Below are 56826 nucleotides of genomic sequence, written 5' to 3'. Positions count from 1 at the left end.
CTAACCTATCTAACATAAATTTATATCAAGTAGCATATTTATTATTGACATTAAAATTGTGATGTTAATGTTACTGTTATGTTTATCACGTTATGTTTATAGTAAATACAATAGAGATGTTTATAGTTATTAACACGTTATGTTCATTTTTTTTTATATGTGGCATCACTTTTCAGATGATACTATGAAGTAAAGGGTAAAATACGAAATTTTGCAGAGCTGGTATTTTTTCTTTATTTAAACAAATCCCCATAACACTGAGGAATCCAAGAAGTCTTTGTGACATCATTTCTCGATTTTTCTCCATTTATTATTCTTTTTTTATTTTGCGTATTTGCATGTTTATTTATCTTTTATCAAACTAAGTTTAACAATTATGTTGAATCTAGTTACGCAAAATTAAACAATGCAGTTAAAGTTTGGCCCAGTCAGGTTACTTCCGATTCTGGAACTACAATTTACGTAAATAGAGGGAAAAAATGCTTCTTTTTTTTAAAATCTATTTATAAGAAAAATTTAAATTTTTTCCTCAAATGCTCATGAATTGCATTTTTGTTCACGTTTATTGTCTTTAATTCTATTAAACTGACTTTATTTTATTGCATAATTTTCTCACTTGCCGCCAACGGCGTTCTTCTGTTTAGCGTACACGAACTTTTGTGCACGAACGCATTTTACGCCGAATTTGCTGAAAATTGTTGAAAATAGATATTTAATAATTTTTACTGGACCGTTGATCAAAAATTATACAATCTTGATGAGTAACAAACTATTTATAAATGGTTTTAAAAAATCCAAAGTCCATTTAAGTGACAAATTTTGTGCATGAAATTTCTATAAAGTAAATAATGAGTTTTGTAATGCAATATTTTGTATTGTTATTGAATTTGAAAAACTAACTTAAAAGTTTGTACATTAATAGTGCGATTGTTGACAAAAAATATTCTTGTGTTAAAAGAACAATATACTAAATAAAACATTCCATAACGCATGTCTATATGTGTCTGAATTGCTAATTGGGACAAAAATAAAAAGATATAGTAAAAGTAAAGGGATAAGTAAAGAAATACGTAAAAAAAATTATAGAAATTCATCTTACACAATATTATTGACGTAGAAAATAATTGAAGCTGTGATGATTAAAATTTTAAACAAAACATTTACTTCAGAAGGGAAAAATATCATAGCTTTAACTCATAACTCGAATCAACAACTGTATCAAGTTCAAGCAACTCAATGCAAAGCAGCTAGTGTTCGCCTTTATACAATGCAGAACTCCTTATCTTCACAATTTTTTCTTGTGGAATATAACATTTCTTTCAATTTGTTTTTGTGGGATATCTATTTCATTGAGAGACGAAAAAGCAGCCAGTTCCGTGTTTGCGGGAAGCCTATTAGAATGCAGAACGCCTTATCTTCATCATTTTTATTAACGTTATATTTATCATTTTTATATTTATCATTCATACTTTATGAACAAGCTATATGCCATCTATATATAAAAAAAATTTCTTCGGATGTGTATTAAAAAGTGTCTAGTTTACTATTAAGATGGCATTGAGCAAAAAAGTACTTGTTAAAATTCCTTGTCAGCATTGTTAAATGATTTTATGTAATTACAAAAACCATTTCCCTAATTTGTTCTTTAGTCTTGAAAGTTTGAGAACTTTCATAAACATTCGCATTAATTTCTGCAGTTTATACCACATTTCAGTTTTTTACAAAAAGCATTAACTTTATTACTCGTATCGAATACCTGTGTGTGTTTTCTTAAAGATTGAAGATATTTAATTTCTTGAATATGGTAAGCAAATATATCAGTTTAATCTCAAATAAATCATTAAACTCAAAATTTCCTGGCTTCCGATTTGTTTTCCTTTTCTAAAAAAATGGCGATTTCATCTCCCGACAAACAACTGCTTTTACTTCTCTGTTTACTTCATGATACGTAAACTCATTTTTACCCTTAAAAGTAGTTTCACAGGATAAAATTCAGTAATTATGCTATATACAAATTTTGTGCATAAGGTTTACAATGAATATAATTAAAACACTACACTATGAAACAATTCTGGTTAACATTACAGTAAAAAGTGCTGGCACCACGCGTGCAGCATCAGTAAAATACATTTATAGTGAAATCTACTTTTACCGCAAAATTGAATATCCTAATTTTTCACTGCATTATTAATCTAATTACGAAAACTCAATACTTATTACTGTAAAAATTAAGTTTTGCCAAATAACTTTTTTTTGCTCCGTTTTATTTCACTCAAAAAATTATGGCAAAAAGTACTGTCACTCTATACCGATATTGTGGATATTACAGATTCTTAAAAGTGACGCTCAGAAGAAAATTACTCGATAATGGTAAATTTTGACTACCATGAGTTACTCGCGAAAAATATCATAACGCCAAGCGAGATTAAGTACAGTTAATCTTTATTCTGATTTGGTGGACTACAAAACAAACGCGTTTTGCTTTTTATAATAACGTAAAACCACAGTGAAGAACTATAAATAATAAAAAGAAAGAAAAATAACGAAACAAGTAAGTGACATCTTCCGAGAAGCTAAAAATCGGGTAAAAAGAAAAAATTGATCCCCGGACCTATTAATTAGGAGAAGGGACTAATAATTGTTTTATTTACCACTGCCCATTTTGAAAATAAAAATCATATTACCATTATCACTGATTCATAAATATCTATAAAAATGTGATTTACCTGGTTCGTTTACTAAACTCTTTAATTGCGGCTGTAAATGCTTTTCAGATTTGTGCATGACTTCTTATCGCTAAGTATAGATTAATCGATTCACAAGGTACGAGTATTCAGCTAGTATATCGTTGCTAGAGGGCAAGAACAATTTCTCAAGAAAATTCTTTTCTCGCGCATTAATCTTTCCTTTAAGTTTGTAAAAAATATTGCCATAAGCCTATTTAATTTCTCCGGATTGGTAGTGCAGCTATTTATTTTTCAAACTTTTATCGTCCTGTATTGTTAAAAATTAGCGTCCCCTTGTCCAAGTGTAGGATATATGCTTTTGTGGTATGCTTTATCGATATAATTCTAATCATTTAAAACTGAATATTCAGACATTCTTTTATAAGGTATGAGAAGATATAAAACAATGCTAACCTTTCCAGTACTGTAATGTATCCTCTGAATTAAATAAACAGAATATCCGATATTCACTTCTTTCTCGATTTCTCCATCGACTTTCAAAGAAGTCATATTAATTTAACTATCTTGTATGCCCTGCCACCTGATGTGGTTTTCTGAATTGAAGAACTGTTGAACAAGGTAAATCTCCCCCCCCCCCCTGAAGTCTTACCACCAGGACTACATGCAAATTACAGTACAAATATAAATACGAATCCCATTATGAAGCCAATATACATATCTCTTAATACACTATCTACCAATAAGTATACAGACACTTGTGATTGAAAAGAAAAACCAACTTTATTCATAATCAACAGTTGCTAAAGCCTCCAAGAGAAGCAATTACAGCGTGAGCTCTCCGGGGCATACTTTTCACAAGTTCTTGTGTGACGGCTAGTGGAATTTTCACCACTGGGCTTGAAGAAGACTTGTAAGTTCTTTCACCAATTTTGGAAGGGTAATTAATTAAATTAAATTAATTCTGCCTTATTCACCCTTTAATTCTGCGATCCAACTCGTTCCAAGGGTTCCCGATAGTGTTCAGGTCTGGGCTCTGACCAGGTTAATCCAATCGATTAACACCATTGGCACCATACCAAGCCTTGGTGACCCTCGCAACATGACAGCTGGCAGTGTCATCTGGAAGTAATAGGGGTCCATCCCATAAAACTGCCACTACGTAGGAAACACATTGTCATCCAAAATAGTACAGTAGGCATCTTGCGTGGGACCAATGCCGATGTTGTTCCCCACTCGATATATATATATATATATATATATATATATATACCGACGGAGGGCGCGACGTATTTCAGGACTACAGATATAGTCATTTGCACACGTGTCCAAATACTTCTTGGTAGATAGTGTATGTGGCCCATATGCATGCAGAGATTAAAAACAACGAAAACATGGAAACACTCTAGTGTTTATTCACATGAAACTAATGAATACAGTAATTTAAACATTCTTTGCAAATAAAAATATCAATATTATTTTAATGATTTAACTTTTGAACAACAACGGTCTAATTATCATGGTATTCAGAATAAACCAAATTTCCTTCAGTAAATAACATCATTTTTACGAAATTAAATGCTTTATTTGAGTTACTAGAGGGCTCCGCCCCCTGCTCGCTAACGCTCGCCAACCCCCGGAGAATTGCTTCGCAATTCTTGCTTGGTTTGCTTCGCAAAACCAAGAATGCTTTGATTTCATATATTTCAATATTAAACTGAATATTAACTGTTATCATCGAAAAGAATTAATTTTCTTAAATGCAGAATAAGCAGTGTGTCAATATCAATGTCCCTTTTTTCGTTGACTACAGTTCCTTCTATGTCCTATTTGTTCTCTAAATGAGCCAAAATTGTCAGAAATTAACATCAATGTGCAGATATAATCTTAATATGAAACTTGTTTTAAAAAAATGATAATCACAATAATACAGACTTTGTCCCAAAGAAATGAATATATTTTTAACACATTATATATATATATATATATATATATATATATATATATATATATATATATATATATATATATATATATATATATATATATATATATATATATATATATATATATATATATATATATATATATATATATATATATATATATGTAGGAAGCGTATTCCATACGTCATGCACACGTACATATATCATTGCGCACCCTCCCCACGCATATCATGGCGCACACCCTTCCCTCCCCACACACATCGTATGTGATGGTAGCCGACTAGGCAGACGGCCTCTTCTAATAAGTTAAGTGTCTTGTATTTTGTGTATTGTCCAGTGTTATGTCCTATATGTGAATAAATGTTACTTAACGTAGTTCTGATGCTCCTTGCCTTCCCCCATATTTTGGGGGCACGGCCTTCCCTCCTGCAATCCTAAGACAACAATACCCCTAGATACCTGAAGCTGTCGAAAAATAAAATGCACGAAAGACGTTCTACATTTTATTTTGATGAATTGCATTTAGACGTTAACAAACAGACGTGTTGTGTTAAAGGCAATAAATGAAGTTCTTCTACTGGACGATATTAAAGACGATACGATACAATATTTTTTTTTGACGGACGGACTGCACCCAATACCAAGGTAGGCGAAATTTTATTAATTTCGTATTCAGAATTTTTATATTAAATAGAATTGAATTCAAAAGATTAGTAATTTTGAACAGTTCCAATTTCCGCGTTAATTTGTTTTGAATTGTTTAATTCTTAATCTCTGTTTATCTAATTTCGATTTGTTTAAATTTTCATTGTAAATTAATCATGGCACTAAAATTAGGAGACATCCCCCTAATCGCCAATTCCTTAAAGTACGGAACTACTCAGGCTGTTAAAGCTTTGAATTCAATACTAGCACTCCCTGTTTTCGATAGAACATCGAGAAAAAAAGATAAGAAACTTTTCAGCATTTCCTGATGATTTTGATTTCGAAAAACATAAGGAAAATTTGTTAGCTATTCTCTCTTTAAAAGAATTTATTTCAGTAGCTAATTTGTTGCATTTAGAAGTTGAAGGTGATGAGCAAATTTTATGTCAAAATATTTTAAATGCTTTATCAAACATTATTGAATTTCAAAAAACTTTGAGCACAGATTTTTTATCGGAAGACGAAAATGAAACTAATAATCCGATATTCCCGCCGAATCCAATAAATCAGAATACTAATGCTTGTGATTTTTCAGTAGGCGCCAGTCAAGGTCAGCCAACTACCCCCGTTAGTGAAGAGCTTGTATCAAATATCCAAGGTCTTTCATTTTCTTCAAATCAAAATAATTCATTTAGTAAACAAAATAATGTAAATCCTTTTTCTTTTTCGAATGAGTTAGCGAATTCGGAAATGAATTCACAGTTCTGGTTACTTTTAAGAGACATTTCTTCTAATTGTAGAAAATTTTCGGGTGAAGATTTTTATTCTATTAAAAGTTTTTTTCGAGATGTTGAGGAAAATTTTGATTTATTCCCAGCTATAAGTTCCTCTCAGAAATTAATTTTTGCCAAGCGTTTGATTTGCGGAACTGCCAAATCATTTTTGTTTTCAAAAAGAAATTTAAATACGTATGACGCGTTCAAAGAGGAATTAATTAAAGAATTTTCAGATACTGTTACTTCAATAGAAATTCATCGAGAGCTTGAAAAACGTAAAATGTTGAAATCTGAAACTTACATACAATATTTTAATTCAATGCGTGAATTAGCTAATAGATGTGATTCTACTATTGATGAATCATCTATAATTCAGTATGTCATAAATGGAATTTACGGAACACACTCTGAAAAAATTATTCTTTATGGAGCGAATTCTTTTTCGGAATTTAAGCAAAAATTACGTACGTATGAAACTTTTGTAAACAATAGAATCAATAATCCAAGTTCGTCAAATTTTCCCCATACACATGATAGCCCAAAACAAAACAACTATAAAAAGCCTTCAAAATTGAATGTTTTAGAATCAGCTAGAATTCCTCAACGTTGTTTTAACTGTAATGATATCGGTCATTTATCTAAATCGTGTCCTAATCGTTTACGTGGTCCCAAATGTATATCATGCAATCTGTTTGGTCATAAATCCACAGAGTGTAGGCGAAATAATCGAAATGATAATTCTGCACCACATGCCAATGTAAATACGGTTCACGAATCTCCTTCTCATATTAATATGTGTAAAGAAGTAATAGTATCTGATCAAAAACTTAATGGTTTAGTAGACACAGGTAGCAATTTGACATTGCTTAAAAAAGTGGCATATACAAAATTAGGCGCTCCGCCATTAAAAAGAAACAATAAATTGTTAACTGGTTTTGGTTTTTCACAAACAAACATTATCGGTTCTTTTGATTCCGAAATTATTATTGATGATCAAAATTTCCCTGTAACTATTTCTGTTGTGCCGAATAATTGTACAAATTATGATCTAATAATAGGTTGCGACGTTATTCAACAAGCAAACCTCTCTATTTCACCTGCCGGAGTTCAATTTTCAAAAATTTCTAAACCCTCTGATAATGTAATTGAAAATTTCGTTATGACAATTTCTGACGATTCTCCCTCTTATGATATCGGTCCTAACGTTTCGAAACAAACTCGTATAGAAGTTGAGCAACTTTTAATTGCTTATTCGCCAGAGAAAAAGAAAACTGCAAATATTGAACTTGATATCGTACTAACTGACGACGAGCCAATTTTTCATAAACCCCGACGTTTGCCATTTGTTGAGCGTGGCATTGTAGACGAACAAATTGACGAATGGGTTAAAAATGGAATTATTGAACCTTGTTCATCCCCGTACGCTAGTCAAGTTGTGGTAGTTCGTAAAAAAGATGGTAAATCTCGAGTTTGTATTGACTATAGACGTTTAAATCGAAAATTAATTAAAGATAACTACCCTCTTCCTTTAATTGATGATATTTTAGATTGTCTTCAAAATTCTAAAATTTTTATTACACTTGATCTGAAAAATGGGTTCCTACACGTTCCGGTTAATGAAAAAAGTCGTAAATTCACTAGTTTTGTTACACATAATGGTCAATATCAGTTCAGACGTATGCCCTTCGGTCTTAGTAACGGTCCATCAACTTTTATGCGTTACATAAATGCTATTTTTCGAGACCTAATTGCTAAAGGCATTGTTTTGCCATATATGGATGATATTGTTATCCCTGCTGCTAATGAATCTGAAGCTCTTGAATATTTAAAAATTGTTCTTGAGGTAGCTCGTGATTATGGACTTGAAATAAATTTTCAAAAATGCAAATTTTTACATAATAAGATTGAATTTCTTGGATATGTAATAGAAAACGGAAAATTATCACCTTCTCCGTCTAAAACTAAAGCCGTTCTTAACTATCCTGATCTCAAAAATGTTAAAGACGTACGACGATTTCTCGGACTTACTGGTTATTTTAGAAAGTTTATACCCTCGTATTCCACTATAGCAAAACCTCTAAGTGACCTCCTACGTAAGGACAGCCCCTTTCAGTTTAAAATTGATCAGAAAGCCGCATTTCAGAAATTAAAATACTTACTTTCCCAGAAACCTGTTTTAAGTATTTATAATCAAAATTCTCCTACTGAAATTCATACTGACGCATCAATAGATGGTTTGGGGGCAGTCCTACTTCAAAAATCTATTCTTGACAACCAACTCCATCCAGTATTTTTTATGTCAAAGAAAACATCGGACAATGAAAGAAAATATACAAGTTTTGAACTAGAAGTACTTGCAGTTGTAGAAGCACTAAAAAAATTTCGTATTTATGTGCTTGATACAAAATTTAAAATAGTAACTGATTGCGACGCCTTAGTGAAAACTTTGAACAAAAAAGAACTTAATTCCCGTATTGCTAGATGGGCACTATATCTTCAAGAATTTGATTATACTATAGAACACAGAACTGGTACAAAGATGTGTCACGTAGATGCTCTTAGTCGCTCTCCACAGTGCATGGTCATTCAAGATAGTTTACATCTTCAGCTACTAAAAGCGCAACAAACTGATGACCAAATAACTGCCATAAAAACTCTTCTTCAAAGTACACCTCACGATGATTACATACTAAAGAACAAATTATTATACAAAACTGTTAATGGAATCGATTTAATTGTAGTACCTGACGAAATGCAGACCAACATCATCAAAACTGCTCACGAACGTGGTCATTTTGCCGTATTACGTACTCAAGAATTGGTCAGCAAAGATTTTTACATACCACATCTTAAAGACAAAGTTGAGAAATGCATTAAAAGTTGTGTCACATGTATCCTTGCAAATCGAAAACGTGGCAAACAAGACGGTATGCTACATCCAATCGAAAAAGATGACTCACCTCTTAACACTTTTCATTTAGATCATCTAGGTCCGCTGGCAACCACCTCGAAGAAATATAAACACATTTTCACAGTTATAGATGCTTTTACTAAATTCAGTTGGCTCTATCCCACTAAATCCACAGACGCTGCAGAAGTCATCGATAGACTAGAAAAGCAAAGTCATATCTTTGGAAATCCAGCCAGAATAATAACTGACAGAGGATCTGCATTTACCTCTGCTGCTTTTCAAGATTACTGCAATAAAGAAAAAATTGCTCATGTTGCCATAACAGCAGGCTTACCAAGATCTAATGGCCAAGTTGAGAAACAAAATTCCACCATTATTGCCGTCCTTTCTAAACTCTCAGCAGACAATCCAGAGAAATGGTATACCCATGTTCCCAAACTGCAACAGATACTGAACTCAACGTTTCAGCGAAGTATTAAGATGACGCCCTTCGAACTCCTCATTGGTACGAAAATGAAGTCGAGAAATGATATCAAGATCATAGAACTGCTAAACGATGAGACAACAGCTAATTTTCAACAGCAACGAGATGAACTACGCAAAAACGCAAAGAACCAAATTTGCAAAGTTCAAGATGAAAATCGCCGTTATTATAATCTCCGCCGTAAGCAGGCACAAAAGTTCAAACTTCATGATTTAGTTGCAATTAAGCGAACACAGTTTGGTCCAGGTTTAAAGTTAAAGCAAAAATTTCTAGGACCCTATAAGGTGACAGAAATCAAAAATAATGACACCTATGACGTAGAGAAATGTGACTTCGTCGATGGACCTTTCAAAACCTCTACTTGTGCAGAGTATATGAAACCATGGCCTCACGATAATGAAAAAACTTAATTTTCTATTTGAAAATAGTCACTTTTTTTTTCATGAAAGACTGATTGACTTTATCAAGAAACTAAACTTTTTTTTTCCTTCCTTTAATATCATTGACTCTAAATTTTATATTTAATGATTTATTTTTATCTTGTTTTAGAGAATATTTACAGTTGCAGATTAATGTTTCATTGAAATGTGAAAAAGCTGTTACTGATATTTGTTTAACTATCGGTAATGTATGAAATTTTTTTTATATTCTAATATTTCAGAAGATTGTAATGTAAACAGAAAATTGTAATACTGTGTTATGAAAATGTTTCATAATTGTTTTGCTAAAATTTTTCAGATTAATTTTCTAATTATTTGATTGTATTGTTTAATATTAGTCAACTTAATTTCAGCTTTTTTTTTAATTGTATTGGTAGATAGTTGTCAGATTTAATTTTATTGCTTGTAACACCAGGCGAGGTCGCCTTCCTGGTCATGATGGCCGATGTAGGAAGCGTATTCCATACGTCATGCACACGTACATATATCATTGCGCACCCTCCCCACGCATATCATGGCGCACACCCTTCCCTCCCCACACACATCGTATGTGATGGTAGCCGACTAGGCAGACGGCCTCTTCTAATAAGTTAAGTGTCTTGTATTTTGTGTATTGTCCAGTGTTATGTCCTATATGTGAATAAATGTTACTTAACGTAGTTCTGATGCTCCTTGCCTTCCCCCATATATATATATATATATATATATATATATATATATATATATATATATATATATATATATATATATATATATATATATATGCAAACACTATAATATTTTTCAATAAGCAATATTGTTAAGAACAGGGTAATTTTTAAAAAAATATTTTAATAATATTCAGCAAAATAACTATAAATGAAAACATTAATTTTGCGGAATTAAAATAAACAATGCACCAATAGCATTTTCTTTACGCTAAATACATTTATAAATTTGACATTATATATATATGTTATAATATTTCTCTATATACAATATTGTTAATGACAGGATCATCTTTAATAAATATTTTAATGTTCTCCTTCGTTGTGCATCTTGACAATGCCACATATAATTGACCATGAGAAAAAATAGGCCGTTCAATATATAGCCCAACTTTATCGAAGGTTTGGCCCTGGGCCTTATTAATTGTTAAGGCATAAGCTAATCTAACAGGAAATTGTCGTCGGTAAAGCACAAATGGTAAGGAAGAATTACTTGATAATGTATTTAATTCTATTCTTGGAAGATGGACAATACTACCATTTTTATTACCAGTAGCAATTTGGCAAGTCAATACTCTTTTCCCTATTTTAGGAACAGTCAATCGAGTTCCATTGCAAAGGCCATCAACAATAGATATGTTCCTGATCAGCATTACAATGCATCCAACTTTTAATTTGAGCTGATGAGGTGGCAGTCCCGGGAGATTTATGGAGTTTAAATATTCAATAGAATACCTTAAAGTAGCTTCTTCTTCTCTCCCGTCTGATTTATCTACTCCATATAGTGTGACCTTATCAATACTATAACTTATAACCTCTTCACCTGGCACACGTGATAAAATATTTTCATTAACTTTGTTAACTTCATCATTTTGCGGTGATAATATGATGTGATTAATGAAGTTAGTATTAAGACAATCGATTTTTTCAAAAAACCAAGAAATGATATCTTTACAATAAAGATCAGGAGTGCTTGCATCAAGATGTAAAAGTTCTCCATTGCCAATTGTCAACAACCAATTGGCAAATTCTTGGTTACCAGCTTTAACTCTCATATTAATTGTCAAATGGAGGATTTCAAAAAATGGCCAAAGAAAAGAGTATTTTATAGTTTCATTAATAACCTGCATATGTGTAGCTTTTTTAACGACAGGTAACGCTTGTCGAAAATCTCCACCTAAAATGATTATCTTACCACCAAATGGTATCTCATTAGCTAGAAGATCACGAAAAGTTCTATCGATCATTTCTATTGCTTTTCTGGGAATCATACTTGCTTCGTCCCATATAATAACGTCAACATTTTTTAAGCGAATCTTATCACATTTTTTTAAAATACAAATCCCATCGTCACTTAGATCAATAGGCAGATTAAAAAATCTGTGTGAAGTAGTTCCAGATGGAAGTAACATTGACGCAATGCCAGTCCAAGCTACACAAGCAACTTTCATGCTCTTTGACACAAAATAATGATATAATCCTTTATATAGGCAGGTTTTGCCAGTTCCTCCTGGACCATCGATAAAAAACAAAGTTTGTTGATTTGATGATTCATCGGAGACAGACTTTATTATTCTTTGAAAAATGAACAGTTGATCTTCGTTAAACTTAGCATTTATCAGAGTAAACTTTTCAACTGATTCGTTTATATCCATAGCATAAACCAGTTCTTCATATAATGGGGGCTCGGGTAATCCAAAGTCCTTACAACTTCTATTTTCAGAATTCAACAACTTTTCAATGTGTATTAAAGCATCGTTGGCATCGGCATCTTTATCAATCATTTGTTCATGAAAAATATTGTATAATTTTACTGCATCTGATGGCTCATCACATATTAAATAGTACACGAAAAAGTGCCTTAATTGCTTAGGCATCATATTAGCTGCTGCCTCTTCCATAACTGCTGTAGATTCTTCACAGCATTCAGTTAAACCCATAGCAATTGCTGATTCTCTGAATGTTTTATACATCGTACCTTCAAATGTTCGCAGATCTTCATAGCTGAAAGCTCCAGGAACTCTACATAAAATGAGTTTCAAGAAAAACCTCTCAGAGTCTCTAGGAGAAACATTCATTAAACGTCCAACGACATGGACATTATTTTTTCTTGGCATCCATTTTTTCAATTTGTAATTCCAAGAGTACTTTTCTGGTATATTACCGTACAAAGTAATACGTGCAGTTGGATCTTCTTTATTCAAATTAAACCACGCTAATAACATGGTAAGAGATGCTTTTTTATTTGAAACTGCAGCAGACTCACAACCTTCCTCAAATCTGATGTGTTGCTGGCCAGGAAGATGCACTTGAAGCCTAACAACAGTGTGACTTATATTATGCAGTGGAATTTCGTTTAATCGCCATGCAGCTTCCATTGGCCCAATATAGCGGCTATCTATATAGCTTGCAATTTCATTGTCCTCTTGAACAATAGCAATTCTGGCTCTATCATGGCCTTTATGAATATATTTATGTATATATTTAATAGCCATCACTGAGGAGCAATATTCAACATTTATATGGCAATTAAATTTGAGTAAAAGATACGGATTATGAGGTACAACCATGCGATTATCTACATACACAGTGGTGCCTTTTATTTTAGCAGGATATTGGTATAATTTATTGATGTTATTTCTTCTCCGATATCTTGGAAAACCATCACCTGTCATATCTGTTTCATTGATAAATTCTTTAGGAAATCCTTTTGAGCATTCTTTTTTTTTTCTTCATTCCAGCAAATAAGGCCTGCAATATGAGGTCCATGCATCATGTGTTTTAGTTGATGAGAGCGAAGATAGTTATCATCAGAAAGCTCAGCAGTTATAAATCTGTCAACATCTTCAGGCTTTAACAACTTACAGTCTGTTCGGAGTGAAGCAAGAATATGAACATGTGGGAGCCCTCTTTTTTGAAATTCTATCTCATAAACGTATGCCACAATAAGGCCTAAAACATGTTTTTTTGTTAAGTCATGAATTAATTCATCCACTTTAGCTTGGAAAATCTTTGTGACGATTATTGGTGGCAAACGCAAATGATGAATTGTATACACGGATATTTTGCCTAAATAATTTTGCTTCTTGCTCATGAGAAAGAAGTAAGTTTTTCAAAAATAAAGGATATTCATGCAGCGGAGGTATATGTATGTTATCATTATGGCAGCAAGAATTAACAGAGCGCCCTTTTGCAGAAGCAAATCTCAAAGCTCCACAATAACTGCATTTTGAAAACATTTTGCCAAGACTATGTTTTGCCACTTTGATAGGTAACAATTTCGATAAATCACCAGCAAACTCATGTTGTTTTGATTTTAAAATAGGTGGATTAGGATTTTGGTCCATATCATTGTCAACATTGCGAAAGCGAATTGGTACAGTGTGCATTCCAACCACATTTTCTGTATTTACTGGTCTGGTTTGATGTGGGCAAATGAAAGTCGATGTTGTTGCGGCTGTGTAGCAATTACACACATTCTCTTTTAGCTCAACCTTTGTTAGTTTAACTTTTTTTTTGTTAGTTGAATCATCATTAGGTTGTATAAGCAAAAGAGCATTATTTTCTTCTATACTATGAAGTTTACGTTTTTCCCGCTTTCGATTAGCTTTCGCATTGAGTTGCGACTTTTTAGTAATGTTAGGTCTTTTCTTTTCAGGCATTACTTGTAAATAAACAAATCGAATTAAGATTTAAAACCAGATTAAACTTACGAATTAACGTTTTAGAAAACAAATAATCAGATTAATCAATATATCAATACGAAATAAGTTGAGATGTTGTAAAACTGAAGAATGAAATTCTAACTATTTTGTGATTGGTTGCATCTCTGAAAAAGAAAATTCAGACTTGTAAATCGCTTTTTTAAGCTTGCCGTTTTCAGACATGTGATTGGCTGTTGTGAACGGCGGTTATTCTTCATTATTAACTGCAAAATCGTGCTTTAAAACTAAAATAAATAAAAATTTAAAATTATGTAAAAGATTTGAATGCCCTAAATGTCTTCCCTGAAAGATTCTGAATGAATTGATTCCTTAATCTTAGATTTTCATCACGTAGTTAAAAAGTTTTTCAGGGGACAAAATTAACTGCAAAAACTTTTTTTTAGAATAGAGAGATTTGATATTAAATTAAAGTGTTGTTTTATTTTCTTGTTACATCATAAAAAGATAATCGTCTTCTTTCATTTTTATGCATTGCTATTGAACAGAAAGACCATTTTAGAAATGAAGGCAACTTTAGCTGCACAGAACAAGAAAATTAATACAGTTTTTAACATGCAGCATGGACTCATTAAACCGTATGCACCAGCATTTATTTCTCATCGCGTTTTTTTTATTATTTAAAATTATGTACTTATAGCCAAATTTGTTTTCCATTATTATATCATAAAATGATCGATGATTGTCTTGATATCCAACATCTTATGGTAAGAATGTTTAAAAGCTATTTAACTTTTACAATAAATTTTATGTAAAGCCATGTTCACTTAATGCATGCGATTCAGTAATGAATAATTATTTAAAATTCCAGCGACGTAAAAATTTTATTTGAGCACTAATACTAAATTATCTCTTTGAAGAAAAATATTTTTATAGTTTTTAAACATAGTTTTTAAATATAGTCTTTTAGTAATAGTTTTTAAAGCAACAAAAATTTAAAAAAGATTTCAACAAATAAGTTTCCGGATAAAGTTGCATAAGTAGGAGAAAAATAAAACAAAGTTTACACTTTATTCGAATAGAATAAGTATCTAATTCTTTGTGAAAACAATATTTGTGTTGTTACAATAGCAATTATTACCTGATATGAAATTTTAACTGAAAATTATACAATAGATATTAAGCCCAAATAAAAAATATGTTAGAGGATCAACCCCGCTTGCTGTACACGTCACTCCCGGAATTTCTTTCTCAGTTTACTTGACATTGCTTTGCTCGACAATTGAATACTTTTGTACATTAGCCTTGATTTGTACGTATACAGTGTGAAGTGATTTGTTTATATGTTAGTGTTTGGATGTAAGCAATCTAACGTCCTTGTAATTCTGTGTGTAAGTTTTTGGAATCCCGATTTTCAAGCACTTAAAGAGTCGGTATATTTTACGCAGATTCTCAAAATGGCTTTAAAAAACAATGAAAAAGATTAGAAAATGGAAAAGAAAAGTACATCTGGCTGATCTTCATTGATAAAATGCATCTCCCCATCAGACCATCATGAAAAAAAAATTATTGCTATTATTATTGAACTTAAATTGGTAAGTGTAATTGTATAATATAGTATTACTAGGAGGCTTCGCCCCCTGCTCGCTGGCGCTCACCAACCACCACAACTTCTTTCACAGTTCACTTCGGATTGCTTCGCAATCCAATGCTCGCTTTGCTCGCTCATTGGATACGTTCTTAACGTCTAGTTTTTGTATACTTTTTTGAATACTGAAGTTCCGAAAACTTTTCACTGTAGAAAATTCTAAACCTGTACATTTCAATATTAATTTGAAATTGCAAACAGTTCACATATTTTTCTTAATCACACTATTCTAAATTTCAGTTGTTGAGAAAAGTAACTGTTGTAAGTTTTGTTTTAAAGTCTTTCCCACCAGAGGGCTAAAGCCATGTGTTGTAAAACAATATGAAATAGTAGTCTGCCACTGAACGCCGGATGTAAAGCATCGGCTTTGATGAAGATAATTTTGTATATTTTTAATTCTCTGAAGGGCGCCACCTTAATAATATGGAATTTGTAAAATAAATGTATATATTTTTGATTGTTGATGAAGTCCATCATTTTGTGTTTTCATCAGTGCTCAGAAGCAGAACAACCATAAGTTTTTCATTTTATCACAAAAATATAAAATGTATAAAAAACAAAGGAAAGAGTAAGAAAATGAGTATAGTCATAGAAAAAGTTAAAATTATATTTGTCAGTTGAAATAAAACTTTTTGTTTAAGTCCTTGCTAACAATTCAAATTTCTCCGAGACAATTCTGAAGTATAAATTAAGGTAGTATTGTTAAGTTGAAACACAATATTTTTAGTTTTGATGTCAACAATACAATTCAATTTTTCACAAAAACGATTGTTTCCATTGTTAAGTTTAATGTCAACAATTCAAATTTTTCTGAAGCAATTCTTAACCTCTAAATATTATTTTTTTATGTACACATTTCTAAATGTCAGTATTCAACCACAAAACAACCTAAAGTCCTCAAATTTAGCATAAGTTGTAAAATGTAATGAAAGAGGGTCATAGCAATAATGAAAGTAGAAGTAAAGTTAGTACTGTAAAATTAAAACAATATTTTTAATCAATGAGTCAAGTTCTTTAAGAAGCAGTTGTAGAAGTAGGTTGTTTATTTAAAACTTTTTATAGAATTTCTTTAAGAACACAATTGTTAATTTGGGCATTTGGCGATACAACACTTTTAGAATTGAAGGATTTGTTACGTCAAGCGCTCAGGTATCATAATTCTGATCTAGTTGCGCTTCTATGTCATTTTGATTTATGTTGCTAAGTTAACTTTAAAAAAATTCTATGGCTGGCAACAGCATTTTTATTTTTTAAGTTGTTTATTTTTATTTCTTTTAGAATTCATTATTTTTTTAGCGAAATGTTTTTTAACCTAACAGAATTCTTTGCTGACTGTTTTCTCTATGAATGAAGAAAATAAAGTAAATATTTAACTGTTGCGAAAAGAATCTTATTTAGTTGTACAAAGTACTTCAGCCAAAATTTGGGAGCCACGTAAGAGAATTATATATATTAGATCAGAAACACATCATTGAAAGCCAGAATGCTTCGGTGTTTTCAAAACAAAGCAAACGTTGCCACCGGCGGAAAAGAAATACAGCCAAATTTTGGGAGCCACGTAAGAGAATTATATATAATGGATAATGAAATATAACTTATAAAACTTAATAAAATATTTATATAGAAAAAATTGAACTTAATAACGAAATTAATAAAAATGATTAAAAATGGTAGATAATGAAAAATTATATATATGTAGAAAAATATAATCAGAAATAATAAGAAATACATGAAATTGAAATATGAACATAAAAAAATATAGAAATTTTTTTAGTGCTATTCTTGTTAGTTTAAGTAATGCTATAAATCTTTTATTTTTTCCCAACTTGTACTTTAAATTGTTTTGACTTTTATTGGTTGTCCATGAAACTAAGAAATTTTTGCCGGGAATTTATATCCATTTATCCTTTCTTACTCACTTGCTTGATATTTCAGTACTTTATTTCCAAAGCGAAAAAGAGATTAAGAATTTTTTGTCACTGTTCTGAATAAATAGATATTAAATTCACGTAAATATTTGTTAAAATTATCGCATAGCCATTACTGAAAATATTACTCGATAAAATATTAATCTATATCTAATAAAATAGGCTTTATTCCTTCGCTGTTAAGAGTATAAAACTGAAGGTAACTTAGATCGAAGTATATAGAGAAGAGAAAATTAAGCATCGTGTGTAAGTAAGTCGTACTTTTTGTAAACATCTATATTCTCCTGTTAAAATGCAACTCTCCTTTTTTTTAAAAAAAAATTAAGTAATCAAACTTCTATAATTTTTTTTAAAATTATTACATAAAAAAACTATAAACCTTAATTTTTGAAAATTATTTTCACTGTGTAAGATATTTTTATAGTGTATTTCTCTAATTTGGTCAAATCCACTATACTCAAACCAAAATATATTTAAATGCCATAAAAATATCGTAAAGGTTATTTCATTCAAATTTCTTAACTTTCTTATAATTTTCATTGTAATATAAAACCCCATACTACGATATTAAATCCAATTTTATTTCTACGCAGGCAATCTTTTTGAAAAAGCATGCAATTAGAAAAAAACAATCCCACGAAATGTTATTTAAGTGATAAAATTCTATTATATGCTGTCCGTTGGAATTCAGGACATAACAGTTCAATGTTACACTTAAAGAAGCCGAGGGCTCAAAATATAAATAAGATTGAGATTTATTTTTCTTCAAAAATACTGCGTTATAGTTTCTTAACGAGGGAGCAGTCAATTTCTACGAAATTTAGACGAAATGTGTAAACTAGTTACTGTATCACATAATTAAAGTTTGTTTTTCCAGCCTCGTTCATATTATGTATTTTTTTTTCTCATTTAAAATTGCATGCTGAAAAACGATGTGAAAATTTTTAAATCTTTCAGACGAAATTTTTTCGACATCTATTATAAATAATTTTAAAAAATAATAAATATTAAATATTTTGAACTGAGTCCAATTTTTTTAACATGCATTTTTATCAATGTTCAATTTCTTTAGCATGCATTTTTAGCTGGGTTCGACGACGAATTTCTTTCTGAAAGGAGCAGACCGAATCTCAGTCAGTAGTATATGGGGGGGGGCTAGAGGACACTTAGCCCTTTCCATATACTACTATTGATTTCCTATTTTTATATTAAAAAAAATTAAAATAGGCCTATATTTTACATTTTTTATGAAATATTAAACAAAATCAGCATATTTAAAAATTCTTATTTTTATATTAATAATTTTTATTTTATTAAAAATCCTTATTGAAAATATCGTTTTTTATTTTACATGTAATTCATAATCGTAATATTTATTTTTACCTTTAAAATCAAAAATATATTTTCCACTATTAATTTTTCTTATAGCTTTATCAGATAATTCACCATGACATTTCGAGAGATAAAAATCTTTCTCATCATTGTCTACTTCTAATCTAGCTATAATAGAGTCACCGTATTTTGTATTTATTTTTCTCAATGATATTAAATTATATTTACCTATCTCGAGTTCATTTAATTTGTATGTTTCAGGAAATCGTTTGAGGTCATTAAATTCTTCCATTTATTTAAGAACATTTTTTGTAATATAATTTCTATAATACATACACTTGTATAACGAACATCCAGGTCCTAAAATTTTAGTACATTTAGGTACATCAATGTCAATCGATGGTATATTCAATTCATCTAATATCTCTTTTTCTAAAATACCTCCTTTATAAGCAAATATACCACCATATAGTTGATATAGGTTATTTATATAATTTTTTACGTCTTGATGATTTATCCATAAACTATTCTTATTTCTATTAAATCTTAATCCGTGTACTTCTGAAGTACATTTACGTACAATCTTCAATTCTTGATCATTCAATTCACAATTAGGTGTAAATACGCCAATATATTCACCGATTGGTAAATTTAAATGAACCCATCCTATCTGCATCATCAATAGTTATTAAACCTGTATTAAAGGCTAAAAAATAATTTATATCATGAATCATACATGCTCGATCTACTCTATTAGTTGGGCATATTCCATCCATTAATTTTGTTATTATTTTAGTCCCTGGTCCACAAAATCTATATCCTGGAAGATGAAATTCTACAGACCCTCTTTCTTTTTTCCTATATATAAATAATATTTTATTATTATAATTGATCATTTAAATTAAATGTGAAATTATATTTTTCTAATTTGTTATTACTCACTGAAGTAATGGATTTATCTTTCAATATAATTTGTTTTAGTGACTCGGAGGTGATTCAATTCGTCAAAAGAGTCATAAGCGATGATATTATGTACACATATAATGTAGACGGGAAGAATTTTCTCTGTGGTATAATGTGTTTTGGTATGGCGTACTTTAACCAATTTTTAATAAGCGAAATAATGAAGAAGGAATTGAATAGATTTGTAAAAGATAAAATAAAGATGTCATTAAATGAGATTATGGAGATGGGTGGTTTAGACACTAATGAAATGGGGAAGTTGTTTATTTCTGATAATAAAAGCGTTTTGATTGTTGATGTAAATTGTAAGTATATATATTATCATAAACATACTAAAAAACCAGACAAAATTTATATTCTAGTGTTGAAGAACGGTCATTATTATTTTATAATATCTGCTGAAAATGAACCAATTGATATATTGAATTATAATCTCGAGCCGGAAAGATTGATTTTGGATAACTCATTTTTGGGTTTGAATATAGATTGCTATAATTTATGTAAATATGAAAAAGAATATGGATATAAAAGATTAAATTATGAAAATAATAAAAAAAATAATAAAATAAGAGAAAGAATTGATCCGAGAAAATTGATATATAGATATGTATGTAGATAAGTTTTTTTTATAAATATTAAATATGATTCTATTTAGTAATACTGAATATGAAATCAAAGTAAACTCTTTAGGTGGAGTTTTTTTTGAAAATATTCTTGATATGCAGAATTATTTTATGAATAATAATAGAGTTGCAGTTAGAATTTATGATTTTTTAAATAATTATTTATCTCCTCGTGAAATAGATTTACTATTAGAATCATGTTATAATTTTAAATTCCCAATTCAATTAAAAGATAAAATATTTAAAATCTCTTATTATGATTTAGAAAATATAACAAGAAATTATAAACTATATGAAATTCACAACGATTATCTTTCAAATATGTTTTTCCTATTTGATGATTATATAATTATAAATAAAAAAAATAATATTTCTAAACACTTCTCATCAAATGATATACTTTTAAATAGAGATAAAAAAAGAAAATATTTCAAAAATTTAATACCATTCGGAGAAGAAAGATTGGATATTCATGGGTATAACCTAACAATAAACAAAACAAATGAATATAAAAAACCTGTAATGTTTAAGTTTGATATAAATCCACCATTACTAGCATTAAAGAATAATGATAATTCTTTAATTTTATATAAAAATTAATTATTTTTTTATAAAAATTATTTATTTAATCTAAAGAAATCTTTCGATATTCTTGAATTCTTTTTTTTATTTTTTCCTTTTATATAAAGTTGTGGTTTAGTTCTAACTGGAAGAGTATAACTTTCATAGTACGTTCCATCATCATTTAAATTATCTAAGTCTATACTACTAGAAGAAGGAATATCATAAAGAGAATTAAAATTATATCTACTAAGTAGATCATTAGTGTTGAAATCTAATAAATCAGGTTTATAATTGATAATTTTTTTATCAAACAACATATCTTCACAAACACATAATGCAAAATTACATTTTTCACAAACATTAACAACAAGCTTGTATGGAAGATCCAAACCTAATTTAAAAATCTTCTCATCCCTTTTCCATTTTAAACTAGGGACTCTACATTGAGGACATTTTCTATCTATTAGTTTTAAATAACATTTATAACATAAAGATTGGTTGCACTCACAATTTAATTTTACTGGACAAAAGTTTAAATCATTACAAGTTATACAAGTTAGTTCTTCTATTTCATCTTCGGTAAAAAGATCTTTCATATTATCAATTTCTTCTTCTTTAATTGTTAAATAATTAACTGTAGCCATTTCGACAAAGATCGAAAATTATCTTAAATTTTCATAATTAAATTTTTAATTATGAAATTTTATAAAAGAATTCGTAATATATTTAAAATGGAGAAAGAATATAAAACACCAAAAGTTATTTATTCCGATGATGGTTCTTTCCATTATTCAAAAAGAAACGACCATTTCCCTTTATATAAATATCAAGATGAAGAAATAGAAGAAGGGATACGAGGTATAATAAGAAAAATATATAATCAAAGTCAAAAAAAATCCGAGACTGAATTTATAAATTACTTTAGAGAGAATTTTACGATTAAAGAAAGGACAAGAATTGAAAAAGAATATATAAAACATATCATTTACAAAGAAGATCCTGATGATGCAAAAAAAGAAATATTTGAAAATATAACTAATCAAATAATTGAAAGTTATGAAAATGAAAATAAATCTTGAGTTTTTATATTAATTTTATTTTTTTAAAAATGGATTCTGAAGAAATGATTATAGATATTATCGAAGAAAATAAAGTAGAAGAAATAAATGAAAATGAAATAGAGAAATATGAGATTAGAGAGGAAGAAGAGGAAGAATTAATTCCCACGTTGTTTAGTTCAAGAGAAATAAAAATTAACAAAGAAAAAAAAATAAAAATTTAAAAGATATATATATATCAACTAAAGATTTGAACTTTGAATCTTTTTTTGAATTTTTCTCCTCTTTATCAGGAGGAAGATTAATGTATAATAGTATAAAGGGTTATTTTTTTCATGAAATTTTGAATATTTATAAGGACACAAGAGATTTAAACTTTGATGAATTTAAAATTTATTTTTTGAAAGAACGAGAAGAATTGGATTCTTTTACTTATTATAATATTGTTTTTGATTTTTAAATGGTAAACATAGATTTAATTTGTTATGAAGATTTAGATTTCGAAATTGAAGATTTAGATTTCGAAATTGAAGATTTAGATTTAGATTTATTTTGTAACGAAATTTTTGAAATAGATGATGATATAATATATTTGAATATAATTTATAATGATATAAAGGATTTGAATTTTCAAAACTTTTACGATTATTTTCTAAAAAGATATATAAACAGATTAAATAATGATTTTAAACTGTTAATTTTATTAAATTTACTTAATATCTACAAAGATATTAAAAATATAAATTTTGATAGTTTTGTAGATTATTTTTCAACTCAAAGAAAAGAATTAAGAAATTCATCTATTTTACATATTTTACAAACATAATAATTTTTATAATTGAAAAAGTATAATTGAAAATCGTGGTTTATACTCTTTTAAACAATATGGCAAACAGTGATGTTATTTACCATTTTGGAACTGATTTAAGAAAAGTGTATGAAAAATGCAAAACATCTTCTTTTGAAGAATTTCAAAAATATATTCTAACTAAAATGTATAGAAAATATGATTTTAATAGAGAATTGTTAAAAGAGATAAGAGAAGAAAGAAAAGAAGATTTTAAAGAGAATATAAATTCTTTTAAAAAAGATTTATATGTTATTTTAAAAGATTTAAAGAAAGAAATTATAGATGAGTTAAATGATGAAATATTAAATAATTCAGTTAAAATAGAAGTAGTGAAAAAAGATATAGAAGATGTAAAACTAAATTATTTAAAAAATAAAACTTTAAATGCTGGAGAAAAGAAGCTTTATACATGTAAACTTTGCGGGGAATTTACGACAGAAGTAAGGGTTGGATTTATAGATTCTAAAATTTTGAATTACGTTAAATGTCCTATATGTGATGAATGTATTTTGGTTTAAGATTTTTTTTTATTATTGAATTTTGATAATTAAAATAACGTCAAGATGGATTTGTTTAAAAATGATGAAGAGGTTATTATAGAATTGCATAAAATAGCTAAAAAAAGTTATTTGGAATTTAAAAGTTATTTTATTTCCGAAATAATTATTAAAAGAGATAAGAATAAAATTGAAGAACTTAATAGTTTATATAATAAATATAAAGATTTTTTAAAAGATAATATGGAATTGGAATTAGAAGGATTTAAATTAAATATTATTTTAAAAGAACAAAATAAAAATTAATTTTAAAAAATATTTAGCTAATAAGTTGAAGATGTGATGTTACATTGACAAAGAACTATCTTTTAGTTATCTTAAAAGATTAGATAATGAAATAAAAATGATTGAAGGTAATAAAATACAGAATGGATTTTTATAATGATTGGAAAAATGGAATTGATACTTTGATGTCTGATAATATTGTTATTGATAATGATTGGTTTTTTATAAAAGAATTATTAAATATAGAAGAATTTAAAAAAGTTACTAAAATGAATATAATTGATCAAATTAAAATATATACTCCTTTATATGGGATATTGCAATGGACAAAATTAAAAACCATTAATAATATAAAAACTATTTTAGTTGTTAGATCTCAATACAAAATGAAAATGTTAGAAAGATTGAGCCCAGGGATATGTTTTGATGAATGGTTTTTAGTTATTCCACTTTTATATTATAAAACAGAACATAGAATAAATTTCTTTATAAAATTATTAGTTAGTATAATTGATGAAATTATTAAAATTAAACCTGATATATTAGTAACTTACTTTTTAGAAAAACAAACTTCGGAAAATTTATTAAAAAGAAAAATAAGTGAAGGTACAGTTATGATATGCGATGAATTAGTAAATGATTATATTGAAAAAAATTTAAAGAATATTAAAACAATAAAAAATATTATGACTAATATTTCTTTATATTGAAAATTTAATTTGTTAAGATAGATATGAATGATAATAGTGATTCAGGTATTGAAGAAGAGATTTCTTCTTTTAGCGGAATGAGATTTGTTGAAATATCTAGTGAATATCATAATGAATTAAATATTTTATATAATGAAACTAAAAATATATCTAATTTATCAGATTTTAAAAATTATATTTTTAATAGATATAAAAGAAATATTTTTAATATGAGATTAAATTTATCAGAAATGTTTATAAAAACAAGAAATGTTGATATTGAAGAATTTAAGGATTATTTTTCAAATAGAACTTATAAATTTAATAATGTTAAAGTTAATACTATTGATATCTTAATGAAAGATTTTAATAATTCTAGAAAAAGATAACATAGTGAATGATTTTTATATACTTTAATGATTTAGGATTTTTATACTTTACAAAAAAAATAAAGAATTTAGCTTTATATAAATTAATATAATATTAACTTAGTTATTGATAAAAAAAATTGTTATTTTTTCTTTTTTTTATTTTTTATTTTAAATGAAATATATGTTTGTATCTCTTTAAGATACAATAGAACATATAATTCATTAGTTAAAATAAAAGTAATCAGTTTGTTAATATTATATTAAGCTTTATATAAATTAATATAATATTAACTTAGTTATTGATAAAAAAAATTGTTATTTTTTCTTTTTTTTATTTTTTATTTTAAATGAAATATATGTTTGTATCTCTTTAAGATACAATAGAACATATAATTCATTAGTTAAAATAAAAGTAATCAGTTTGTTAATATTATATTAATTTATATAAAGCTAAATTCTTTATTTTTTTTTGTAAAGTATAAAAATCCTAAATCATTAAAGTATATAAAAATCATTCACTATGTTTTCTTTTTCTAGAATTATTAAAATCTTTCATTAAGATATCAATAGTATTAACTTTAACATTATTAAATTTATAAGTTCTATTTGAAAAATAATCCTTAAATTCTTCAATATCAACATTTCTTGTTTTTATAAACATTTCTGATAAATTTAATCTCATATTAAAAATATTTCTTTTATATCTATTAAAAATATAATTTTTAAAATCTGATAAATTAGATATATTTTTAGTTTCATTATAGAAGATATTTAATTCATTATGATATTCACTAGATATTTCAACAAATCTCATTCCGCTAAAAGAAGAAATCTCTTCTTCAATACCTGAATCACTATTATCATTCATATCTATCTTAACAAATTAAATTTTCAATATAAAGAAATATTAGTCATAATATTTTTTATTGTTTTAATATTCTTTAAATTTTTTTCAATATAATCATTTACTAATTCATCGCATATCATAACTGTACCTTCACTTATTTTTCTTTTTAATAAATTTTCCGAAGTTTGTTTTTCTAAAAAGTAAGCTACTAATATATCAGGTTTAATTTTAATAATTTCATCAATTATACTAACTAATAATTTTATAAAGAAATTTATTCTATGTTCTGTTTTATAATATAAAAGTGGAATAACTAAAAACCTTTCATCAAAACATATCCCTGGGCTCAATCTTTCTAACATTTTCATTTTGTATTGAGATCTAACAACTAAAATAGTTTTTATATTATTAATGGTTTTTAATTTTGTCCATTGCAATATCCCATATAAAGGAGTATATATTTTAATTTGATCAATTATATTCATTTTAGTAACTTTTTTAAATTCTTCTATATTTAATAATTCTTTTATAAAAAACCAATCATTATCAATAACAATATTATCAGACACCAAAGTATCAATTCCATTTTTCCAATCATTATAAAAATCCATTCTGTATTTTATTACCTTCAATCATTTTTATTTCATTATCTAATCTTTTAAGATAACTAAAAGATAGTTCTTTGTCAATGTAACATCACATCTTCAACTTATTAGCTAAATATTTTTTAAAATTAATTTTTATTTTGTTCTTTTAAAATAATATTTAATTTAAATCCTTCTAATTCCAATTCCATATTATCTTTTAAAAAATCTTTATATTTATTATATAAACTATTAAGTTCTTCAATTTTATTCTTATCTCTTTTAATAATTATTTCGGAAATAAAATAACTTTTAAATTCCAAATAACTTTTTTTAGCTATTTTATGCAATTCTATAATAACCTCTTCATCATTTTTAAACAAATCCATCTTGACGTTATTTTAATTATCAAAATTCAATAATAAAAAAAAATCTTAAACCAAAATACATTCATCACATATAGGACATTTAACGTAATTCAAAATTTTAGAATCTATAAATCCAACCCTTACTTCTGTCGTAAATTCCCCGCAAAGTTTACATGTATAAAGCTTCTTTTCTCCAGCATTTAAAGTTTTATTTTTTAAATAATTTAGTTTTACATCTTCTATATCTTTTTTCACTACTTCTATTTTAACTGAATTATTTAATATTTCATCATTTAACTCATCTATAATTTCTTTCTTTAAATCTTTTAAAATAACATATAAATCTTTTTTAAAAGAATTTATATTCTCTTTAAAATCTTCTTTTCTTTCTTCTCTTATCTCTTTTAACAATTCTCTATTAAAATCATATTTTCTATACATTTTAGTTAGAATATATTTTTGAAATTCTTCAAAAGAAGATGTTTTGCATTTTTCATACACTTTTCTTAAATCAGTTCCAAAATGGTAAATAACATCACTGTTTGCCATATTGTTTAAAAGAGTATAAACCACGATTTTCAATTATACTTTTTCAATTATAAAAATTATTATGTTTGTAAAATATGTAAAATAGATGAATTTCTTAATTCTTTTCTTTGAGTTGAAAAATAATCTACAAAACTATCAAAATTTATATTTTTAATATCTTTGTAGATATTAAGTAAATTTAATAAAATTAACAGTTTAAAATCATTATTTAATCTGTTTATATATCTTTTTAGAAAATAATCGTAAAAGTTTTGAAAATTCAAATCCTTTATATCATTATAAATTATATTCAAATATATTATATCATCATCTATTTCAAAAATTTCGTTACAAAATAAATCTAAATCTAAATCTTCAATTTCGAAATCTAAATCTTCAATTTCGAAATCTAAATCTTCATAACAAATTAAATCTATGTTTTCCATTTAAAAATCAAAAACAATATTATAATAAGTAAAAGAATCCAATTCTTCTCGTTCTTTCAAAAAATAAATTTTAAATTCATCAAAGTTTAAATCTCTTGTGTCCTTATAAATATTCAAAATTTCATGAAAAAAATAACCCTTTATACTATTATACATTAATCTTCCTCCTGATAAAGAGGAGAAAAATTCAAAAAAAGATTCAAAGTTCAAATCTTTAGTTGATATATATATATATCTTTTAAATTTTTTTTTTTTTTCTTTGTTAATTTTTATTTCTCTTGAACTAAACAACGTGGGAATTAATTCTTCCTCTTCTTCCTCTCTAATCTCATATTTCTCTATTTCATTTTCATTTATTTCTTCTACTTTATTTTCTTCGATAATATCTATAATCATTTCTTCAGAATCCATTTTTAAAAAAATAAAATTAATATAAAAACTCAAGATTTATTTTCATTTTCATAACTTTCAATTATTTGATTAGTTATATTTTCAAATATTTCTTTTTTTGCATCATCAGGATCTTCTTTGTAAATGATATGTTTTATATATTCTTTTTCAATTCTTGTCCTTTCTTTAATCGTAAAATTCTCTCTAAAGTAATTTATAAATTCAGTCTCGGATTTTTTTTGACTTTGATTATATATTTTTCTTATTATACCTCGTATCCCTTCTTCTATTTCTTCATCTTGATATTTATATAAAGGGAAATGGTCGTTTCTTTTTGAATAATGGAAAGAACCATCATCGGAATAAATAACTTTTGGTGTTTTATATTCTTTCTCCATTTTAAATATATTACGAATTCTTTTATAAAATTTCATAATTAAAAATTTAATTATGAAAATTTAAGATAATTTTCGATCTTTGTCGAAATGGCTACAGTTAATTATTTAACAATTAAAGAAGAAGAAATTGATAATATGAAAGATCTTTTTACCGAAGATGAAATAGAAGAACTAACTTGTATAACTTGTAATGATTTAAACTTTTGTCCAGTAAAATTAAATTGTGAGTGCAACCAATCTTTATGTTATAAATGTTATTTAAAACTAATAGATAGAAAATGTCCTCAATGTAGAGTCCCTAGTTTAAAATGGAAAAGGGATGAGAAGATTTTTAAATTAGGTTTGGATCTTCCATACAAGCTTGTTGTTAATGTTTGTGAAAAATGTAATTTTGCATTATGTGTTTGTGAAGATATGTTGTTTGATAAAAAAATTATCAATTATAAACCTGATTTATTAGATTTCAACACTAATGATCTACTTAGTAGATATAATTTTAATTCTCTTTATGATATTCCTTCTTCTAGTAGTATAGACTTAGATAATTTAAATGATGATGGAACGTACTATGAAAGTTATACTCTTCCAGTTAGAACTAAACCACAACTTTATATAAAAGGAAAAAATAAAAAAAAGAATTCAAGAATATCGAAAGATTTCTTTAGATTAAATAAATAATTTTTATAAAAAAATAATTAATTTTTATATAAAATTAAAGAATTATCATTATTCTTTAATGCTAGTAATGGTGGATTTATATCAAACTTAAACATTACAGGTTTTTTATATTCATTTGTTTTGTTTATTGTTAGGTTATACCCATGAATATCCAATCTTTCTTCTCCGAATGGTATTAAATTTTGGAAATATTTTCTTTTTTTTATCTCTATTTAAAAGTATATCATTTGATGAGAAGTGTTTAGAAATATTATTTTTTTTATTTATAATTATATAATCATCAAATAGGAAAAACATATTTGAAAGATAATCGTTGTGAATTTCATATAGTTTATAATTTCTTGTTATATTTTCTAAATCATAATAAGAGATTTTAAATATTTTATCTTTTAATTGAATTGGGAATTTAAAATTATAACATGATTCTAATAGTAAATCTATTTCACGAGGAGATAAATAATTATTTAAAAAATCATAAATTCTAACTGCAACTCTATTATTATTCATAAAATAATTCTGCATATCAAGAATATTTTCAAAAAAAACTCCACCTAAAGAGTTTACTTTGATTTCATATTCAGTATTACTAAATAGAATCATATTTAATATTTATAAAAAAAACTTATCTACATACATATCTATATATCAATTTTCTCGGATCAATTCTTTCTCTTATTTTATTATTTTTTTTATTATTTTCATAATTTAATCTTTTATATCCATATTCTTTTTCATATTTACATAAATTATAGCAATCTATATTCAAACCCAAAAATGAGTTATCCAAAATCAATCTTTCCGGCTCGAGATTATAATTCAATATATCAATTGGTTCATTTTCAGCAGATATTATAAAATAATAATGACCGTTCTTCAACACTAGAATATAAATTTTGTCTGGTTTTTTAGTATGTTTATGATAATATATATACTTACAATTTACATCAACAATCAAAACGCTTTTATTATCAGAAATAAACAACTTCCCCATTTCATTAGTGTCTAAACCACCCATCTCCATAATCTCATTTAATGACATCTTTATTTTATCTTTTACAAATCTATTCAATTCCTTCTTCATTATTTCGCTTATTAAAAATTGGTTAAAGTACGCCATACCAAAACACATTATACCACAGAGAAAATTCTTCCCGTCTACATTATATGTGTACATAATATCATCGCTTATGACTCTTTTGACGAATTGAATCACCTCCGAGTCACTAAAACAAATTATATTGAAAGATAAATCCATTACTTCAGTGAGTAATAACAAATTAGAAAAATATAATTTCACATTTAATTTAAATGATCAATTATAATAATAAAATATTATTTATATATAGGAAAAAAGAAAGAGGGTCTGTAGAATTTCATCTTCCAGGATATAGATTTTGTGGACCAGGGACTAAAATAATAACAAAATTAATGGATGGAATATGCCCAACTAATAGAGTAGATCGAGCATGTATGATTCATGATATAAATTATTTTTTAGCCTTTAATACAGGTTTAATAACTATTGATGATGCAGATAGGATGGGTTCATTTAAATTTACCAATCGGTGAATATATTGGCGTATTTACACCTAATTGTGAATTGAATGATCAAGAATTGAAGATTGTACGTAAATGTACTTCAGAAGTACACGGATTAAGATTTAATAGAAATAAGAATAGTTTATGGATAAATCATCAAGACGTAAAAAATTATATAAATAACCTATATCAACTATATGGTGGTATATTTGCTTATAAAGGAGGTATTTTAGAAAAAGAGATATTAGATGAATTGAATATACCATCGATTGACATTGATGTACCTAAATGTACTAAAATTTTAGGACCTGGATGTTCGTTATACAAGTGTATGTATTATAGAAATTATATTACAAAAAATGTTCTTAAATAAATGGAAGAATTTAATGACCTCAAACGATTTCCTGAAACATACAAATTAAATGAACTCGAGATAGGTAAATATAATTTAATATCATTGAGAAAAATAAATACAAAATACGGTGACTCTATTATAGCTAGATTAGAAGTAGACAATGATGAGAAAGATTTTTATCTCTCGAAATGTCATGGTGAATTATCTGATAAAGCTATAAGAAAAATTAATAGTGGAAAATATATTTTTGATTTTAAAGGTAAAAATAAATATTACGATTATGAATTACATGTAAAATAAAAAACGATATTTTCAATAAGGATTTTTAATAAAATAAAAATTATTAATATAAAAATAAGAATTTTTAAATATGCTGATTTTGTTTAATATTTCATAAAAAATGTAAAATATAGGCCTATTTTAATTTTTTTTAATATAAAAATAGGAAATCAATAGTAGTATATGGAAAGGGCTAAGTGTCCTCTAGCCCCCCCCCCCCATATACTACTTCAGTCCATATCATCAATCATTTAATTAACGCCAATTGAAATTGTGACAAGTTTTCATAAATAAACTGACAGACCGATGACAAAAAAGAAATAAAAAGCTTAAATTTTGAAGAAAAAATTTTTTTTTTTTTTTGGAAAAAAAAACTGAACTGAAATTCTGATGACGTTGGAACAAGAACGCAAACCACAAGGCTCATTGCTTCAATAAAAGTCGTAATAAAGACAAAAAAATTCCCTTCTCACGTTTTTCAAGATGAGTGTAGCCTTATGCTTCTCGTTTTTGATCTGACGCTAACAGAATTATTGTCTCATTTCTATTCAACTGGTAAAACGTATTTTCTTTAAAATTTCCATTTCACTTCATATTTTCATGATTTTAGTTTCGTTAAATTACATATTTAAACTCAGTAAACTCATTATTTATCATTTTGCAGTTAAAGCCCATCAAAGTCATGTTGCGGAACACAGTTGTCTTTACTTTGATTGGATTGGTGCTGGTGGTAATGACAGTTGAAGCTGGAAGCAAGTAGCTGTCTTTGCTACATGATTAATGCAGGCCACACACTGAGGGAACGAGCGAGAAGCAAAAAACATACGGGAAACCAATTTTTAGTACGATTGCGTAAGGACGCGCAGATATGTGCGCGTTCTAAAAGAATATTTTCAGAATTTGCTTCCTGTACGCCGATAGCTTTCTGCTCACTCTGTCAATGTGTGGCCCCCTAATCTATCTAACATAAATTCATATTAAGTAACAAGTTTACAATTGACATTAAAATGAAAGGGAAAATAAGGAATTTTGCAAAGCTGGCTTTTCTTCCTTATTTAAACACAGAACCCCATAACACCGAGGCATCCAAGAAGCCTTTATGATATCATTTCTTTCTTTATTTATTTCTTCAATATATTATTATATTTATTTTGCATACTTGCACGTTTGTTTATTTTTTAATCAAACTAAGTTTACAATTGAATATTGTTAAGCAAAATTCAAATATATCTATCTATCTATCTATCTATCTATCTATCTATCTATCTATCTATATATATATATATATATATATATATATATATATATATATATATATATATATATATATATATATATATATATATATATATATATATATATATATATATATATATATATATATATATATATATATATATATATATATATGGGTCATTCTCACGAAAACTGTTATTTTTCAGTTCATAAAATCCCAAAAAAGTAAAGTGAATATAAAGCTCTGAAACTTTTTATATTAATAGAAATATGTGATGGCATTATAAAGAAAGTATAAATTTTCTTAATATTTAAATTAATAAATTTTTTAAATAATTAATTTATAATAATTAATTAATTAATTTAATAAATAAATTTATTAATTTAATAAATTAATCAATTAATTTTTAATTTATTTTTCAAATTAATTAATAAGCAAATTAATTATTTTCACTATTTAAAAAGTGAGGGAATGATATTTTATTTTAATACATGTTTTTATCTAAGTTACATCTACCTAAAGTTTGAAAATGATAACATACTAAGTATATCTAATATTTATTATAATTTAGTCTTATATATTTGATAGTTTTTACAGGTTTGGGAAATGAAATTGGCTGGCACGATTGAACAAAAAAAAATTTGATAAGAAGATTGCAGGTTTTTAAGAAGATTGCTGGTGATAAGAACATTGTTGTGAGGGAATGACGCGAAACACTGGGGACAAAGTTTAAAATAGTGCTGTGTTAATATTTTTATCAGAAATTAAATTTAAAATTGATTTTCTGAACTCTATATTTCAGTATTCTGAAATAAAAAACTCAAATTTGTAAAAAAAAAAAATTTTTTCAAAAATAATTTTTTTTAAATCAGCAGTGAGGACAAGTGAGGGAATGACATATTGGTATATTTTAATCGCCTAAAATAAATAAAAAATAAAAATTGATAATTTTATTTTTATTCTTTTGTTAGCTCGCATTCTGAAGGACACTTTCCCTGATTTTATTTTTTTCGTAAGCTGTAAAACAAACATAAAATACACTGGGGACATGAAAATGACTGTTTTTGTGAGAATGACCCATATATATATATATATATATATATATATATATATATATATATATATATATATATATATATATATATATATATATATATATATATATATATATATATATATATATATATATATATACACTATAACAAAGTGATCGACCCACCAAGAAGGAGTCCGATTGAAACGAAAATTGATGGATAGGAAGACAATGTACAGAATAGTAAATGATTAAAATTTCAGAACAATTGAATTATGTATTGCAGAGTTACAGAAACAAGTTCAATAAGGTGTTGACCAGCCTCCAGCCTAGATACAAGCTGCCACACAGCATGGCATAGACCGATAAAGCTCCCGGATGGTCTCTTGTGGTATTTCCTGCCAAATTCGATCCAATTGTCGAACGAGACCATCAACATTCCGTGCCAGATGCAGTCGTCTTCCCGACATATCCCAGAAAGGCTTGATGGGAGAGAGATCTGGTGATCTGGCAGGCCAAGGAAGAGTTTGACAAGCTTGCAGACAGTTCATAGCAACACGTGCCGTATGTGGTCTTGCATTATCCTGCTGAAAAACCAGCCCAGGGAGCTGCAAAAGGAACGGTTGCAAAACAGGTCTTAGGATGTCGTCGACGTACCGCCGTGCAGTAAGTGTACCTCTAATGACGACCAAAAGTGTCCGGCTGTCAAAGGAAATGGCACCCCAGACCATAATGCCTTGTTGAGGGCCGGCGTGGCGTGCAATAAAAGTCAGGATCTCCCCTCTGCCCTGTGCGTCTCCAAACACGTCTTCGATGATTGTCAGGACACAGTTGGAAGCGGGATTCGTCGCTAAACGGCCCCAGTCGGTATCATTCCAGCCTGATCGAGCGTCGATTTTGCGCGTCTTAGTTCGTTCTTGGTGCGTCGATTTTTTGGTTATAGAGTGTATATATATATATTATGTTTCGAAAGAATAAACATTATAAGTTCGTAGTGTGACTGATGTTTATTTAAAAAGAGAAAGGAACACGGAGAAATAATGCGATTTTATTACAGTCCGGGTCGGAGCCCTAAAAATGAGAACATTGCATGCTACATAGCGGATAGATAGAGAAGACTCAATTGACCTTGGAACAAGGGCTTTTATATCTTTCTGAACAATATATTTAAATATTAATACTTCTCAGTAACGTGGGACTAATCAATCTCCCTAGCTACTAAAGGCCTGGTTTCTTAGGACAGGACGCCGTCAGCTGGAAATCAGCGTTAACCTCTGATTGGTCCATTTGTGTGTTTGATAGTATACGTCATCGAACGCTCATCTTGAACTACAATTGCCGTCCAACTCAACTGCAGTTGGATTACAACGTGACGTTAACCACAGAAGCAATGGCGGACAACATCCAACAGCGCATTGAAATCAGCCAAGATTTTGATTTTGACATTAAACATAGCTTCTTCATTAAACATAGCACTCTTCATTTAGCTCAGCTATAATGTGTTTTTTCTTGGACAAAGTCATTATTTGCTCTCTAAAACACTGGTCGACAATAACAAAATCAATGCAAATTCAAAATAAATATTTGTTTACGTTATTAACGCATGCGCAATGAGAGATAATGTCTGCGTTAGACCGACTGCTCACGCTGAGCTAACAAAAAAGTATTTTTTTGGCGTCAGATCTACGTCAACTTTCCGCTGACGCCCAGATAAGGCGCTAGTTCTAAGAAACCAGGTCTTGAGCTAACAAACCAGTATTTTGTTGGCGTCAGCGTGACGTTGACGTCACGCCGACGCCCAGATAAGGCGCTTGTCCTAAGAAACCAGACCTTAAGATACACCATCACATTTTTTGCGATAATTAGATCAGTATTATTACTTTCTTTGTGGGAAAGGTTATTGCCAGTTAGAAACAATTATTTTAACATTACATATTTATACACATACTAAAATTTAAATATTTGATGGTCGCATTTTAACGAAATTAAAAATAATTGTAATACTATCTGTGCTAACAAAAGATCCTGTGTAAATGACTAAGCAAATAAGGAATCTTCTCCACATCTTGATGTGAGTAACAAGAAATTTGCTAATTATAATTATGTATTAAGTGTTTGCTCATTAATCAGAATTTAATCAGGTTTTAAATTTTATGTCACACGTGATCACTCAATCCACCTTATTTATATTAAATTTTTTATAGAATCTCTGAACTTTGTAATTATACTTTTATGTATATGTTTTCAGACTTTAGTGAGAATAAAATCATCGAAGACAAATAGTTACTCAGTTCAAAGTTTTGCTTAAATGATCAAAATTTAGTTTTTCGAAATGAAATCACACTGGCCTCACAATGCATTAAAAATTTATGAACTAGCAAGTTTTCCAACAATACTTAAATTCCAATTTTAGTAACACTCTGACCTAAACTTAAATAAATGCAATACATTTTAAAATATGACATTAGTTTTTGAAATAGTTTCTTTTGAACACCTGGATATTTATTCTCTAAAGTTGCCTATAACAAAAGTTTAGAGAATACTCTTGCAAAATATTTTTTTATATCTTAATGTCAATATTGTGTTTTGCATCGCAGAAGACTGTGGTAAGCATAAGGATGGAGAAACTTTCAGAACAGAACATCCCTGTGCTAGAAATACTTGTAACAATGGCAACATCGCTGCTGTAGGGTAAGTACATGTGTTTAAATATTATGTGTAAAGAAATTTAGCAAAGGTTCACATAGAGAATGTTTTTCATAAATGGCTAAAAAAGTAACAAAAACGCAGCAGTTGAAGCGTCTTGTACTCTATTTAAAGCAATTATTAGACTTTACATATATACTATCTTGTCATAAGGATTTATCTAGGTTTCAGATCGGAGAATTAGCTTAAATATTTAAAAATAATTTAACTCTTTAAAATTAACTAGATTTGGTGAGTTATAATCCAACCTTGATAATAATTTCACCTAGATAAAAATTTTTGAAATCAATGAGTATTTATCAGTTTTTACCAATATTTATTAGCAAAGATAATGCCACATTAGAAGCTTTTCGAATATTAAAATATTAAATGACTAACATTTTTTAATAAATAATAATTAAAGAACATTTCAAGATCCTTCAAACCGTCTTTTATCTGAGTAAGCAAAACTGAAATTAAAACTTAAAAATCTAAAATTAGATAAACGAACAACATTTAATTAACTATCCAAATTTATAACATGATTTTACTGCCTAACATTTCTGAATAAAGAAAAAGAGAAGCTATAATAATTTTTGGCCTATATAAACCTTTATTCGCCATTTATTAATTTAATTTTTGTGTATTAATATGAAAATATTATATCACAAAAAAAAAAAAAACTTTCAAGTATATAGAGCATTGAAAAACGAAAATCAAAACCTAACCTTTAACACCTAACCTCAAGCTTAAGACGATGACAGAAGAGTACTTTTGAAAAGAGAACGTTTTTAATTTTGCTGCTGTTGGGTTTGGTTAATTTTGCTGCAACTCTAAAGGAGCTATATCTATGTTATTGATTTTGATGTTTAGCTAAGTTGTGCTGTACACTCTTGTTAATAAATAGTTTTATTAGTTACTTGCTCACTTTTTTTAAAGTTAATGCACTATCTGGTCAAAAGTATCCAGACTCTCGCATAAGGCATCGTATTGTGGCACCATCTTGTATTAGTTTGTCCTGGGTCCCTCAGTTCTCATGCTTGGAAAACATCCCTGAGATGTGAGATGCTTGTGGACTTTCTGTTCAATTCTACTCTTCCAAATATCTGCAATATTTCTTGGAAGACTCAGTTCTTTTACAGTAAAATCATTGCACCATTTACACATTGAGACTTGCGCGGACATGGGCATTCAAAAATTTGATTGACCTTATCAAAGCCCAGATCAATAATCCCTTCTAGACTCTCGCATAAAGCTTCGTATTGTGGGACCATTTTTGTATTAGTTTGTCCTGGGTTCTTCAGTTCTCGTGCTTGGAAATATCAGTTAGATGTAAGATGTTTGTGAACTTTCCGGACAATTAACACTCATTAAGGAGGACTGGATTTCAACTAATATGACCACCAATGAAGAAAAACTTGTTGAAAATTTCTTCAGTCGTGTGCAGGCTGACTACTCTGGAACTACTGCTAAAAGACTACTCTGGAATCACCGAGTCCGTTCTACTAAGTGTCTGGTTACTTTTGGCCAAATGTATGAGGAATGCCGCGGTAGATCAGGCGATAGGGCGTTTGTATCCCCTGGTTCGAATCCCAGCAATAGCTGGTCGATATGAATTCTGCATCTGGTTTCCACCTACCACAGTGAAGACGTAGATGTCCTTAGTGATGGAAGGATCGTAGGTTAAAGTCCCCTTGACGTCAGGCAAACAGTGGGAGGTTCTCGTGGTCTTCCTCTCCATGTAACGCAAATGCGGGTTAGTGCCATCAAAAATTCCAAAACGAAGGCAAACTTCTCCCAATACTTGATCCAGGAGTTCCCCTGTTTTCTGGGTTGGGTTCAAAATTACAAGACTATGTAGTTGAACACAAGTAGTCTTAAACCCAAAAATTAGGTCGGCTGTTCAACGGCGGTTATATAATGAAAGTAAAAAATTCATACATCAAGAGTCAGAGAGTCTGAGAGTCTATGACTCTGGGAGTCTGATTTTCGTTTATTTTCCAATAGGATTATTGTAACATGGCATTTAGAGCCGTTTTATCTTACCACTGAAGATTCGCACAGTTGACCTCCATCCGTTTAATTGGCGTAGTAATATTTTTTGCCATACCGTTTTCTTCTCTTATGCAGGATTTAAAGTTTTTCGGAAAAAGTGAACAATGCTGCGGTAATATTCCGAGCCTTTTTCCTGACCAAACCTGTTTCACGCTTTAATGTAATCAATTTCAAGACTTTCGATTGATTACAAAATTTTTTTAGCATACATTAGTCTCGAACATATCTTTTTTAGCTAAAGCAACTTCTGCATATTTTTTTCTTCCTTTGGTGAATTGGAAAAACAAAGCCATCAATTAAACAGAAAATACTAGCGAAAAATCACCAACAAGTAACTGTGATCGTAGGAATCATATTCCAACGGAAAAATGTATTTATTTGCTATTTAAGGAATAGTGATTATTGAAAAAAGGGTTGGATGTTTAGAAGCAAATAGTTTATATTGCTATTGGTTTTTAACATTTTTTAAATAAATGTTACCGGAATGTTTCTCAATATATAAAAATCAGTAATATAATCAGTAATCGGTACAAAATGCTTTATTTGTCAATTTTTGCAAAGTTTCCAAAAAGTTTCCAAAGTTTCCAAAGATTCTCTCTTCTGGAATTTTACCTTAAAAAACATTTTTAAAATTTTGGAAAACTTTTTTTAGGGTTTTAAATTATTCTTCTGTATTAAAAAGTCATACTCTTCGTCGCCATTGTTTTAGGTACTAAAACATAATCTGACTGTACGTTAGATTTTGTTTTAGTAGAGAAAAATCTGTAAAACAAGAAATATGATAGAATAAAATAATTTATCAATTTAACGTAAGTTCGAGGATTATTAACCTACAAAATTTTGGACTACTCTTCACTTCACATAAATCCAATAAAAGAGTTGAAATTGGACTCCAATTTTTTTAAATGTTGCAATTTTAAGTTCTTTTATAGTGTTTTTTTTATTTTGCATCAAACAATGATTAGGTATTCATTTTTTCAGAAAATTTTTTCTCTCTCGAGATCTTACATTTATAAGTCCCTGCTTGGCTTGACCTCAAAACTAGCAAAATAAAAATCTAATATTATAAAAAATAAACGAGTCAAAGATAAGTATAAGTTTTAACACTTGTATCGAATTTCTTAAAAACGTAAATGGCTCATTAGAGGTAAAGACTGTTTCCAATTTCAGCTATTATACGACATATTTTTAGCAAGTCAAAATACTTTTAGAGTGTTCAACATTCAAAAGTTTATTCATTTTTCAAGTACAGCTGATTATTTTTTGAATCTAGGTAACCGTTCCTTTCTTTACGATAAGCAGTTTACCAAAACGTACTTCGATAAAATTGTAATATACTTTTCAAAATAAAAAAAAATTATATCGACTTTTATGTATAGAAAGCAATTGTTTTGCTAATGATCATTAAAGTATTTTAATTTTTAATCTTAATTTTGTGCGATATATTTTGTCATTCATATTTGCTTTATTTTTCTTATTATTTCAGGTGTCCAGCGTTTCAACTCTCGCCTGATTCTAAATGCAGACGAGAAAGAGGAAAAGGACCTTATCCTAAATGCTGCGAACATCCTGTTTGTCCCGGTGACCCAACATATTGAAATTGTTAAATATGGGTGTGTGACCAGAAGTCAAAAGATTTATTAGTTGTAAATCATTTGCCTAAATGGGAATAAAACCTTTTTATTGCCAACAAATTGCATGAGAAATCTAAATATTTGCTTAATTATTTATCTAGCAGTATATATCGAGCTCAAAATAGTTCAAACTGAACAGAATTTTTAATCATTAATTAATATATTTTATATTTTGCTAATTTAGTTTTGCCAATGGTTATATTTAAGTTTGTCTATAAAAATCAACATGCTTTCATCTTTATAAAAACAAATTGCGTGTGTAATTTTGATACATAAGTTTAGTTTAGTTTAGTTTGAAAGAAGTTACTAGTCTATGACATTGCTATCGACAACTCTGACACCTGAAAACACCTGAACACATAATAACTATACGAGGTAAAACTGAACTGATGACCATGTAATGCACAACCAATCAGCGCATTTGTTGCCGACGTTCCTCAGAACTATTTCATACCACGGTTTCATGAAAATAAATCATACCACAGACTAAAAGAACATGGCAGAACTGGGTACCTAGTTTGAAACATGCTTTGAAAATAACAAAATTAATCAATTAAGGTTAGTTAATTAAGTAAAAGACCAGCTCATGTTTCTATATATACATTATAATTTCACATTCCTAAATATACATCGATATTTTTAGAAAAGAAAATACAATAAGTATTTTTTTTATTCAATTACATAAAATCATATCATGCATTTCGTCGCTTCTCGGGCATTTGGCAGAATGAGATGAAAAAGAGAAGTAGTTATAAAAGCATTAAAAACTGAAGAATGTTTAAAAAAAAAACGCTTGCACTTTATTTATATAGCAGATTGTCCTTAAAAGGCAAAACATTAAATTACCAATTAAATAATTCAGATTAAAAAACAGGGAAACTCGAGAATATACGCAAAGTAACACTTAATTGCAATAAACTAAAGATAATTAAGTCTTTACTAACTACAAGCCTTTACTAACTATAGTTGTATTGTTAATAATTTGTATACTTTACTTTGATACCAAAATTAACAGATGTTACATTAGAGAATCAACAAACCACGTAGTACGCAAACCAGAGCTCAAGATGTACAAACTAAAGGAATTTCCGCAGTTAAGCATTAATACTTTGGTCTAGTTCTACTCCTTGCCACTGGATGGCGATACCTCTATGTCACCAAGAAAAACATTGAATTTCAATCCACCACACTATCCTGCTGTGCCAGCGCTTTTATATAATGTTTTTAACTAGTAAACATTTCCTTGACTAGGAAAAAAGTACAATTTAGAATAAATGATGTGTGTGTCTCTAACAGCTAATATGTTAAATATCACTAGCAAAGTAAAATTTTAAATTATTCCAAATCTGAAATTGATTGATCGCTGAGCAAATATTTTTTTCCATCTACCTTTTGAAACCTCAAAATTATCAAAGTAAGCACCATTGCAATCGTTTTGTAACCCATTTTCCTAATATTTAAAACTATAATATGTTAAAATTTATAAACCCCCGAAAGCACGATACAATTTTTTTTATATAATTAAAAATACAAATCGTATCATTAGAATTAAGTTATTATTATTATATTTTTTTAAACTGTTATTATTTAATGATATTATTTAGCATAAATACTATAATTAATATCAACTACAGACTACAAAGACTACATTTAATAATAATTAAAAACTACAAAGACTACAATTAATATTAAATACAGATTACAAAACTACAATTAATATTTTTTATTCAATGGTAAAGAGGGTGCTATTCTGTATGTCAGAGACAAGGAAACCAACAAAACAACAGAATGAAAACTATCTTGACAAATCTCTAAAAATCAAATAATCAAATACAACTCAGATCTCTACAGTAAAACCAAATAAGAACCAATCAAATTTAAAATAAAAATAAAAGAATCAAAATGAATATGTTCCATTTAGAGAATGCTTTTAACAAGAATAAATATTAGGACTCTTTAGGTACCCAAATGCGTTAGAGAGGGGCAAAATTTTTAACTTTTTATTTAGAAATTTTTTATTTGGATTTATATGCGAAATATATATTAAAATATATCATGAAGTTTAAATGTATGGACTTGCTGTATCATTTTACGCTAAAAATAATTATTGCACAATCAAGCATTTTATTTGGCTACATTGGCTATTTAGTATATAAGATAATATGTATTTTTTTATTTTATTTTACTTCAACCTAAGATAGATTTTATATGACTTAGGTTTAAAGAAACCTGATTAACAAAAATTTACTATAAATAAGGAAACACGCGGTTTCAGATAGCTTTGAAAGTATTTAAATTACGTGATGAATTTACATTACATAAAGAGTTAAAGATAAATAATTATTAAAGAATGGTTAATAAAATACCAATTTCAAACTCATTTTGGTTTTATTAGAGTTCTAAATTTCAAAAAATCATTGATCTTTTCTTTAAAATAGGTAAAGAAAAAATAATTTATAATGTTAATAAAGAAAAAATAATTTATAATCTAAATTACAATAATGCGCAAATATAATCCTTTGATAAAAAATCATTTAACACGAGTCTTTCTCACATCTGGTTCATGCACTCACGGACAAATTTAGACCTATACTGAAAGAAATGGTTATAAAATTGTGAAGAGCACACTCATAAAATCTTTTATTGATATAACATTCTCAAGTTCTCAAAATTACATTTCTTCTTTAATGTATTTAATCAGAAAATATACTTTTCATAATAAAATTTATTTCGAGAAAATAATCAGTTTTCAGTTCTAAATTTAATATACGTCCTGCAATAAGTAGCATCAGTTATATTTTCTACGCAAATAATTGTTATAAACTGTAATTGCTTGAATCATTCTATCCCAACAATAAACGGCTAGCAATTTGCAGTTTTATTGACCTTTGTTGTTAGTAAAAAAAAGGAATCTTTAATTATATAATAAAAAATATAAATGAAAAAAACTGAACAATAAGAGTTGTCACGTTGAAGATGTATATTAAAGTAATGTCAATATTTCATAAAGCATTGCAAAAAATAATGTACCATAAAACATTATTCTATACATCATGAAACATGTTTTATATTATCTTTGTCATTTTTTCTGTATAAAAAAGATTCGATAAACACGTCGAGTCTAAAAAAAAAGCAACACTTGTAATAGTGAAAATCAGAGAGTAAGTCATATTTTTTCTTTCTTATTATCTTTTTAGATAATCCACACTGTCTTTTTTCCGCATATTGTATGTAATAACGAACAAAATTAATATTGAAATTTTATAGTAAATTAATAACGAGATTGCTTAAAGGCTACCGAAGTTTTCGCAGTAAAATGCGTGTTGTAATGCCCGCTTACCTGTTATATACTTGGCACCCTCTTTTTGCGTATACTAGGTAGCGTCTCGCTTCAGAGGCTGCGTGAAGCAGATTTTGAATATATATATATATATATATTCAAAAGCTTGAGTACAAAAAATGTCACAAACTAAACTACTTTTTGATCAATCTTTGCTTTAGTTATATTTATATTTATGCAGTCATTTTTACGCTTACTGTTCATTCATACTATACTGTTAGAATTTTCATTCTAAAATTATGGTAGCAGTCAGTCTATTAAATGACTCATAAAGTTTACTGTAAGGAAACATTTTTTTTATTTTTACGGTTTTGAAACTGTATGGTTAATAAAAAAGGAAAACCATGCGCTCTTTTAATTCTATACAACTTGCATTGTTTCATAATCATAAAAATGAATTTTCACTGCAAGTTGAAGATAGTTAAGTAGTTTTAGGTATCTGTTATCTACGCGTGAATGGGGAGTATCGCAATCTAACGGCACAAGATCACAAATTAGTGATACAATTAAAATGCAATTAAATAAATTAATAATTATTACACAAAATATCAATTAATTAATTTGTTATTTAACCATTTTTCTGAGAAATTTTTAACGTCATTTTTTTCCCAATTTTCCCAGAAAACTTTTGTTGGTATTAATAAAAGGAGCGTCAAATAAGGATAACTATGATACGAAGCGTATTTTGCTTGTTACTTATCATTTCTTTTTTTTGTAATGGTTGCTGAAAGCTCAGATTTCCCAGTCTTTTCGCCCAAAGTAATAAACCGTAAGTATCAGCTTTTATTTTAAACAATCCTTTTTATTCTATAAGTACTTTGTTAATAACTTTTTTTCTATTGCATGAAAAGTATTCAGTCAGACATATATATACATATAAATATATATATATATATATATATATATATATATATATATATATATATATATATATATATATATATATATATATATATATATATATATATATATATATATATATATATATATATATATATATCAGAATATCAGAGTTGGCCAAAAATGTAATCGATTACATTTTTTGATTACAGTAATCAATTACTTGTAATCGTGATTACAAAGTTTGATTACAGCTGTAATCATGATTACAATTTTGATTACAGTAATCAATTGCTTGTAATCATGATTCCAAGTAATTGCGATTACAAGTAATCACAACAAAAATGATTACGAGTAATTATGATTACAAGTAATCAAAATATATGATTACATGTAATTTGATTACATGTAATTTGATTACATGTAATTATGATTACATGTAATCTAATTACACGATTACAAGACTATAGTATTCTTATAAATGATTATATTTTACAGTAGATAGTAGAATGTATTTTATAATGATACATTTTGCACGTATTAACATGTACTGCATTTTGTACGTATTTGTATACGTACAAATGAATGTAACTAAAATGTATGTACATATGATTTTATCTAGTGCATATGCTCAGACATTTTAGTTTCACACACATGTACATACACTTATATTGTAGGTATAAAATATATGTACGTATGTATATAGATAATAATTACGTATATATGTGCAAACAATGTAGACATGTACATTTATACACAATGAATATATGCATTTTATGCAAATATTTGTGTATGTAAAATGTATATCTATGTTCATGTACGCATGTATATACAAGTACTTGTGTTTGTACGAACATACATACATTGTCTGTACAATGTATGTCCCATGCATGTATGTGCAATTTATTTATGAACAATACAATATATGTATGCATGTACAATATAGGTATATCTGTAGGATGTACAATATATGTATGTATACATGTACATGATATGCATGTCCAGTGTATTTATGTACATGTACATAATATGTTCATGCTCAATGTAAGTATCCAAATATGCATAATACATTTGTGTACGATTGTACGTACATTGGGCGCATTTATATTTCACATATATTCATGCATGCATTCGACATGCATAACGTACGTACATACACACATTTGAGATGCATATATTGTACAGATGTATATACATATAGCGTACAGATGTATATACATATAGCGTACAGATTTATGTTCATATAATGTACATATGATGAAATGAACATATAATGTACATATGTGTGTACATATGTGCATAAATATATTGGGCATAATTCTTTCGTACAAATTTTACATGTGTACATGCATGCTATCCCTATCTATGCATATGGTGCAATGTATATATGTCCAATGAATGTATCCACACATGTACAATACACGGATGTTCCATGTATGCATATCCATATGTACTATATATGCACGCACAATACATGAATGTATGTACATACATTGTACATGCGTACATACATTACACGTATACATATGTACATTACATTTATGTCTAAATATGTGTACAATGCAATGAATAAAATGCATGTAAGTTAACTTTTAATGACTCAAGCAAGTTAAATGACAAAATCAAACGATATTTAAATTTAGTTTTCAGCTTTAATTGTTCTATATCATTTTGAAATTCTCTGAATAAAAAATTATTTTCAGGTATTTTCATGAAATGTTTGACAATACAGATTTATTTTTTTATAACATAATGCATGATTCATAGAAATTTTTTAAATGGTAAGAAAAACGGTAAATTTTATGTGTGGAATTAATATTTAGAAATTCCAAATAAAATTATCGTTTGCTTTCTAAAAAATATGAGGTCGAGTTTCATATGCCTTAGAATAAATTTTAAAACAAATTTTAATAACTTTACTCATATAAATTTTTTTAATGTATGCACAATGTATGTGTATATTGTAATTACATATATTTAAATGTACGTATGTATTTGTACATTACTTGTAATTATGTACATGTATACGTTGTATGCACATGTATACATTGCGCATATAACTATTTTTTTGTACATCCATGCATTACATGCGCATAAGTATTAACAAAGTATGTAGTTATACAAGTACATACGTAAGTTGTACATAAGTACATACTTTGCGTGCACATATATCGATGTACATATAAATATGCATGTATACATGTACGCATTTTATTTACGCAACTATGTGCATATATTGTACCTTTAAATAACATTCTTACATATTGTACGCAAATACGTACAATTTTATATACAAACGTACATTGTATATACGTGCTATTATCGTAAATTTATACCATATATGCACTTAAATACATAAAAGCATGCAAACGCATAAACATTATTTTCATATACGTTCATACATAGATTGTCTATGTATACAAAGATACAAAACATTGCCTTTTTGTACAAACTAACATACATGCGTACATGTATCATAAATGCATAATTATATGTACTAAGCATATGCGCATTGCATTAAGTATATTACAATATAATTATGAATATTATACGTACAAACAACGTTTGTGCATACATTGTATGTATAGGAATCGCAAATTGTACGTTCATGCGTGCGTACATTCGATGTACATAAAAATATGTAAACACATGAATACTTACATAAAAAATTTGACTATAGTATACAATCGTAATAACTTGTAATCGTATAGTTTGATTACAAGTAATCACAATTACATGTAATCAAATTACATGTAATCATGATTACATGTAATCAAATATTTTGATTACTTGTAATCATAATTACTTGTAATCGTTTTTGTTGTGATTACTTGTAATCGCAATTACTTGTAATCATGATTACAAGTAATTGATTACTGTAATCAAAATTGTAATCATGATTACAGCTGTAATCAAAATTTTTGGAAAGTTGTAATCACGATTACAAGTAATTGATTACTTGTAATCGTGATTACAAGTAATTGATTACTTGTAATCGTGATTACAAGTAATTGATTACTGTAATCAAAATTGTAATCATGATTACAGCTGTAATCAAAATTTTTTGAAAGTTGTAATCACGATTACAAGTAATTGATTACTTGTAATCGTGATTACAAGTAATTGATTACATAGCTGTAATTATCTGTAATCAATCACAGTTGTAATCGATTACTGTAATCAACGGCCAACTCTGATATATATATATATATATATATATATATATATATATATATATATATATATATATATATATATATATATATATATATATATATATATATATATATATATATATATATATATATATATATATATATATATATATATATATATTCTGTGTATTCTCTCATTTTTGTTTGACATTTCAGTTGACTGCGGTGAACATAAAAATGGAGAAACATTTCAAAGAGAGCATCCCTGCCAGGAATATACGTGTACAGATGGCTTCTTGGGTGTTAAACCGTAAGTGCATTTAAACATCATAATTTTTAAAACTTTTGAATATGTTTCTTAATATTAAGGTTATTGATTACTCTCGTAAAAAAAGAACGTTTCACTATTTTGTAAAGCATGCGTCATAGTCATAATATTGATCTAGGAGACAGTGTTAAAAAAGAGACCTTCAACCAAATTTCACTTTTTATTTTTTTTTATGTATAATATAATAATTCTTATAATTAAACTTCATTAATAACGCATTAAGATACAGCATCCTATATATAGAACAGCCATTTTTTTAACAATTTTAGCAACAAAATACTGCGATTTTTTTTTCTGTATGTAAGCAGCGTTACAAAGGGACAATATAAAAATACAATTTAATTTAACTTTTTTACTTTTAAATTTACTCGCAATAAACAATTCGTGAGAGCGGAAAGAAATTTGATAAAAATAAGTTACCATACAGTTTATGTTATGTAAGTATATTATTATTTGAGATAAGAGAATTTTTAATGCAACCAAAATTAGAAAAAAAATATCCTTTTGAAAAAATATCCTGTAATCTCCAAAAGAAGACTAAAGTTAAAAATTTGAGAACTAATTAAGAATAAATGAAAAAATTTTAATTGGATTATATTTATTCATTTTTTTTAAAAATATTTAATACCAAATTTTATGAGATGAATTTGTTCTGCGATGCATATCTCTATGTAATCAACATCTATCTACATCTATCATGCAACCTGTTTCTGTAACAGATCAGAAATTAATTTTTTGAAGGAAAAAAATTTCTTCTGAAGAATTAAAAAGTTCACATTTCATATCTGTCTTTTTAATAAAGCAATTAAATTTAGCAGTTGATTAGTCCTAATCTTTATAGGAATCATCCATTCATCGTCTTTTCATTAAAGAGCATTTAGTGTATAATTTTTATTAATTACTTTTTTATTTTATTGAATATAATTTCAGATGCATTGGAGTACCGATTCTAGAAGGTTCTAAATGCAGAAGAGGAACCGGAAAAGGACCATACCCTATTTGCTGCCACTATCCCGTTTGTCCCGGTGATCCAAGATTTTAAGAATCAAGAATTGTCTTGGAATACTTAACTTAAAATTAAATGAATATTTTCTGCAAAAAAGTTTCTTAGTACTCATTAAGTTTCAGAATTACTGAGAAATATTTATCCATAATGAACTTTACTGCAAAATGGTTAAAAAAATATTTTAATATTTTTTATTAGACCGTTGAACAAAAATTATACACTCTGATATGTAACAAAATATTTATAAACGGTTTCAAAAAATACAAAGCGACAGATTTTGTGTCAGAAATTTTTACTAACCATTAATGAATTTTGTAATATAATATTTTGTACTGTTTTTGTATTGTAATATCTAATTTAAAAATGAGTAGGGGAGAGTTGGATAAAACGGGATAGTCGGACAAAACGGGATAGTCGGACAAAACGGGATACGTCGCCTAGGGACCAGACTATTGCAGCTATATAGTGAACAACGACAGAGACGCGTTATTCGACCGTGATTATATCATTCTCGGTGCGTTCCGCCTCGAGATCACTATTTGATAGAAAGTTGTAGGTCTCAGAACTTTTTTACTCTATTTTTTTATCATTTTCTACATTTACGTGCGTTGTTTTTTATATTGTACTGCCTACATATATGGGAATAGAATTCCGGTGAGTATTAAATTTGATTAACCATCTATTTACCAATGTTTTTATGTGCAGTCTGTCTAATTTTGTTTTCACATTTAGACAGCAGCCATGTTTGTTTCAAAAAGTATCGGAGTCGGACAAAACGGGACACTTATGAGGTGAATAAAACGGGATAGAGTTTTTTATGTCCCGTTTTATCCACCTATTTATTTGTTGGATTATTACATTTTAAAATAGCCATTTGTAGACCTAGACTTTTTGAACAGCTTATTTATATTAGCTATATATATTTTTGTGAAATTTAGTCTCTTTATATAGTAATGCAAAATTTGTTTATTAACGTTCGTTATTAAGCATTTTATTTTCGACTCTAGGATTTCACATCTTTCCTTAGAACTAATTGTAATGTATTTCTCTGATGAAGACTTGAGCTTTTTTATATGTAAACTTAGTAATTTTCTTAATTACTCAATTCAATCTACATTCGATACTAAAAAGAATTCTTCTCTTTGTTTACTGAAGAATTTAAATACTTGATTATTAAAGAGTCTTTCAGGGATGTTGCGACATCAATGGAATGAATTAGAAATGGAAGAAAAGGAAAGTATTATTAAACTACAAAAAAGAACCAAGAGAATTGAAGGAAAGGCTGCTAAGAAATCTCTCTTAAGAGCACAAGGCACATCTCGACAATGAAAATTGCGGAAATAAGCCTTCATGTTTGAAAACTCGCAGTCTTAAAAATAAATGTAGAATCATACTTTTTGTGTACTTACTTATAAAAGAACAATCTATATAAAAGTGTTAGAACAGTAAAATCCCATGAATATAATTTATAGAAATTTTTTCTCTGCCAGTTAATTATGCTTTTCACTTAGTTTTATGCAAAAAATTAAACGTTGTAAATCCTATCCCGTTTTATCCAACCCAGGTATGCTAAAACGGGATATGTAAGAATTTGGAAATTAATTTTTTGTTCTATTTCACAGTCATTAAAATTAGTTTAAAATATGTTTTTTGTGTGCTCCAATAAATGCTGTAGCTACAAAAAAATAGTGTAGGGTTTTTCTTAACAGATATTCCATAGTAAATAAAAATAATAATGGTATCCCGTTTTGTCCAACTCTCCCCTACATTAATTTAAGAGTCCGTTTTAGACTTTTAACAAAAAATATTTGTTGTATTAAAGGATCATGTTGTATTGAAAAGGAATGCAAAAACTAATACTAAATAGAATACTAAATAAAACATTCAGTAGAATATATTAATACGTCTTTGAGAAGAACTAATGCAAATTGAGGTAAAAGTGAAAAGATGTATCAATAAAAAATAAAAAAAATTGTAGAAACTCAAAGTAAAAATAGTTTTACTTACGTAATAGCATTTTTCATTTGACTCACAATATTATTGACGTAGAAAAGAATTGAAGTTGTAATCATTAAAATTTAAAGCAAAACATTTGTTTCAAAATGGAAAAAAAAAATCATAGCTTTAACTCATAAATTGTAAAAACAACTGTATTCAATTTTCACAACTGTATTCACACTCAAGTAGATATTCAAGTAAATAAAAATGATTGACAGGAAAAATTTATTTTCAGAGTATCACGTAGAATTTATTTAATTTATGTTAAATAATTATGCAATTTAACAATACTGCTTTGTTTAAAACAAAAATCCTCAAAATATTGGCTTATCATTTGATTTACAAATTGAATATATTTGAATACGAAATTGATCCCTGAAATGATAAAACTGTTGGAAAGAAAGCTCCAATTACGAATTATCAAAAGTCATAGGTTGTGCAAAAAGTGTAGCTGGCAAAAACACTGTAATTTCAATTGAGACAACTTGTCATTCCATCAAAAGATACAAATTTCAAGAATATCGGCTTATGCATTAAGACTACTCAGAAAACACAATACACACACATATAATTTTTATGAGAACAAAATATGTCTTAAATTTCCGGAAAAAAATCAAGTAAAAGAATTTTTATAGGGTTCAATATGAAGTTGTATTTCAGACAATCAAGTTAAATAGCATTGAACAAGAGGGATATTAAATAGCATTAGATTAAATAGCATTCAATGTTCTTTGGATGGAACTCATATTTAGTTTTTTTATTCAATAAAATTTTAAAAATGCATGCGATTAAAATATATTTTTCAAGCATCTCATATAAGCCAAAATGAATCAAATTAATCAACCTCCTGCGACTAGCCGGTTCTTCCCTTTTTCAAATAATAAACTGCTGTTTGTAGAAAATGCAACACCATGAAGGAATCATCAGAATCAAATAAAATTCGCAGCAAATGTCAATTATAGGATATTATGCAAATTAATAAAGTTTCAGAGCCATCGCGCGTGCGTGGCGCGCGCAGCGCCCTCTGAATTGATGCTGAAAGCGTATAAATAAAGTGCTGTAGCGGGACGTTGAAAATAGTCTATGATTATTTGTTAGTGGCAAACGTTTAGTGAGACCTGAGTATGCCTCCACGACGGAAGAATAAGAAATTCAAGCAACTTACGGAGTTTGAACGAGGGAGGATAATCGGCCTTCGAGAAGGAGGATTTTCCTATCGCGCAATAGCAGCTCGTATGCAGCGGAACAGTTCCACAGTGATGCGAGTTTGGAAGCAGTGGACCGACGAGCACCGAACAACTCGAAAAACAGGCACTGGACGACAGAAGGTGACGTCAGAGCGCGATGATCGACACCTGCTCCGCATGGCGGTGAATGATCGCACAGCTTCCTCCAGGCAGCTGGCAGCACATTGGTCTACTGCTACAGGTGTACAATTGTCGGCTTCGTCAATTCGTCGTCGTCTGCTGCGCCGTGGATTGCGTGCAAGGGTGCCATTATACAGGATTCCCCTCACGGCGGATCATCGACGGCTGCGTCGGCAGTGGGCTCTTGAGCACAGAGACTGGCGAGCTGATTGGCACCAAGTTGTCTTTTCAGATGAATCACGCTTCAATTTGTGGACCCATGATGGCCGTGTTCGTGTTAGACGTTATGCCGGTCAACGCTGCCTTCCTGAGTGTATTATTGAACGACATAGTGGTCGAACACCCGGAGTTATGGTCTGGGGTGCGATTTCGTATCATGGACGATCCAATTTGATACGAATTGAGGGTAATCTCAATAGCAACAGATACGTCCGTGAAGTGCTACAGCCCGAAGTCGTTCCTTTCCTTCAAGGCATCCCTGGAGCTATCTTTCAGCAGGATAATGCACGCCCACATGTTGCGCGGACTGTTAGAGACTTCTGTTCAGCACAACGCATGCAACTTCTTCCTTGGCCTGCTTATTCGCCGGATATGTCGCCTATTGAGCACGTGTGGGATATGGTTGGTCGGCGTCTCACTCGTGATCCGCGTCCTGCAGTTTCCAAAGACGAACTTTGGTTGCGCATACAAGCGATATGGAATTCTCTTCCTCAAGCAGATATTCAACATCTGTTTGACTCCATGCCACGTCGTATAGCAGCACTTATTGCAGCGCGTGGTGGCTGCACCAAATACTGATTTCGGACGCTTAATTTGTTTCTTTTGTTTTGAAAATTTCATCATTTATTTGTATCAGTACAAGTCGTTTCTGCATTAAATTTCATTTGATTCTGATGATTCTTTCATGGTGTTGCATTTTCTACAAACAGCAGTTTAGTATCTCAAGACAATATACTATAAGTATCAACTCATCCATATTGGATGATATTAAAACTCAATGAATTACATGGATAAAACCGAATAAGGATATTTGTGTGTAAAAATCCAGAGAAATATATGAATAGTTAGTACTTTAATGTAATTCCGTATAAGAAAGTTGTAATGCGCATTAAAATAACAAAACTGCTTCCCAAATAGTTTTAGCGTCATGCTACAGTGAAAAGCTTAACTGAGATTTATACGTTAATCGTTTTCTTTCATTGTCTCTGATTAAGTTCGTTATATTCGATTTGTTATTTGTGTTAATTTAGTTATATTATAGTCCTGACAATATAGTTCTTATTTTTTACTTACATATTTTTTTGGGTCCTGAACACGAATCCGATCTTATATGATTTTAGTCTGTACACACTGTAAAAATTTTCATTGTAAAATTATTGCGAAATAACAGACAGGTTGTCCATCTAACTAACCTTAAAGTTTAGGGTTAGGAACATTTTTTACCTTTACGGCTTTGAAACCTTTTACAACTATAATGGTTATAAAATCATGAATACAAAACAATACGGTGTCACCGGACATAGGCATATATAGCATTGCTTTTACTTTCGTTACTTCTAACGGATAAAAAGGAAAAAGTCTGTATTTTTACGTGTACCTCATTACTTTTTTAAATTTAGTACTTTTACTTGTTTTTTCTTTGCCTTTTTCGGGAAAAAGTCAGGTATTTGTAAAAAGAATGCCGAAAAAAAAATTTCTTTTTTAAATTTAAAAAAAATAATTTTTAAAATTACATTTAATTTTCAAAAATTTTACTAATTACAAGACTTTCCTAACTATAGTTGCATTGTGAAAAAATTTGTATACTTAACTTCGATAACAAAATTATCAGATGTTACAATAAAAAGCAATAAATCACGCAATACCCACAGCTGCGCTCAACTAATGGAGATTCCGCAGTTATGCATTAATACTTTGGTCTAGTTCTACTCATTGCCACTCGATGGCGACACCTCTTTGGCACCAGAAAAGCATTGAATTTCATTCCACCTCACTATCCCGCTGTGCCAGCGTTTTTATATAATGTAATTTGCTAGTAAACATTTCCATGCGGAGGGGGAAAAGTACAATTTTGATTAAATGATGTGTGTGTCTGACAGCTAATAAGTTAAATATCAATATCAAAGTAAAATTTTAATTTGTTCCAAGACTTTAAATGATTGATCGTTGCGCAAATAATTTTCTTATACACATTTTAAAACCTCAAAATTATGAAAGTAAGCACTATTGCAACCGTTTTGTCACTCATTTCCCTAATATTTAAAACTATGATAGGTAAATATTAATAAATTCCCAAAAGCACTATCAAGATATTTTGCATATTAATAATATTACTAATCGTATCATTAGAATTAAATTATTATTGTTATTATATTATTATATTATTTTTTAAACTGTTATTATTTAATGCTATCATTTAATATAAATGATACCATCTATATTAAATACATACTATAAAGACTACAATTAATATTTTTAATTCAATGGTAAAGAGGGTTCCATTATGTAGGTATGTAAGAAGCACTGAAACCATCAAAAATACAGAATATAAACTAAATAAATCGACAAAACACGCATTTGAGAAATATTCTAATAATATTCTGGCCTCAAATCGTATACAACTCAGATATCTATAGTAAAACCAAACAAGAACCAATCAAATTTAAAAGAAAAGAAAAAGAAATGAATGGGTTACATTTTGAGAATGTTTTTGCCAAGAATAACATTAGTAATCTTAAAATATCCAAATACCTTCTGCAAAATGTTAAACTTTTTATTCAGAAACTTTTAATTGGGACTTATATGCGAATTATATATTAAAATTTATCATAAATATAAAAAAAAACATATAAAAAAACTTTGTTTAGATAATATGGTTTAAAAAATGCTCAAAAGATATCAAATAAGAACTTTTCAAAATAACATAGCTGTGTTGAAATTTACTATTATCATTTTTTTTAAAATCTTTGCTTTCTTCTATGTACTTATAAAGACTCTACTTAGGGAATAGACTGCTCCATTAGACATTACACTTATATTTAGATATTTTACTGCGAATATCGAAACAATTTTGACAAAAAGGTCGAAAATTACAATTAGGCATTTTTATTTTAGTTGCAAAATATAAAATTATAGTTCAATCAACCAATCCGTAGTCCTTTTTCAAGACATATGCATAGAAAATATTCATGCAAAATTTCCGGTAGTTCAAATTAAAATGTTTTGAGATATTGCATTCAAAGTGAAGAAAAATTACCGAAAAATTAGTTTTGTGAAAAAAGACAATGCAATAAAAAAATTTGCAAATTTAATATAAAACGCAAATGTTTTCAAATTTAATAAAAAAAAAATGTAAATTTCAATGCAATAATAAATATAAATTATTATCATTTTTTTAAAAAAATCAGTATAACTTCTGTTTGATTAACCGTAGAAGCAAGAATCAGACAGTTTTAGTGAGAGGAAAGTTTATAGTTTTATTTTATATTAAAAACAAGTAAAATGATAATTTAGTCCAAATCGGATTAACGTGAGAGCAGAAGAGCAAGAAAAGCAGTAACTTTGGAGAAGACAAGTGGAAAAAGAACATGAGCAAGTGCTATTGACTAGGCAGTACGAGGTATGATCGTGTGCTGCTAGCCCAGTGAGCTGGCGTAGAGAACTAAAAGTCCTCTGTGCCACTAGTCGCATAGAAATGTAACATTTACTCTAACAGAATCAGAATGTTTGTTGCCCATTCCGTGGTAGATGACTGTTACATATATCGTACTATACACAATGCTTAAAAGATTAGGTTTGCCGCTCTTCCCATAGAAATGCCATGCAAATTTCTACGGTTACCATATATTACCATAGGTGTATCTATGGCAAATTTCTATGATAAGTACTTCGATATAGTACTATGATAAGAACTTCGAGCTAAAGGAAAACAAACGGAATAATCAAATAATGAGTATCAATCATAACCACTGCATTCTTGCACAAAATTGAACGACACAATTAAAAAAGTAAAATATGTTGCACTTATTACTTGCTCTTGACTCTACTTAAATTTATTAGGCTTGAAAATATACGTTGTTAAAAATATAAATATACTTACTTTCTGTATCATTTCTCGCTGAAAATAAAGATAGCAAAATCAAGCATTAATTCTCCCTGAATATGCTGTTTAGTATATAAGATAATATATATTTTTTAACTCTGTTTCAACCCAATTTAGATTTTATATTATTTAGATTTCAGGAAACCCGATTCAAAAAAATTAACTATAAATACTAAAAAACACGTGGTTTCAAATAGCTTTCAAAGTACTTACGTCACATCATGTATTTACTTTTCATAATGAGTTAAACACAAATAAGAATTTAAGAATGGTCAATAAGATACCAATCGACGCTCCTTTTGGATTCATTAGAGCTGCAAGCTTCAAAAATCACTGATGTTTCCTTTTAAATGAATAAAAAAAAATCTACAATATAAATTGAAATAATGCAAAAGATAATACTTTCATCAAAAATCATTTATCACGCGTCTTTTTCATACGAACCATATTTCTCGAATGAATATAGGATTGGTGACGAAAATTGGTTCCCGCACTCACGGGCAGATATAGACCTATACTGAACCAATTGGTATAGATCTGTAAGGAGCACACACATGAAATCTTTATATTA

The 56826-nt window shown here is 28.2% G+C and overlaps 2 long non-coding RNA genes across 3 annotated transcripts; both read left to right on the top strand.

Moving 5' to 3' along the window:
* The first annotated feature begins 17953 nt into the window (after positions 1-17953).
* Positions 17954-40179, top strand: LOC147802179 (uncharacterized). Of its 2 annotated transcripts, none has more exons than XR_015429694.1 (4): positions 17954-18081; positions 32140-32227; positions 36343-36436; positions 39972-40179. It is a non-coding gene; the product is annotated as an uncharacterized LOC147802179 (long non-coding RNA). The 2 variants fall into 2 exon arrangements; XR_015429695.1 differs by having other exon boundaries at positions 18006-18077.
* A 2915-nt stretch (positions 40180-43094) lies between these two features.
* LOC147802178 (uncharacterized) lies at positions 43095-48824 on the top strand. The gene is made up of 4 exons (XR_015429573.1): positions 43095-43280; positions 44081-44228; positions 47671-47764; positions 48713-48824. It is a non-coding gene; the product is annotated as an uncharacterized LOC147802178 (long non-coding RNA).
* Positions 48825-56826: the final 8002 nt, after the last annotated feature.

Source organism: Parasteatoda tepidariorum, chromosome 10 (assembly GCF_982258835.1).
Source record: "Parasteatoda tepidariorum strain Cologne lab strain chromosome 10, Ptep-v5.0, whole genome shotgun sequence".
Taxonomy (NCBI): Eukaryota; Metazoa; Arthropoda; class Arachnida; order Araneae; family Theridiidae; genus Parasteatoda; species Parasteatoda tepidariorum.
This window is presented reverse-complemented; position numbering and strand designations above follow the sequence as displayed.